Source organism: Zingiber officinale, chromosome 4B, assembly GCF_018446385.1.
Source record: "Zingiber officinale cultivar Zhangliang chromosome 4B, Zo_v1.1, whole genome shotgun sequence".
Taxonomy (NCBI): domain Eukaryota; kingdom Viridiplantae; phylum Streptophyta; class Magnoliopsida; order Zingiberales; family Zingiberaceae; genus Zingiber; species Zingiber officinale.
In genome coordinates, this window is record NC_055993.1 from 7707127 (window position 1) to 7779215 (window position 72089).

Here is a 72089-nt window from a genome sequence, read left to right on the forward strand (position 1 = left end):
ATTTTGTAGTTTTTTAAAATTAAAATATATCATTTTTTTATTGTTTTTAAAAAATTAATAACACAACAATGCTGATGTTTAAGTTGTGATGCTTATATTTAAAAACTAGCAACAGTGTGGTAAAATCAACATTATAATCGTGCTAGTGTGTTAAGCTATGATGTTGGTTTTTAAAACCAATACCAAAATAATAATAGTATTTAAAAATTAGCATCATAACGGTTTAAAGCTTTAGTGCTGGTTTATAAAAACCAGCACCAAAGCAATTTTTTATTATTTTTATTATAAACACTACAACAAAAACTGCAAACGACAACGGATATTATCCGTTGTCGTAGGCTCAAAAAACCGTTGTAACTAAGGGTGTTGTAGAATGTATTACCCTACGACAACGGTTTTGAATCCGTTGTGTTTGTAGACATTTGACAACGGTTTTTATCCGTTGTTGTTTATATGCTCAAAATTTGACTATGAAGGATATGACAACGTTTTAAAACCGTTGTGGTAGATAATTTCAACAACAGAAATAAACCGTTGTGGTAGACTTTTTTTTACAACAGATATAAACTGTTGTGGTAGATAATATTTGACTCGTTTTGTTTTTTTTACAACAGTTTTAATATATTTTACAACAGATAAAACCGTTGTCTTTTATCACTTTTTACAAAAAAAATTCGTTGTGGTTTACCTAGTTTTTACAACATTTTTAACTGTTATCTTTAATGTTCATTTATATCAAACAACCAATCTTATTTTACTATAAGCAAACCACCAATACAAAACTAAATATTTACTACATTAAATCCAAAATAAACATCCATATATAATTCAACTTGTAGCCACATATACAAAAATATACAAAATGAGTTGTTACTCATCAAAATACACAAGTTTTCCATTACTGTTCTCCATATACATTAAATCACATGTTTTTCATTTGTTGTTCTCCATATGGCTGTTAATTTACAAATTAGCAAGGCAAGCTATATCCTAACAAAGCTTACTTCTTGCATCAAAAAAACTCAAGTCTCACGAATTGCCCAACCTGCAAGAGAAAAATTTAACAAAACTTATCAAATTTCATAATTCCAAAAGGAGAATGTAATTAACCAATTTGTAGTGCATAGAAGGCAAAAACAAACCAAATGAAGGAAACAAAAAGAGGTGTTTATTAGAGAATAACAGTACATGGAATCTACTAGGAGTAGTGATACCTAGCTTAGCATAGTTTACTAAATAATTAGCACTGCATGCAGCTAACATTATTTAAGTGAACTATCATCCAAGATCAATAGAATCCATGCAAAGCGCATTACATCCATTAACATTTTGAAACAAAATATTCATGTAATTTTCTATGCCATTTTCCAGACTGCATTACCTTTGAGTATTTGGTAGGCACAATATGCTTTTCCATTTTGCAAGTAACAAGTTGCCAAGAGTTGCAAATTGATCTGCAATAAACAGACCCATCACAAAAGCATAAGTGAAAGTAAAAAACATGGGTTCAAAATCTTCCAATTAAAACTTGAACCAAAAGAATTGGATCATCATGATGAGTTATGTTAGGGTGAATTGTTTGTAAAGCTAAAACAACCAAAAATTCCTCAAAATAGAAATCACATACGCACAACTTTAATAATTACATAGGACACCTGAAAGAACCAAAGTGTCAATCAAATAAGTGCAGATTAAGAGCTATAACATCACTACATTCCAGTTAGAAAAATAGATTTTTCATTCCCATTTCATCAATACAAAGAGAAAATCTAACAAATTTAGCTGCAATGCACATGCAATTCACGGATAATTTGCACTGCTCATCCAAGCAAAAGTATATAGAGCAAACTATTAAGAAATCAAACTGCAGTATATAGATGTTTTGTATATCAATATACTATGGATCATACACGAAATGCCTTTACAAGCTCTTCATTTCATTATTCTCAAGCAATCACTAACATGCATATAGATTAACATAGTTGTGCTTGATGAAGCATCATAATTGTCATTCGCGATGATACTTGCAAGGTCCAATAAGATGGAAGTAGGAAATAAAATTTGTCATCAACAATGAATTTCGAATGTACTTTTGCCACAGTAGAATTATGCTCAAGGAGTCATCAACAAAGTATGTAGTTCAACATAGTAAAAATTTAAATGCGATTGTAAAAAGAAAAAATAATAAATTATAGGATTAGACAAGGAAATTAAACTAGTAAATGAAACAAACACAGGTACAAAATTTAAGACATCCCAACAGATATCAGATATTCCTTGGACGGTAGAAAAATGCTAGGTAAAACGTTAAAGATGTATACATGGAGACTTTGAGATAGGAGGAAAAACAAGATTAAGTCATGGCATATAGATGAAAACCATAAGGAGAGTACAAACAAGAAATTTGTAGAGCAACTCATAAGATACAAAAGGTCATCATCTAACAATTCACAAAGAGATAACTTCCACATTGTCAGTCCTTGCATAATTCGGAAACAACTAAATAAGCTACTCACACAACCCAACCATTATTAATTTGGGACCACAAAGAGAGGCAATAAATAAGAGAAATGTCAGCTAATTCTGCTCATGGTAGAAATGCAAGAATGAAGCATTGAGCAAAGGAGATAGCTAGCTGCGAACAAATAAATTATTGGCAGTAAGGAATCAAAATCAATAAGTCATGGAGTCACAAACAAAGTGTTCAACCATCTTTTGAAGTCTAGTAATTTATACCTAGTAATGAATATAGTCTAGTACGCAATCCGCCCATTCGGATCGCACTTCGTCAATTTCTTCGTTGGAGTAAATTGTTTTCTTGAACTGTTAACAAACCCAAATTAATTTAGTAAAAAAAATCAGTAATGAAGAAGCAAAGTCAAATAAAAGAAATTATTTGAGAAAATTGAGAATATGTCAAATATGCCAAGCAAATGAGAAAAAAAAACCAGAAAAACATACACTGACCAAAAGCTGGAAATTTATGGTTGCTGAAATGAGTCCTCAAATATTCTCAATGAAGAATTAAATATGTACAACTGTACCATAGGCCACAATATTGGACTTTGATTTCAGTGACAGTGCAACTGGCATATCCTAGAAGACAATCACATGTCATACATTGATACACTCATTATTACAAATAATATTAAGTATCCATAATTAAATACATATATACCAACTATATATGTAAAGATGCGATTTTAAACTTGAAAGACACATTACCAGTGATGGAATGCACAGTCGTCATCAAACCTTCCGCAATTCCAAATCTATCATGAATGACCTATCATATCAAAGAAATCAATCATCTATAACCAATTTCATCACAAAGCTAAAATGCTGTGTCTTAAGTTTAACAACCTTTGCAAGAGGGGCAAGGCAGTTGGTGGTGCAGCTAGCATTGGAGACAATATTGATGTCAGATGTGTATGTATGCTCATTCACTCCCACCACAAATATAGGCGCATCCTTGCTTGGAGCATAAATGATGACTTTCTTGGCACCACCTTGGTATTCAGAAAAATAGGGATTCTCATCCTTGTCTTCCAATGTCATTTATACATGTCATCAATAGCAATAATGTCTAAACAATCTTCCAATATAACATAGGCTTGAATTTTATCAAAATCATCCAGCTGTCATATAAAAATAATGAGACATTGAACAAGATTATTACTATAGACAGCAACATGCAGAATATCATTACAGGCAAAAAAATTTCTATGCAAGCTAACAAATATGAAGTCAATATTTAGATTTGTCACCTTTGAAAAGACAAAATCAACAACACCTTCATATGCTAGAACCAACATATGAACTTGTGCTTCAAACTGCTTCACAAAATCAGATTTATCAACACGTACCTTCTTATGTCATAAATTTTTTGAGTCAATGCAATTCATATATTTTCATTCACAATTTTAAGGAACTTCAAGGCCAGTGAATCCACATGTAATGGTCAGCAGATTTGGGTCTCTAATCTGACCATGACTCAAGAATCAAGATAGGAACAAAAATGTGAAATGGTGGGAAGTAAAATAATCAAGAATGAAGTTCCTAAAATCGAATGTATATTAGTTGCACGCAGTATGTATTTTTGTAACTAAGGTGACCCATCTGATCACTAATTACATTAAATCCACATGTACAAGCATCAGACACAAACAATATAAAACTAGTCCGTAACATTAATCTCATTCCTTGATTTACAAAACTAGATTCCTCTTCATCAAAGAAAGAAGATCCAGTGGAGAAATGCAACCTACGATGCAGTAATTCTCACCTACCTTTAAGTGAGCAGCAGCCTTGTCCTTGTCTGTGAAGACACCAGTCGACTCCACAACGAACTCAGCTCCAGTCTCGGCCCAAGGAATCTCCTCAGGGTTTCTAAACACAAACCACAATCTCTGTAAACAACTTTCACCAAAATTGAAACATGGAAAGCAGCTTCTTCTATCAGTATGACACAGATAACATGAGTTTAAAGACTTGATGCCAAAGACAATAACTTCGTTCTCTCCAAAAAGAAGGGTCGTGGAATCCTTCACTTTTATCTCATGAACTTTTATCTCATGATGCTTCCATTGTCCATGCACGGTATCATATTTAAACATGTATGTCTACAATTCATTAGCCACGGTATAGTGTCAGATTCAAGATTCAAGGAAAAACTAATCATATAGTTAATCATAATGTAGCAACAATAGTGCACGAACCCACTCTGCACGGATGCTTAAAAAATATCAAATCAAGCCACCAAAATCGAAACCAAAGAACTAAACTAATACGCACACTACAAGCAGAGTACCATGTAGTCGGTTATGATGAACAGATCATTGACGGCGACGAGCTCCACATCATCGCTCTGAAGCGTGACTCTAGCGACCAACCTCCCAATTCTTCTGAAACCTAATAAGTGGTACCAAAACAAAAGTAAAGGCCTGCAGAACCTCGATCGAGGTCTTGACTCATAGGAAATCATACAGCAACTAAGGAGGAGGCCTACCGTTGATGCCGATCTTGATCTTAGCTGCAACAAAAACCACCAAACGAAAACAAAACAGGAAACCAGGAGTCAAAATCGAGATCACATAAACATAAAAGAGATGAAGAGCAAAGGGGATCGAAGGCGTACCCATGGCAGCGAGACGAAAAGGGCTTGTGAAAAGGGCACGAGACGGCAGTGTCAGCGAGGGAGCTATGCGTCCGCCCATTAAAAGGAAGGACTTTCTTCATTTCCCTTCTACCAATTTTCTGTTCCCCCAAATTCCATCTCCCTCTATCAAGTGGCGAGCCATGCAAGACCTAGAAAACCTATCCGAACACACTATTTTGACCAATAAAAGTGAATAACAAACAGAACTCTATGCTTAAAACCAACGCCTTCAGAGATCAAACACCACAAACGTTGACATATGAGTAGGCAAAGGGTACGATGAAACAAATCTAAAGCTAAAAAGAAGAAGAAAAGAGAATGTTGCGCTTGCAAATACAAGTATAGTGGAATCAAAAGTAGGTTTCATTTTTGAGACAAAATTTATGAACGAAGACAAGACCTAGGTTATGAATCTACCTTGACTATGGCTCTAGTACAAATCCAAAGAAGGCAAGACCTAGGTTATGAATCGACGGAGTAGGAGTGCCACCTTTGGCGAAGAAATACACCTCGTCTCATCAAAAGGTTCCATGAGCGAAAGAAGCAGCAGTGGAAGGTCAAAGGGCCTCGTCGAACTCAGAAACCCGCTCACCAGGAAACGAGAGGAGCACACCGTCATGGAGGAAGATCCAGGGGAGGCGTGAAGAGATTGTATCAGGAGAGGGAAAGAAAAATGGCTTAGGTTTTGGAGCGCGAAGGGGAAAACACGGCGCCGAAAAGAAAACAGCGAGGGAAAGCAAAACAGGGAGGGGGGAAATTACCAAATTCAATTACAACGATTTTTTCAAAACTGTTGTCGTAGCCGCTAAAAACGCGAATAAAGACAACGGTTTATAAAATCGTTGTAAAAAGTGTTGTCGTTTTAAAAAAATGTCGCTCAATGACAACAGTTTTGTTAAAACCGTTGTCTTTTATATTTAATGGGGAGTTCAAAGACAACGGTTTTGGCAAAAACCGTTGTCCTTGAACAAATACGCAACGCTTTCTCTTAAAACCGTTGTCGTAGGGGTGTTGTCGTTTGCAGTTTTTGTTGCAGTGAAAATTAGTTCTCATTTTTAATTTAATTAATTTTTTGTTCCTTTATATTAGATATTAAAAAATTTAAAAAGTATTTTTAATTTTTATATTTTTATTAAATATTTTATATTTTTATTAACTTTTTTATATTATGAATCCTGAATTAAAAATTATCATCTATTGAAAATTAAATACTCTTTTCTGAGTCCTGCATCAAATACATCATATTCCAATTTTATTTCTCCGTGTATGTTAATTTTTTTCTCTTTCGTCTCTTTTTGTATGCCACAATTTTAAATAAAATTAAACTTTAATTTAAACATCCTCTAAATTTATTTATTTAATAATTTTAAATTTAATTTTAAAAATTTATTAAAAAATTAAAGCATATATAAAAGAGGTTAATAAAAAATAATTTATTTTATTTTATTTTAATATCTAATTGTAAAAAATAAAATTAATAGCGAGAACTTATTTTATAATAAAATAAAAAATCATTTTACTATTTTTTTTAAATAACACAAACCTTAAAGCATGCAGCACCACAACACCATAACTTAAACACTAATATATCTCATATTGATTTTTTAAAAATAGTAAAAAATAATATATTTAGAATCTGGAGAACTATAAAAGTTCATAGAAAATTAAATGAGTCCAATTAAAACTTTTTAGGTTGTCATGTAATGGACCTTCAATATGAGATTTTTTAAAAAAAAATTGACATGAAAGATAATAATATAATGAAAGTATTTATAGTGTCCGTGTTAGATCTGATATCGAGTCAGATCTGAATCAAACCTAACCTAGCCCGTAATAAAGTCACTAGGTCAGAACCAAAAGCGGCCAAGCAAGGGGTTAGGCCGATTACGGTTCCAATCCAATAAAAATGGTTGGTTAGGTAGTTTTTTTTAATATATATTTATAATATTTAAATTGTATTAATAGTATGATTCGATGTTTCTACCTTTCTATTTAAATAAATTTTTAACATATTTATTTAAATAAATTTTTAACATATTTATTTTGAATTCTTTCGTACGAGACTATTCTACCCATCTATTGAAATTAATTTTTTAATCTATTTATCGTTTTTGATATATATGAAACTATTCAGCATCCACATTAGCTACCCTATCTAAATATTTTATCTTAAATTTTGAATAGGATAACTAAAAACCCTCAGTTATCCTATCCATTCCTTAAATTTAGATTTAATAAATAGTGATTATCTAAATTTACGAAATGAAACCTCTAATCTAAAAATAAAATAATATTTCTTTTTAATCTCTCTCTTTCCACTCAATCTCTTTCCTTCCACTCATTCCATAAATATAATAATAAAAAAGAGAAAAAAAATAATAAAAAAATTAAAGATGATGGAAATTTTAGGATATTTGATGTAGTGTGTAATGAAAAATGATTATCTAAATTTAATAAAGTGGGTTATTTATCTAAATTTTAGATATAGTAATAAAGAAATTGATGTGGATATATTAATGTAATTCACAACCTATTTAGGACGTGGGGTTATTCTATCTTTAATTTATTAATAAAAATCAATGATTTTATTTTATTTAATATTAACTTTATAAAAAAAAATTTAAAACAATTGTTTAACTTATGATCCTGTCCGAGCGCTGAGTCGACGGACGCTGAGAACGTGGCACGCTCCACTGTCTACGACTGGTGGCGTAGCTCTCCGGCGAACCTGCAAAGAAACCGAGCCGGGAGGGGTTTTCCGGCGACGGCCCTCCGACGCTCAAGTCAGGCAACGAGAGAAGCAGCGTAATGTGGATACAGTAGAGATGTGCGCATACCTTTGTCGACGTCTGGGGGTCCTTATATAGGACCCCGGGAAAACGCGGGCATGCTTCCTGATGCGTGCACGCTTCCCCAAACATACCTTAACGAGTCTGTGTCAGAAAAGTACCTCTAGCGTCATTCCGCAATCGTCCGAGCATATCCCGGATGTGACGGTGGAAGCTCTCCACCGTATGATCTTGTGTACGGCTCGGCCGCCAACTCTGCTGCTTGTTGGCGGCAGGCGTCTCGAGGATGACGTTATCCCCTGTCTCCTTTGTCCTCCTGCTTTCCCTGTCTATTCCAGGGCCGAGCGGGTCGACCGCTCGGCAGGCATATAACTTCTGCCTTGGTCGAATGCTCGGATGAGACTGCTCCCGCCTGTGTTGCCTTGTGTACCGGCCGAACGGACATCCCGCTCGACACTTGAACCTTTTTACCTTGAGCATCGGAAACCCGACCTCCAGTCGGGTTGTCTTCCTCCGGTTCGAGAGATTCATGGCCGGTCGGTCTGCCCCGCGCGGTCGGTCAGCCCGCTTCCTCCGGTCTGCCGGTCGGCCGATCTAAGGGTTGAATCTCTTGACCTTTGACCTCCACGTGTCGTTGACCTTCCGCCAACGAGGATCCCCCGTCCTTATCACCGGATCACATGTCTCCCCTTCAAGTCTAGTCAAAGGAGGCATTAAGTCCGACTGACTGGACTGCCGGTCAGCCTGAATGACATCGCCCTGCCACTCTGGAATGTTCCTCAAGCGGCCGCTCGGCCCCTTCCGAGCGCTGGCTTTGCTGCCGCGTCGACGGTACTTGCTGATGCCCTTTGGATCTCCTCAGGATTCGTGTAAATTTTCTCCATTAAGACTGAGCATGCGCGCTGCGCGCCGTAATGATGCTCATTAAATGCGTCCTAATGACATGATGCCACGTGGCGCCTCTACTGGCGTCATCGTACGGCTCGGCGATGTGCCCGATGGGACATCAGCGGTTTGAAATGAACGGCCCGATGGGGGCCTTGGTTCCTGTGACCTGCATCGGACGGTCGAGGCCGATCGGGCCCGACCTTATAAAGCCGTCATCTTCCTCCTCCGTCACACTTCTGCCTTCGCGTGTCCGCCGCCTTTCTTCAGTGCTCCAGTGTTCCGACGACTCCGCTTCACCGTTTTCCGACGATTCCCCGTCGTCTTCCTTCGATCCCCAGCCTCTTCGTAAGGTTCCTCCTCCTTTTCTCTCTGTTTTCCTCGTCCTTTTGTCGAGTTCTCGTCTTCTGGTCGTTGTCCCTTTCATCATGTCCTTGCCGTGTCATTTTCTGTTCTCTTGGCTTTTATTTTTTGCCCGATCGGATAATGGCCAGTTCATCCCGACCCGAAGAGCCCACTTTAGGTCCCTGGTATACTACCAAGGAATCTCGCTTCGATCGGCGTGACGCCGAAGCTCTACTTGATGGTTTTGACATTCCGTCGGACTTTGAACTTATTCTGCCCTCACCAACCGCTCGGCCTGACAAACCGCCGCGCGGGGCCATCTATTTTTTCCGCGACCAATTCACAGCCGGTCTGCGGTTTCCTCTTCACCACTTCTTCGTCGATGTTTGCAACTTCTTTGGTATTCCGCTCGCCCAATTAGTTCCCAATACTTTCCGCCTTTTGTGTGGAGTAGTGGTATTGTTCAAGATACACCGCATCCCTCTCCGACCAGAAATTTTTTACTATTTTTATTATCCCAAGCAGTCCGAGCTGGGCACCTATCTATTCCAGGCTCGGCCCGGCCTTGTCTTTTTTGATAAACTCCCCTCCTCCAATAAACACTGGAAGGAGTATTACTTTTATCTTCGTTTCCCCGAGTGGGCTACCTTTCGAACCAAATGGCAGGTCGGACCGCCTACTTCTCCTGAGCTGAAAAGATATAAGACCCGACCGGATTATCTCGAGGCCGCGAACATGCTGGCCGGTCTGAAGCTCGATATCAACAAGCTTCTGCTCGAAGGCGTGCTGTATATATTTGGACTGAGTCCTAGCCGCACTCCACTTCCGAGCAGCTTTGGTAAGAATTTCCCTTGCCCATGTACTTTGAGTGCTAACTGATTTTCTTCTTTTCCTTTTACAGCAAATATTGTCATGGAGTCCGTGATGCAAGGGATTTTGAAGAGGAAAGCCGAGGCGCTCAAGGCGACCGCCGCCAAGAGATGGAGCGACTGCCGACTGGGCATCACTCCGGTCAGCTCTCACGAGGGTGAGAGCGACACACATGCGGAAGAGTCAGCCGCTCAGGCCTCCCCCATGGAGGTGACGGGAGGCAATACTTCAAACAGGGAGCTAGCCGTGCAAGAGGAAGGCTCCAGTCAGGAAGACGAGTAGCCACTTAGACAAAAGAGGCGTCGGACGGATACACCTTTGCGATCGGCTACTTCTGCTGTTCGCGTATCCGAGCGGGCGAGGTCCGATTCTCGTGGGAAAACTCCAATGGTGGAGGCATTATCCTCCGATCGGACTCTGTCGCAACTAAACTTGCCCGCCAACCCTATTGAGGCGGTGCCGGTCAGCGCTCTTCCACCTGCCCCTAGCCGGGTCCCGCGTTCGGTTATCTTGTCCTAATTCTCAGCCCCGGCCTCTGCTCCTTCTGCATCTGCTCACACGTCTCCCGGTCGGAGCCGCACAATCAGGGCCACCCTGCATCTTCCCACTGAGGAACTTTTGCCCGAGTCTGATCGACCGACTGCGCCTGAGCATATGATCACCATGAAGGGGCCTCTCGCCGAGATGTGGGTCGATGCTCGGGCCAGAGTCGTGATGATTCCGCTCGGCAAACTGGCCAACAACCATATCCAATAGGCCACTGGGGTAAGTGTGTTTTCCTCCGAAGTTCTTTACGACTTCTTTCCGATCTGCTATCAATACTCCTGTTTTATGTCAGAGATGGGTGGAGGAGATTGCTGTCTCCAATCGGCTGGCCATGGTGGACGAAGAACTGAAGAGGCTAAAGAGTTCTGGCGGCGTCCCCTCCCAGGGTCCCTCATATGCCGAGCTGTATAAAGAGCTCAAAAAGACCCAAGATTTATTGGAGGCGGAGCGAAAGAAGACGGCCGATCAGGCTCATACTCTGGTTGAACTCGAAAGACAGGTCAAAACACTTGACCGGAAAATAAGCTTAGCCATCGATCGGAAGAAAACGGCCATCGCCGATCTGGAGAAGAAAAATGTCGAGGCGCGGGGCCTGGAACAACGAGTTAAGGAGTTGGTGGAGCAGCAGAACGGCGAGAAGGCGAGCCGCTCGGGTGAAGCGATCAAACATAAGGACGAGCTGAAGAACTTGCAGGAGGCTCTTGAAGCTTCCCAAGCTGTCTTCAAGGAGTATCAAGAGGCCGAGTCAGGCCGGGTCGCAGCCCTGAAGCAGTAACACATCCGCTCGAACAAATTTTCTGAGAAGGTCTGCGAGCGGATGTATACCACCTTTGAGTTGGCCATTACCGTCACGACGGACTATCTAAAGTCCAAGGGTCAGCTCCCCGACTCCACAACCATCCCGGCCGAAGACTATGTGGCGCTTCTTTCCTCCATCCCGAAGACCGTTTATGATTTTCTCGAGTAGTGCTCCTTGTAACCCTTCCGATCGGCCCTAAGGGCCTAAATTGTAACAAAGATATGCTGTATTTTTAGTAACTTACTCTTTTTTTCTTTTTGTCAATGCTTGTGTCTTCCGATCGGCTTGCGAATTACTGTCGTTCGTGTCTCCCCTATCTTTCTTCTTCGTTAATCGTTTCTCGTCCTGCCTTGCTTTCATAAGGAATTTTTCATGAAGTATTCTACATAACCAGACCGCTCACCTGAACACCCCCCACTTCTTTAAATGGGATCCCCGATAGATATTCACGAAGTACTTTTGGTAACTTGGCCGATCGGCCAATCGACTCACGAGCCGACCTCTTTATTGTCTTTTTCCGACCGGAGGGTTTACAGTCGCCGGTTCAACTCTAAGGTTTAACGTCGCTGCTCGACGGTCTTCAAGCCGGGGGGTTTATAGTTGCCGGTCCGACTCTAGGGTTTAACGTCGGAGCTCGACGGTCTTCAAGCCGGGGGGTTTATAGTCGTTGGTTCGACTCTAGAGTTTAACGTCGCCGCTCGATGGTCTTCAAGCCGGGGGGTTTATAGTCGCCGGTCCGACTCTAGAGTTTAATGTCGCCGCTTGACGGTCTTCAAGCCGGGGGGTTTATAGTCGCCGGTCCGACTCTAGAGTTTAACGTCGCCGCTCGACGGTCTTCAAGCCAGGGGGTTTATAGTCGCCGGACCGACTCTAGGGTTTAACGTCGGAGCTAGACGGTTTTCAAGCCGGGGGGTTTATAGTCGCCGGTCCGACTCTAGAGTTTAACGTCGCCGCTCGACGGTCTTCAAGCCAGGGGGTTTATAGTCGCCGGTCCGACTCTAAAGTTTAACGTCGCCGCTCGACGGTCTTCAAGCCGGGGGGTTTATAGTCGCTGGTCTGACTCTAGAGTTTAACGTCGGAGCTCGACAGTCTTCAAGCCGGGGGGTTTATAGTCGTCGGTCCGACTCTAGAGTTTAACGTCGCCGCTCGACGGTCTTCAAGCCGGGGGGTTTATAGTCGCCGGTCCGACTCTAGAGTTTAACGTAGGAGCTCAACGGTCTTCAAGCCGGGGGGTTTATAGTCGCCGGTCCGACTCTAGAGTTTAACGTAGGAGCTCAACGGTCTTCAAGCCGGAGGGTTTATAGTCGCCGGTCCGACTCTAGAGTTTAACGTTACCGCTCGACAGTCTTAAGCCGGGGGATTTATAGTCGTCGGTCTGACTCTTGGGTTTAACGTTGGAGCTCGACGGTCTTCAATGATGAGCTTGTAGCTCGGATAACATACTCCCGGCCGAACGACACGGGGTCTTCGTCATCGAGTATTTGGCTAGAATAATATACTCCCGTCTGAACGACACGGGGTTTTCACCATCGAACATTTGGCTTGTATAATATACTCCAGGCCGAATGGCACGGGGTCTTCACCATCGAGCACTTGGCTCGTAAAATATACTCCCGGCCGAACGACACGGGGTCTTCATCATCGAGCATTTGGCTCGGATAATATACTCCCGGCCGAACGACACGGGGTTCTTGCCACGCAATCTTGCAGCTACCCGCTCGGTGCGCAATGCTCATGCCTTTGCTTTATTTTTATAGCTTTGATTCCTGCAACCAAATGATACATTCGCACGGAATATTCATGAAATACATTACATCGGTGCACCTTTCATCCGACCCGATAGGGCTGGAGGTGGTTTGCGCTAGGGCTGCAAACGAATCGAGCCGGCTCGCGAGCTTTTCGAGCCGGCTCGAAAAATATTTGATTCGTATTCGAATTTATCGAATTCGAGCCGAACTCGAACATGTTCGAACTTTTATTCGAGCCGAACTCGAACCCAAATTATATTGTTCGAGCCGCTCGCGAGCCGTTCACGAGCCTTAATATTTATTAATATAAGTTAAATATATATTAAATAAATAAATTTCAAGCATTTCGAACCTATTTTCGAGTAATAATTCGAATAGTTCGCGAACATGTTCGAATATTTCGAGTCGAATTCGAACCCGAACCCTAATTCGAACCGAACTCGAACCAAACATTTTAAAATTTTCGAGCTTCGAATCGAGCTCGAACTCGAATATACCTATTTCGAGCCGAATTCGAGCCTTAAATTTTTCAGCATATTCGGCTCGATTCGATTCGTTTACACCCCTAGTTTGCGCTCCAGGGTCTCTCCAGCTGTCGTCCATCCTCATCTTCCAAGTAGTAGGCACCCGATCGGAGCTTCTCGACGACTTTGAAGGGTCCTGCCCAGGGCGCCTCCAGCTTGCCTACGTCCCCGACCGACTTCACTTTCTTCCAGACCAAATCGCCCACCTGGAATGCTCGAGGAATCACGCGGAGGTTGTAGTTCTGCTTCATTCTTTGCCTATAGGTCATCAGTCGAACGGACGCTTTAGCTCGCTTCTCGTCGATCAAGTCCAATTCCAGCTGCCTCCGCTCGGAATTCGCCTTGTCGTAGTTCTGGATCCGGACGGACTCTACACCGACTTCGACTGGGACGACCGCCTCGCCCCCATACACCAGGTGGAACGGTGTTACTCCCGTTCCCTCCTTAGGGGTCGTGCGGATGACCCATAAGACTCTCGGCAGCTCGTCCACCCAGCTTCCTCCCATATGGTCGAGTCGAGCCCGAAGAATTCAGAGTATCTCCCGGTTGGCTACTTCGGCTTGACCGTTGCTTTGGGGATACGCCATAGACGTGAAGTGTTGCTCAATGTCATATCCCTTGCACCATTCTTCGAGCTGATTTCTGACGAACTTTCGCCCGTTGTCCGACACGAGCCGACGTGGAATGCCGAACCGACAGATGATGTTTTGCCAGATGAATTTCTTGACCATGTGCTCGGTTATCTTGGCCAATGGCTCAGCCTCCACCCACTTGGAGAAGTAATCTACTGCCTCCAATAGAAACTTCCGTTGTCCGATCGCCATAGGGAAGGGTCCGACGATGTCCATGCCCCACTGGTCGAACGGGCAAGATACTATGGACGTTTTCATTTCTTCCGTCGGCTTATGTGAGAAACTGTGGTACTTCTGACAGGAAATACAGGTTGCGATGGTCAGAGCGGGGTCCTCGTGTAGCGTTGGCCAGAAGTATCAGGCCAGCAGGATTTTCCTAGCCAAAGATCGGTCGCCCGGATGACCTCCGCAATATCCTTGGTGCACCTCCTAGAGAATGTATTCGGCGTCTTCCGAGCTGACACACTTCAGCAGAGGTCGGGAGAACGTCTTTTTGTAAAGTTGATCTCCGATGAGCATGAACCGGCCGACTCTTCTCCTCAGTAGCTGAGCTTCGTCCAGATCGGATGGTGTGGCCCCTGAGCGCAGAAACTCCATGATGGCTGTTCTCCAATCGCTCGAGAATGTGAGGCATTCCATTCGGTCTATGTGCGCTACCAAGGATATTTGCTCGATTGGTTGCTGGATGACGACCGATGATATCGAGCTTGCGAGCTTGGCTAATTCATCTGCCGCCTGGTTTTCCGCTCGGGGTATCTTCTGGATCACCACCTCGGTGAAGCTAGTATTGAGTTTTTCAAAGACGTCCGCGTACAACTTGAGTCTTGCATTGTTTATCTCAAAGGCGCCCATGAGTTGTTGAGCGGCTAGTTGGGAATCTGAGTGAATCACCACCCGGCTGGCTCCAACATGTTGTGCGGCCTGCAATCCGGCTATGAGGGCTTCATACTCTGCCTCATTATTTGTTGCCCGATAGTCCAGCCGGACGGACAAATGCATCCGCTCTCCTTGAGGCGAAAGTAGCAGGATCCCAATTCCTCTTCCGAGCCGAGTGGACGATCCATCCACATATATTTTCCATGTAGCTTCGGGCTCGGGCTTTTGTACCTCGGTCACGAAATCTGCCAAGGACTGTGCTTTGATCACCGAGCGGGGTTGGTATTGGATGTCAAATTCACTGAGCTCCGTCGTCCACTTAATGAGTTGTCCGGATGCTTCAGGGTTCAAGAGTACCCTTGCTAGCGGGCTATTCGTCATCACAATAATGGTGTGCGCCAAAAAGTAAGGGTGCAACCTCCGAGCGGCAAGAACCAAGGCGAAAGCCAACTTCTCGAGACCAGTGTAGCGAAACTCAGCATCCTTTAAGATATGGCTTAAAAAGTACACCGGCTGCTCCTCGCCGCTCGGCCTTACTAATACTGAGCCAACAGCATGCTCAGTTGAGGATAAGTAAATGCGAAGCGGCTCACCTACGGCTGTTTCGCCAACACGGGTAAGGAATTCAGGTAAGTCTTCAATTCCTCGAATGCCTGATCGCACTCCTCGTCCCATTGAAACTTGGTGGCTTTACGGAGAATCCTGAAAAATGGCTAGCTCCGGTCGGCGGTCTTAGAGATGAACCTCGACAATGCCGTTATCCGACCAGTGAGATGCTGCACCTCTTGGAGATTTCTGGGAGGCGGCATGTCCTGCAATGCCTTTATCTTGCTGGGGTTCGCCTCTATGTCCCGCTCGGTCACAATGTAACCCAGGAAGCGCCCGCTTTTTGCTCCGAACAGGCACTTTTGAGGGTTAAGTTTGACGTCATATCTTCTCAATGTTTGGAAGGTCTCCTCCATGTCCGCGTAGAGATCGGCCGCCCGGAAGGACTTGATAAGTATGTCGTCCATGTACACTTCCAGGTTGCGTCCGATCTGCTCCCTGAAGACCTTGTTCATCAATCCGAACGACATTACATTGTAGCAGTAGGTGTCGTCCGCCGTGACGAAGCTGACCTTCTCTTGGTCTTCTCGGGCGAGCGACACTTGGTGGTAGCCTTGGTATGCATTCAGCATGCATATCAGCTCGCACCCGACCATGGAGTCCACCAGTTGATCGATCCGGGGTAGGGGGTAGAAGTCCTTCGGGCATGCCTTGTTCAAGTCCCGGAAGTCGATGCAGACTCTCTACTTGTTGCCCGGCTTGGAGACCAGAACCACATTGGCGAGCCAACTCGGGAATTGTACTTCCGTTATGTGGCCGGCCTCTAGAAGCTTTTCGACCTCCGCCCGGATGATTACATTTTGCTCCACGCTGAAGTCCCTCTTTCTTTGCTTCACCGGACGAGCGTCCGGCCGGACATGAAGCTCATGTTGCGCTACGCTCGGCGGGACCCCAGGCAGCTCATGGGTCGACCAGGCGAAGACGTCGCAGTTTCGCCGCAAGCACTTGATCAACTTCTCCTTCTGCTTCTCCTCCAGATCGGATGCTATGAAGGTGGTGGCCTCCGGTCGGGAAGAGTCAATCTGCACCTCCTCCTTTTCTTCATAAACTAAAGAAGGTGGCTTTTCAGTAATAGCATGTACCTCGACCCGCGGCACTTTCCGAGCGGACTTGGCTTCAGCTCGGACCATCTCCACGTAGCATCTTTGAGCGGCCAGCTGGTCTCCCCACACCTCCCCTACTTTATCCTCCACCGGGAATTTGATCTTCTAGCAGAAGGTAGAGATGATCGCCCGGAACTCTGAGACATGGTCGCCCCAGGTTGACGTTGTATGCAGAAGGAGCATCCACCACGATGAAGGTGGTGGTCCTTGTCCTTCTGAGCGGCTCCTTGCCCAACGAGATAGTTAGTCGGATTTGGCCGACCGACAAAACTTCATTCCCCGTGAATCCGTAGAGGGGGGTCGTCATTGGCAGTAGTTCAGCTCGATCAATTTGCAGTTGGTCGAAGGCCTTCTTGAATATTATGTTGACTGAGCTGCCTGTGTCAATGAAAATGCGGTGAATAGTATAATTGGCTATTACCGCTCGAATGATCAGGGCGTTATCGTGAGGGACTTCAACTCCTTGGAGGTCCCTGGGGCCGAAGCTGATCTCGGGTCCGCTCGCCCTTTCCTTGCTGCAGCCGACCGCATGGATCGTCAACTGCCTTGCGTGTGCCTTTCTGGCTCTGTTGGAATCTCCGCCGGTCGGGCCCCGGGCAATGATATTGATCTCTCCCCGAGACGCGTTGCCCCTATTTTCCTCCTCCCGAGCGGAAGGTCGAGGTCGTTCATTTGACGCTCGGTGGTGGGCTCCGTGCTGCTGACAGTGATGCCGCTCGGGGGATCGCCTTTCTATCCTTTGCACGGGGCTCCGTTGTCGATGTTGCCGATCTGGTGAAGGCGATCGGCGGAAGTAACTCCTTGGTGCGGGATGAGCGATGGGGGGTAGGCTCCGACAGTCGCGGGTATTATGAGCGGCCGACTGATGGAGTGAACAAAACATTGGGGTCCATACCTTCCCCTTGGGCTTGGGCCGATCAGCCATGACTTGCTGGACGGCGTGCGGCCGAGTGTGCTGATGAGGACGGGCGGCTTCGGCTCGCGATCCTCTGGGTGGTTGGTGATTGAAGGGCTGTTTCCGCTCGGCGGGAGCTGGTTGGTCGCTCTGGGCTTCTTTTCTTCTCGCCGCCTAGGCTTCCTCCACATTGATGTATTCGTTGGCTTTATGCAGCATGTGGTCGTAGTCCCGAGGCGGCTTCCGGATGAGCGATCGGAAGAAGTCACCGTCCACAAGCCCTTGCGTGAACACGTTCACCATTGTTTCCGAGGTGACCGTTGGAATGTCCATGGTCACCTGGTTGAAGCGCTGAATGTACGCTCGAAGCGGCTCCCTCGTGCCTTGCTTGATGGCAAACAGGCTGACGCTTGTCTTCTGGTGGCGCCTGCTGCTCGCAAAATGATGGAGGAACGCCGTTCGGAATTCCTTGAAACTTGTGATAGAGCCGTCCGACAGTCTTTGAAACCACCGATGCGTCAATCCCGAAAGCGTGGTGAGGAACACTCGGCATTTTACACCATCTGTGTACTGATGCAGAGTGGCGGTGCTGTCGAATTTACCCAGGTGGTCGTCTGGGTCGGTTGTCCCGTTGTACTCCCCGATCGCAGGGGGCACGTAATGCCTCGGCAGTGGATCTCGAAGAATGGCATCTGAGAACTGCCGGTTGGTCCGCTCGGGCGACGCGTCCGATCGGGGCGCCTTCCCTTTTCTGACGTCCCGGATGGGTGCTTCGTCCGATGAAGATCCCTTGTCTTGGTTGGCCTGTGCTACCTCCGAGGGCGTCTGGAACAAAGCCCGATGAAGAGATATCAGGGCGGGCGGCGCCCCCATCTGAGTGCCGACCGGCCCCTTGTTTTGCCCCCATATTGAGAGCTGCTCCTGCCTGTCTTCGGGCGGCGCTCGGCCCCCCGAGGCTGATGTCGCCTGCTGCGCTGCCCGCTCAACCTGAGCTTTCTGTTGCTGCTCCACGATTTTTGCGGCTCGCGCTTGGACGAGTGCTTCGAGCTCCTTGGGAGAGAGCGTTACCAGAAGTTGACGTCCAGCTTCTTCCATCTCCTTGGCTCGGATTCAGGTGCGTTCCCACAGACGACGCCAATTTGATCCTGTCCGAGCGCTGAGTCGACGGATGCTGGGGACGTGGCACGCTCCGCTGTCTCCGACTGGTGGTGTAGCTCTCCGGCGAACCTGCAAAGAAACCGAGTCGGGAGGGGTTTCCCGGCGATGACCCTCCGACGCTCAAGTCAGGCAACGAGAGAAGCAGCGTAATGTGGCTACAGTAGAGATGTGCGCATACCTTCGTCGACGTCTGGGGGTCCTTATATAGGACCCCGGGGAAACGCGGGCACGCTTCCCCAAACATACCTTAACGAGTCTGTGTCAGAAAAGTACCTCTGGCGTCATTCCGCAATCGTCCGAGCATATCCCGAATGTGACGGTGGAAGTTTCCACCGTATGATCTTGTGTACGGCTCGGCCGCCAACTCTGCTGCTTGTCGGCGACAGACGTCTCGAGGATGATGTTATCCCCTGTCTCCTTTGTCCTCTTGCTTTCCCTATCTGTTCCAGGGCCGAGCGGGTCGGGCGCTCGGCAGACATATAACTTCTGCCTCGGTCGTATGCTCGGATGAGACTGCTCCCGCCTGTGTTGCCTTGTGTACCGGCCGAACGGACATCCCGCTCGGGACTTGAACCTTTTTACCTTGAGCATCGGAAACCCGACCTCCAGTCGGGTTGTCTTCCTTCGGTTCGAGAGATTCATGGCCGGTCGGTTTGCCCCGTGCGGTCGGTCAGCCCGCTTCCTCCAGTCTGTCGGTCGGCCGATCTAAGGGTTGAATCTCTTGACCTTTGACCTCCACGTGTCGTTGACCTTCCGCCAATGAGGATCCCCCGTCCTTATCACCGGATCAACTTAAATAATAACTTTTATGAAAAAGAAATATAATTTATTTATTTAATTATATATATATATATATATAATAATAATAATAATCTTCAATTGTTTTGAACCCTGAACCATAACCGTCTTAGGCAATTAAATTTAAGAGTCGGTAGGGGTGTAAATGAACTAAGCCGCTCATGAGTTATTCGAAACTCGATTCGATAAAAACTCATTTAATGAGGCTCGTTAAGATAAACAAACTAGACTCAAGCTTCACAATATTCGGTTCATTAGCTAGTAAACATGTTCATTAAGTTCATGAATCAACTTTTAAATAAAAAATATAATAGTTTTGATATTGAATTTATAGATTTTACACTCTACTTATGAAAACTATAGATAAATATATTAAATTTATTTATTAGAATAAAATTATAAATTTTAATAAAAATATTATACTTTTATTTAAATATATAATTTAGTTTTTAATGAATATTTAAATTTATAATTTATATTTATTACGCCCGTTTAGGCTCGATAAAAACTCGAATAAGCTCGTGAACCATGAATATATTTGTTAAATAAATCTCGAGCTTAGCTCAATTAGAAACGAGCCAAACTCAAATATTCAAGAGTTCGGCTCAGCTTGGCTCGATTACACACCTAAGAGTCGGCATTATTGGAGCAATCTGGGTACCCTAGATTTTGATATTTGGGCAAAGATTTAAGTTAGGTTTATTGTTGTATTTGATATGCATTATGAGTGTGCAGGATACAAGTATACCAAGGAGAGTCTAAGTATGATCTTGGTAAAAGAGGAAAGTCCAAGGGTGAGTCTTGGCGGTGTAAGTTCAAACATGTAGTCTTGACAACGGAAGTCCAAGTGTGACTTGATAATAGATGAAGTCCCGGAGGCGCGATCTCTTAACAAAGGAAGACCCGACAACAATAACAAGATCGATGGAAGCTCCAGAAGGTAAGGCGTGAAGGATGAAGAGTTATCCGAAAGACGCGAGGCTAATGAAGGAGTATAAAAGACTAGGTCTAGGTTAGTCGAGCGAGGACGAGGCATAAGAGATTGTACTCAGGATAAAATCTTATGTTAGCAATTACTGTAGTTGTTGGTTGGTCCTAGGAAGATCGTACCGGTTCCACTGTACAAAAATTTTGTACAAGTGTCGAACCTTTCCTAAACAACATATTGTGTTTTTTAGAAATTAAATTAGGAATTGCAGACGGAACTTAACATCATTGATTCCAAATTTAACTTATCTGTTCTTAATGATTTAGATTTGAATCGCAAGCGGAACTTAACACTATTGATTCAAATCCACCTACGTTATAAATTCCATTAAATATTAATTTTCAAAATTGGCTTCCAGGACTGCATGACGAGGCACATGGCCTTCTTGGATATGGGAGCAACCACCACCGCCTAGACAAAGCCTTTTAAGGAAAGCTAATATTTAATTTCCTTAAATAACTCTAGGTTAACCAAAAAGAACAATCGAATCACAAATTCGACAAAGTAAAAAAAAAACACAAACTCGAAAACAAATTCGAAAACTAGATCTAATGCCTCTTGTGTTTGAAATTCATACAAAAAAAAATAACTAGCATGATGCGGAAAATAATTGCTAATTATACTTTCTCTTTGCAAACTAATGACTTCAAGATCTTCTGCCGTATTCCTCGCCTCACCTTGGACGTCGTGTGGGCGATGATCCTCCAAGATGAACGCCACCCAAAGATTTCTTCTCCTTCTCTATGTTTCGGCCACCACCACCTTAAGGGAACAAGAGAGCAAAGGAAAAGGAAGAAAGGAGAGGGAGGGTCGACCACCAAGAGAGACTACACCAAAAGAATAAGAATTGATGTCTCATGAGGCCTCCTCACCCCTTCTTTTATATTACTTGCCCAAGGTAAATAAGGAAAGACTTTTTACAAAAATTAAAATCTTCCTCTAGTTTTTCCTTTTTCCTTTTTATTTTTCCTTTTCTTTCCTCTTGATTGAATCAATCACCACATCAATAATTGGTTTGATTTAATCTTGGCCGGCCCCTTGTTGGGCACCAAGCAAAGGTGGCCGGCCACTTATAGGAAGAAATAAAAAAATTTTATAAAATTTTACAAGCTCTCTTTCCTAAAGTGGATGTTAAAAAAAGGAAAGTTTTAAAAATTAAAAACCATGTTTTAAAATTTAAAACTTCTCTTCAAAATTTCCTTTTTTAACGTGAATAGAAAATTTTAATATTTAAAACTTCTCTTCCTTTTTTTCTAAAACCATGAGGATGGTTAAAAAAGGAAAGTTTTAAAACTTTTAAAACTCTCTATTAAAACATGTGGCCTAATTCAAATAAGGAAAATTTTTAAAATTAAAATCTCTATTTTAAAACTTATATTTTTCTACAAAGAGAAGATTTTAAAAATTCAAAACACCCCTCCTTGTTTGAATTATTGTGGCCGACCCCTACATGCTTAGGCACCAAGCAAAGGGCCGACCCTTTTAAGAGGATATGTGGACGGTCATTGCTTAGTCACCAAGCAATGTGGCCGACTCCCTTCTTGGACATCAAGATGGACCTTTCTTTGGATGAACTTGAGACTTTAATAAGGCTACGACAGAGACCTAGAGGAGAAATTGGTTTTGGCCTTCCGATGAGCTTAAGTATCTCATGTTCGCCCTGAACACACAACTCAAGTTCATCGATAATAACTCATTCCACTAGAGAATTAATATCGCACTACCGCACCAATCCCAAATTACATTATGGGCTCCTTCTTATCATGAGTGTGTTAGTCTCCCTGTGTTTAAGATAACGAATGTCCACTAATTAAGTAAGTTACTAACAACTCACTTAATTAATATCTATCTCCGAGAGTAGTACCACTCAACTTCATCGTCATGTCGGACTAAGTCCACCTACAGGATTTAACATGACAATCCTTATGATCTCCTCTTGGGGGCATTCTCAACTTAAATAACTATGACACAGTTTCCTTCTATAATCAACAACACACACTATAAGTAATATCATTTCCCAACTTATCGGGCTTATTGATTTATCGAGCTAAATCTCACCCTTTGATAAGTTAAAGAAATAAATACTAAATATATGTGCTTGTTATTATATTAGGATTAAGAGCACACACTTCCATAATAACTAAGGTCTAGTTCTTTTATTAAGTCAATATAAAAAGAACTTACCTAATATGGTCCTACTCAATACACTTAGAGTGTACTAGTGTAATTTATTAGTCAAGATAAACTAATACCTAATTACACTACGACTATTCCAATGATTTGTTCCTTTCCATCTTAGTCGTGAGCAACTGTTTATAATTTATAACGAACTGATAACATGATCTTATGTGTGTGACACCACACACCATGTTATCTACTATATAAATTAATTGAACAATTACATTTAACAAATAAATGTAGATATTGACCAATGTGATTCTTTTATTTCAAAAATAAATGTTTACAAAAGCTAGACTTTTAGTATACACTCTAACAGTAGCAATACCGTAGCAGTTACTGGTGTTTTCATCAGTTGAATGGTAGCGAACAGAATGCCTCAGTTCACTCAACCCATGTAGATCAGTTGACTGATATTTTGATCAGTTGACTGGTATCGAGCTGTTGGCCTGTAACGATTGAATTTCACTTAGGACTAGTAGACTGGTGTTTTTACCAGTTGACTGGAGGTGGGAAAACATTTTGGTATTTTCTTCCCAAGTTTTATTTAAGAGAGCTCGGGGTGCTTGGGCAAAGTTGACGAAATTGGTGGTGGTTAACCTTAATTAGAGTCTCTAAGTGTTCAAGTGATCTAGTGTGGTCTTGTGTGAGTTGTGGTGAAGTTTCTCCACCCACAAGGAGCTACGCGAGCTAGCCGGAAGTTCTCCGGGGAATCATCCACAGACAGATCGAGATTGTCCACTTTACGGATAGCCGTGTAGTAAGAGCTTTATCTCCAAACCACATAAATCAACGTGTTAGATTTGCTTTCTCTTGTTAGTATTTGATTTTATATTCCGCTGTGAATTCTAACGAGTGTAGGAAGCAATGTTTTGGGTGAGACACTATTCACCCCCTCTAGCGACGTCAAGGTCCCAACAGACATTCCAAGAACCGTAGAACTAGTAGTTTTGAACCGGGGTCGGGTCTAGTCCATGCCTGGTCTAACATTCTTATGATAAATTATATGTATGTGTTAATTTTCTTAACGTCATAAATTTTGAATACTTCTTATCACTATTATTTATGTTAAATTTTGAATGCACTTATAGACTCTAGATCACTTCAGAAACATGTAACACTTGGAATGATCCGATTGAAGTTTTTAGGTCCATCAAATAGTTTTGGCTCAAACTCATTAATGGACATAGGGGATTTGGATTTTTAAAAATTAATATGTAATGGAAGAAGATAATGCAATGAATGTATTTATGGTGTCGATGTCTGATTCTGATATCTTTACAATAAGTTATGTGTATCTATCAATTGTTTGCTTCTAGAGGCCATAACTTTTGACTCATATATTAGAACATGTCGTTTTACACGTTAAATCAAAGTTTATTCAGAGATCTACATTTATTACAAAGTGAAACCCATAACAGACCAATTTCAAGTCCAAAAAACATCGTTTAAAGTTTTTTCAGGTCCATTAATGAATTTCAATTAAAATCTTTTAATAGACCTAGAGAGCTTTAAACAAACTTATCCGAAGTGTAGTTTCTAAAGTATCCAAGAGTCGATATGTAACTAGAGATATTAGTTTGAAGTCATTAATAAAAATAATGATGAGAAAGTTTTCAAAATTTATGATTTTAAGGCAATTGACATATATACATAATTTATCATAAGAATGTCAGAACTAGGCATGAACATCATAAATACATTTCACTAAACTATCCTCATATATTATATGTCAACTTATCAAAAATTTAAATTCCCTAGATTCATCAATGAGTTTTAGTCAAAACTCATTGATAGATCTAAGAGCTGATTGGATCCATTCTAATTCTTAAGGATTTTTATAATTCTTCGGAATCTAAATATATCATTTTTTACTATTTATAAAAAAATCAACACCGATCTTGTCGAGAATCTGAGAAGACGGAATTGCTGAAATGACGTGGCTGAAACGCGGACCAAGTCGCCATGACCCATAAGGGGAGTGTGATGAGTTGTCTTCTATGTTGACCCAGTCGTCAGAAAATCTCTGATCAATGCTACCTGCAGACAGGGCCCAGGATTCTCCGGTCCTTGACACCCCGATGCTCGAGGCAGATCCCACAGATATATAAGGAACAGACTAATGGTAGACTAATGAAATAAATAAAGAATTAGTACAGTGGCATACCCTAGCACAAGGGAGCACCCTCGGATGAATTGGTGAGCTGGTCGCGAGCTGATCGAGTTGTCATGATCCGGAAAAGTAGATAAATGTGAGCCGGAGGAGTCGGATGTGATGTCACAGAGCCATACCTGACGACATGGAGCCGGATGCGATAGGGATCTGTTGGCACAGAGTTGGATGCAGTCTGGATCGCCAGAATATGACAGCGACCTGTAGGCCAGAATACAACAATAGCTCGAAGGCCGGAATACAACAACGACTCGATGACCGGAACATAATAGTGGCTCAAAGGTAGGAGATAGGCTATATCAAAGGAGTGAATGTTGGATCATCATCGGGTATGTACAGTCGGCTGGATTTGAGGGGAATACGGTAACGATGATGATCCAAAGGATAGCTGAAGACGTGTCATCCGACTGCGGTCGTCGACCAACTACGAGCAACATCAGTCGCTGGAGGCTATGAGGAGGCCGAAGACGACTCATGGGTCAAAGACGGCTCGTGAGTCAGAAAGGAATGTGCCTCTTTCTTCCCTTCCCTAACTTTTATATAGAGGGGACCTGCCAAGAGGTGTGCCTCTTCGAGGGAAGATCTAAGAGTTACGTCCCATTGAAGAATGTCATAAAGGAGAAGGAAAAGAAAAGTCAAAGGTGTTCTCTATTAGAGGAAGAAGAGAAGTATAAAAAATATTCCTCTTAGAGGGAGGAAGAAAAAAAATCTCCCCTCTCCACATAACTCTTATCCATCCCCACATCCAACATCATATTGATAATGATATTTAAATTTTTATGTAGTGGTGCTTGTTTTTATATAATTATACTACTGTGATACTGACTTTAAAAATTAAAGTCACAGCAGTGCTAATATATTAAGTTATGGTATTAATTTTAAAAACCAACACTATAATTATATTGATGTTTAAAAATTAGTACCAGGTTTAAGATTTGATCATGATTTTTAAAAATCAGCCCCAAATGATATTTTATTTATTAATTTAATTTTTAATTTTTAATTTTTAATTTTTTATAATTAGATATTAAAAAAGTTTATAGTAACAAAATCACAACGGTATATTGCTCGTTTTTCTGGGCAAACTGAAACTTTAGGGCAGGCGCCCTTTGCGAAATTGCCGAATGTTTTTTCTTTATTAACGGAATAGCCAACAAATAATTGTGGTGAGCGTTTTCTATTTTATTTATCAAAAAAGACTTTTTTAAGATAAAAAAATAAGGAAAATTGAGTCGTTTCTGTTTATGTGTATACAAAAGAAACCGATAGCAATTAACAAGTCAGTTTTTTATTATTATTTTATTACAGTTCATTGGTTAGCTCATTTTTTTATTCTCACCCAGCAACCTCCGTAGGTTACGAAAGGGAAAGAAACAAAAGGGCGTGAATTCTACAAAAAAGGGAGTGTATTTATTATAGTTCTCCATCCCCCCCGTCTCCGGCGACTGCATGGAGGACCCTGACGGAGCCTTCAGTTTCGACTTCGAGGGCGGCCTCGATGCTGCCGCCGACCTATCCGCCGGATCCTTCGCGCCGCCCGACCATGCCGAAGCCGCTGCGATCACGGGCTTTACGCCGCCTTACTCGGCGGGCGGCGCGCCTGCTGACGGCTACGGAAGGAGGAACTTCCGGAAGACCGTATGCCGCCACTGGCTTCGTGGCCTCTGCATGATGGGCGACGCCTGCGCCTTCCTTCACCAGTATGACAAGGACCGGATGCCGGTGTGCCGCTTCTTCCGGCTCAACGGAGGGTGCCGCGAGCAGGACTGCCTCTACAGGCACATTACTTCGGACATCAAGGAGTGCAATATGTAAGCATCCCTCCCTGCACACTTCTCTTCTCCTATATTGTGTTTTTTTCTCTCAAAAAGAAGGAATTTTGCTTCTGCTATTAACAGAGATACGGCTGATTGAGTGTGTTTTTTTTTTGTTAACAATTTTATTGTGCAATTTGTGATCAATGTCTCTAGATGAACCATCAATTACATATGCAGCATTTAGCTGATGCTTGTGATGGTGAATGCAACAGGTATAAACTAGGTTTCTGTCCAAATGGACCTGATTGCCGATATCGACATGCAAAGCATCCCGGCCCGCCGCCACCTGTGGAAGAAGTTTTCGAGAAGATTCAGCAACTAAATTCTCAGTTATGGTTCTTCAAGATTTCGTCCAGTCACCATCAACCCCTGGATTAATTAATCGAAGTAGAGTTAAACCAACTTTGGTGTTGATGCAACCACTATGACTGACAAGAAACTATAATTTTCTGGGTGTACTTGGAGTTTATAGATTTCTTGGCATATGAAATGTTGTATTTTATGGTGTCATGATTTATTTTTGAGATTATCTATATTGTATTTGATTTACAAATTTATGAATAACGTGGTTGGGAGCTCAATATTAGGTTTCGTTTGTTTCTTCTTAATTGACAATGAGGAAGCAAGCTCACTGGTCATGAATCATATGACAATAGAACAGAGCAAAGGGACAGAGTAGCTAATTGAAAATTTACTTTTTAACGTTAAAATGAGATTGTGTTTACCTTCATTGTTTCTTATTCTAGTAAGAAATTGTTCTCGTATAGATCATGAACATTAGTAACTCACTCAATAATGAAGATGAAAGCAATAGAGCTAACGAACCATCTCATGCACAAAAATAGTAATATTAAAGCACAAGTATGGTACAACACAACGTGTTCTTATAATACACAGCATGAAAGCAAAACAAGGTCGTATTAGCTTGTTGCTCCGTTTTTGAACAAGGTGCCTTCTTTTAAATGATTGAACTAGGTGAAGAATTTGGTTCAAGGAACCACAAAATGTTCACACTATTATCAAAACCACATGTGGATTTATAAGGGAAAGAGAAAAAAAAAAAGTTTCATATTCATGTACTGTAAACTGAACCAAACTATACGATGCTTTCAGAATCTTTACATGTCTGTCGACAGTTGTTTCTTGTGTTTTGCAAGCTTCAGTTGTTCTTTCTCGAGTATCTTCAAAGCGTCCATCTCTTTGCTAACGACATCCCCGCTCGAGCTACAGATCTGGTACCTGAGATTGGTTCTGAACTTTCTCCCACTCCCCCTTGTTAGCTTCTCGAGTTCTTCCCTCATGCTTGAACACTCCTTTTCAAGTTCAGAAACCCTCATCCTCATACTGTCCATGCTCACCTTTAGTACCTGATTCTCCCTGACGGCTGATGCCCACATGCCCTCCTCACCTGAGATTGGAAGACCACTCCTCAAGGGTCTCGACTGGTCGAGGTTGTCAGACACGAGAAAACATCCAGCAATTGATGTTTTCAGCTGAAGTTGTTCAAAGAAGAGGACCTGAACCACCACTCTAAGTGGAAGTCTCTCATTCTGGGCTGCGTGGGTGCAAGCTTCTAGAGAAAGCTTCTGACAGTTCATCAGCCGACACAGTCCTTCCCTCTGATTCTCTGTGAGCCATGGGTGGGCCTGTTCATCAATGCACAAAATAGAACATAAAAACAGAAAATCGAAGTGTCAAGCATTACAATTCTACAGAAGAATAGTGAAAAATGAATAGGAACTGATCAGTTACCTTTAAATATATGTCGATGGCACGATATAGGCCATCATCTAGTGGCCGGGCATCTTCTGGTATAGCAGCAGCCAAAGCTTGAAACTTGGATGGCATTAGATTACCATCAGATGCAACCTCTGCCAGATAACTGTCAACTAACCTTGCAACTCTAGTTATTGGTATCAACAATGGTGATCCTAATAACTGCTCATCATCATCTACATCAGGAGAGGCCCCAGCAGTCATTGGATCCTGAGCCAAAAAATGCTCAACAATTCTCTGAATACAGTCTACATCATAGAGCATTTCAATTGACTCAGAAAAGTTAGGTATCAACAAATCTTCCAAGGAAGCCTGATCTAGTTGGATTCCGATCCTTCTCTCTAAGTTAGAAATGCAGGTGGAACTGGCTCGCAGAATCATAGCTGTGCGAAGAAGTCCAAATAAAAGTTTAGTGGGTATCTGACCTTTTTGTGATGGCAAAAGTTTATCAATCTCCTCAAGAAGATACTTCTGTTCCTCTTCTGATGGAGGAGCCACTGATGTTCTAGATTCTAGACGAAAGTTGATTTCAGATATGCTCTGACGCCTGTCAAGGCCCGGCAGGTGCCTGTTAGCATACAAGGTGATAGACTCTGAAATTATCTCTTGTCTGACACCATGTGATTCCATAGCTGAGATAAACCTCCTGTACAGTGAAAGATTTAACAAGGAAACATCCTCATACCACCAATCAGAGCTACTAACTCTTGGTTTGGCTCCTGTACTTATACCATTCCACAGAATACTGCCGCCAGGACTTTGCATGGGTGTGTGCTCAACAATGGGCCACTCAACTAAGTTTGTGTCCTTGCATGCTTTCGTAGCCAAAGAATCAATGCACCTTTTAACAATTTGAAGATCTTCTGCATGAGGAAGGACATCACCACAAGTTTGTAGTGCCTTAATAGTGTCTTTCCAGCTACGAAGAATGATTTGGTTAAGAAAAGTTTCAGTTTCATTGATCAAGTTTCCCTCAGCAATTTCTTCTGTCATTTCAAGGTACTCCGCAGCACAACGCATATGAACAACATTCGCAGCAGTCAGTTCCAGTTTCATACCATAACAAAATTTGGCAGCGAGTTCCAAAGCTTTCGGCCCACCAGGGCAACCAAGCAATTCTATAACACAACTCTCTTCTCCCACCTCAGATTTTTCTCTAATCATCTTTTCCAAAAGACCAGACTTTGATAGAAGAGGGAACTGCAACATAGAATTAGGAAATACTTGCTCATATCTAACCTTAAAAATTTAATAGGAGGATTCTAAACAAAGTTGGAGAGTATCATATACCACGATCAGTTAAGTAATCTGAAATTATAGTTACCTTGTGAAGATGAAATGTCATCTCATCAACTTGTAGAGTCACATCACTAGGTAGACCAGTTGTGCAAAACCTAGATAGAAAGAATTAATAAAATGACAGCAGACTAGATACCAATTATAGTTTGGTAACATTCTGAACTTTATTAACAAAATGCTAACTTAAATAGCAGTAAAGTTTTTATTGAAAACAAACTAATAGAGCATTGAATCTTCAATAAATAGTTACTTCAATATTCCAAGATTGTTTACTAAAACATATGCACAATAAATATTCAGATGGCCGAAACCAGTAACAAACAAATGAAAAAATGGATACTAAATTCAATTTCTTCCTTGGCAACATCATTGCCTAAACTAAGGGAAACATAATAACACGCGATTCATCCTAGTTTATGCTTAAAAGACCAGTGCAATGATAATGGACAAAAAACAGAAAAAAAAAGCTTGCTTTTTTGACAGGAAGGCTCATTTGATTAGCTGTGTTTGTACAAGGGCTACCAGCATGCACCATTTAAATGACTGATCTACTGGGGGAATGAGAAAAATTATGTAAAGATACAAGATGAAAATACTGGATGGTGCTGCTTATAAGACAAACCCTAATCCAAGGGTATTGATTGCTGGCAACCAAATAAGATACTTTGATCTGAGTATCTGCTATTACAATTTCACATTATTTTAACATGTTAATGGGCTTTCAAGCTGCTATGTGAACATGGATGTCGTACCTGATATCATCAGGAAGTGCATTTTTAATCAAGAAATCTTTAATTAGGCTCTACACGAAACAATATATTGCGTCACTTTTAACCACGAGTTCAAGTGTTTCAGAGGATTGGTTCGTTTGTTTACATGGTTAAACATGTCAGAATCATTTGCAGAACTATGAACCTAGTTTCAAGGAATAATTATAATCAAGACCCACAAAAGTAAGGTCAGTTGCTTTTGTCAACAAGATCATCAAATTCTTTAGAACAACCTTTTAGCTTGCACAACACATAGATTCCCTCTAAAAATATATTTAAAAAGAAAAGCTACCACATGCGTGGAATTCTTCTGTAATAAAGTAAATGATTTGACATCATTCTTAGGTTAAGATAAATCTAGCTTTGGATAAAGTATATGACTTTGCATTAGGAAAAAAAAAGAGAGGTTCTGATTAAGTTTTGCTTGAGGAGAAAAGCTAGAGAGCCATCCAGAACAAAAGCAGTTTATGTGAATAACTAAGAATACTTTTTGCCCATTTGCTATCAAGCCTCATTATGAAAAAGCATAAATCTGCCATACAATACCTATATTGGGGAGTAATACTCATAGGATTCATCCGTTATTCACAGGGGACTAGTTTTAGCCCATTCTATTAAATCACCCTAAGCCCTTTATGTATTTTTAATAAAAAAGTGTATCTGACAAAATAAAGTAACCCATAACAAAAATACAATTTCATTGATAACTAACAAGCTTTCTGAATAACCGTAGTCTAGTGCTAAAACTGAGAAAAAAACACATAGGAAACTTGGAGCACGCATTCATCTAAAGAATATAAGTTGGAAACAACTAGTTCCATGGGCAAAATAAAGTTGCAGAACAAATATTTCACCTGAAAATACATGATGAACAGAATAGCCAATCCGATTCACTGTTAGCATTTCACAAGTCCATCATATATAAATTCTTCATTGAGACACTAAGAACAAAGTTCTACATATATTAATCAGACAAGCATATACACAAATTTGGTTTCGGTTTGAAAGGCATTATTTCAAGTAGTAGATGTAACAATCTAAGTTTGATAGGAATCCCATTTAACATTAAATGTGCCTATTGATTGAGAAACTCTAATCAACAAAATCAACAGTGAACAAATAGTTACATGAAACAGAGGAAGCAGCATACCATGTCCGCCCTCGCCGTTGTAGTCCATCAGCTTTGGATCCTAGCTTCATGCATGCCATCTCGAAAATTACCAAGAAATCTGAGTCCAGAATCCCTCCTGGAAGTCTTACTTATTGCTTAAACAGATAAATTTGCTAAATTATCTTTCATCGCTCCCATCTTCACTAAATTCTTTGCATCAAGTTCATATTCATCCACCAAACTACAGATTATTTTTCTCAACCGAGAGTATATCTAGGGCTACGCATCAAAAGCCAACCCAAAAAGAAAGACTATAATCTCAAAGAGCCACACGAAGTTGCACATTTCAGGCGTAGCCGACTAGAACAAAAAAAAAAAAAAGAAGAAGAAACCCTAACCAAATCCACCACAAACTAACACGCTACTCTTCCAGCTTAATCCCAAGCAAAATAAACAATAAACAACCCAAACCAAAACACAACCCTCCTCGAATCAGCAGCAAACGCAGAAAGAAACGGGTGCTCAAAGATCACCTGCCTTATCGCAACTTTGACCAAGTCGAAGCAAACTCAACCAAAAAGCATCAGGCAAATCAATAGGAAAAAAAAAGGCGAAAACTTTCCTAGATTTTCATCTGCAAACCCCACGACCCGCGAATTGCCCAATTGGAAAACCGCAAGTTAAGCAAGTTAAGCGATCAGCTCCATGAATAATCTAACAACATCCACTTCAATCTCACGTCCAACCGAGTACATGAACCAGAACCAGAACCAGATGAAAGAGGAACTAGAAGGCCCTTCTGCTACTCATCCACCAAAGTCCAGTAGAGAACAGGTTCCATTCTGTCCGTTTGCACTCGAATTCTTGGAACACGCTCCAAGTGAAATACTTTAGAGGGATTTGCAGGCGCCGGACGGTGGCGGGGCGAGGAAGGAGACAAACGACTGAGGAAAGGTAAAGGCTTCGGTGGGAAGAAAAGGACAAAGTAGGCCACCTTCTTCCGTTCGCCTCCGGAGGAAATAAATAAATACAGAGTACTTTTCAAATTGCCCCAAGGTTTAGCAACTTTTTTAAAAATACCACTACGTTTTTATAAATTAAAATATCCCTATTTTTAGATAACGATCTAGAAAAGGAAAATAGTTATTTTAATAGTAATATAGAGAAATTAAAAAGACTTTTAGTATTCATAAAATCTCAACATATATTTTTAGAAATTAGTGAATTTAAAAGGTATTTTAATAATCATCCTAAAATAATAACTGAATGAAATCGGAAAAAAATAGATAGAATAAATGCAACCTTAAAACTGTAATGAATGCACATTAAAAAATAATAATAAATGGGAAATGGAAGATGAATGGAACCTTGCGATATAAATATTGCACTGTAATTATTATTTAAAAAGATAAATTTAATATTACCAATTCAGTTGATTCATGATCAATTCGATTGACTTGGTGAAAGCCGATTAGTTTGGGGCTAGTTAAGTTAGGTTGATTGGACTTTAAAAAAAATCTTTCTTTATCCTGGTCGGTAATTATTGTTGGCTCAAGATTTTGGTAGAACTGCAAACTGGTCAACCTCCCTGCCCCACGCCGAATATGGTGGACCTAAACAGAACAGTAGTAGTGGTCCTCCACAAAGTGGGCAACAGGCATACCTTCTGTTCAAAGCTTCCTCCAATCACTCAGACAGACGCAGCTTTTCTTTTCCCATTTTTATTTCAATTTCGGTGGGTGCATGATCGCCTGTCTCTCCTTTTGAAGACCGTCCCTGCAAAAACTTGATTTCTTTGGTTCTTGTTCAGCATACTTCAGAACAAAGAACAGCATTGAAATAGCATTACGAATCCAAACGACCATACATCTGGTTCTTATTTAACAATCCACACTGCGTGTGTCCATTTATTCAAATACAAAGCATCCGCATTGCGATTTACTACATACGGGAGATGAGCAAAGGGACTGAGATGGAAGCGGCTTCTTCCCCCATAGCTGGGTGGAACATCTCTAGAGTGTCTGGATTTCCATATTTTTCGAGCACACGCATCCGGCACTCTTCGGCCGCTATCAACCCGGTGGAGAAAGCACCGTGCACGGTGCCTGTATACTTGATGCTTGTAGCTTCTCCGGCGAAGAAGAGGTTGTCCACGGGAATGCGCAGCCTCTCGAAGTATTCGCGAGGTTTGCCAACTGCGTCGTAGCTATAAGAACCGAGCGAGTTCTCATCCGACCCCCAGTGAGACACGAGATATTGGATCTGAAACCAAGTGAGAAAGAAACTGTTTAAATTGAGACATTTTCCAGGCGATTATTAATTTCTTAAATATTTCCTTTCGAGTTGCAATCTTCTCTAGTTGAGATGCATACCTCCATAAACTAAACAATGAACCTATGTATCATGTTACAACATGAAAAACGTATGACTAATTCAGCCAAAGAACAAGAATTGCACAAACTGCACACAAAATTTGATACTGCCAAAACTGAGTATAAGATACATATCGCGAAAACATTGAGGTTTTATATATTGAAACATTTGAGAAACAATATAATGGCAAATAACAATAAGGAAGAACCATGAAACTAGAGAGCAATGCATACCGGTTCATTTGCATCTGGAAGGATCCTTTTTAACTGACTAAAAGCAAACTTAGCAGCATTTTCATCGGACATTTTCTCAATATCGTAAGCAAGGCAGCCTGCAGGCATGTAAACGAGAACAGGGTGTCCGGTTGCCTTGTGAAGATTAAGAAAATAACTGCAACCGTATGTATTGGCTGAGACAAGTCCAAGAAATTCCACGTTTGGCCAGAAAACCTTGTCAAAGTGAAGAGCAATTTTGTTCTCTGTCCCAACTCCAATTCCATCTATTGCTTCTTCTTTCCAATCTGGAAGTCTTGGTTCAAATTTGATTGTTTTGGCTTTGAGAACCCCCAGGGGGACAGTTACAATAGCAGCATCGACAGAAAATGATTTGCCATTGTTGACCTTTACCTCTACTCCCTTTGTGCCCCATGTTATTTTTGTTACACTGGATGAACATTTAGGTAAGAAAGTTACAAAAAGGCCTTTTTTGTCTGAATCTCAAAAAGGCTTTTAAATATGTGAATTAACCATCAAAATTACTAAACTAGAGAAAAATAATCATATCTAGAAACGACAATATAAACAAACATAGGTTGACTAATCGAAATTAGTAAATTATTGGTAACGAAGAGCTTACCGGTGATTTAGGCGAATATCAAGGCCTTTTGAAAGTGTGTTAATTATAGGACGGTAACCACGAACCATAAGACCGTGACCACCAGGGAGCAACACTTCCTGCATTTTGTGGATCATTCTGAACCCATCAAATACAAGCTGACTCAAGATATACCTATATATTAAACTTGTAGAAGAGCTTGCAAAAATTAATCATGTTTAAAACTTTTTAAGTTTTGCAAGTGGGCTACAAGTTTGCAAAAAATATTTCAAATGTATTTACCTGATCCCAATTCTTTAATGAGATGTTGTCAGCATCCGTAGCAAACCAACCTTCCATTCTGCACAGGTACCACTGCAATACATTGTTGGCAAGGCCCTCTTGTCTGCAGGAAACAATTTGAAATAAAGAAAAAGTATAAATACTTCATAAGATTAAGTGAAGAAAAACAAAAATGGCCAATCTAACCTTAAATCTGAATGTCTCTCCATTACTATCTTAATAGCTCGTGCTATAGATATATCTTCATCAGTTTCGTGCCTGAGTTTGTTAGCCTGGAAATGGAAGAGTTGCTTAAAAGACATTTTTTTTTAAAAGTTATAAGCATATAAAGGATGGATAAAGACTTGCCTCTTCCAAAATCTTTTCAAACACCTGGCCAACCTTTTGGACTAAATCTTGAGGAACTTGACGTCCATCATCTTCAAAAAGTGCATAACTGAAAAGAAAAGTAAATTTCGTTCTCAATAACAGCATAATTTTCATAATATGGTATCTCTTATCTAATTAAAACTGAATCAATAATCAAATTTAAGATATACAGTCATCAAGTTGACCATTACCTCTCCAGGTCATGATCAAACAAAACAGAATTGTCACCAGAAGTTTGATAAATTGGTAGGCCAAGTCTTCCAATCCAAGGTGCCAATGGATTCTCTTTGCCGACACCATGCAACCTGATGCATCAAAGTTAACAAATTTGGTCATGGTTAGAATTTGCAACGCTGGTCAAGAATGCAGAACCAGAACAACAAAAGTAACTTACCAGGCTGCTCCCATGTCCACGGGGAAGCCAAATGAGTGGTCAGTGTAAACTCGACCACCAATTCTATCCCGAGATTCTAAAAGCACAACCTGAGCAGCAAATTAAAACATTATGTGATACAAATTTAGCCAATTACTTGGTCTACTATAACAGCAGAACTGCCAATGAAGATTTTAAACATATTTGAAAGAAATGTTAAATTACAACCTCAAAATACCTGGAAAGATGCATTTTTTAGAGCATGAGCAGCTGCAATCCCTGCAAACCCAGCACCAATGACTATGGCAGAAGGAGAGCGAGATTTTCCCTCGGGATTCATATAGTAACAGGCTGCAAGGACATGAAGTCTTATCAGTATCTATCCATGACAGTGAAGGATAAACCATAAACATGAAAGCTTGATAGAAAGTGATTTCTGGACTACTATAGGCATGCAAATCCTCTATGTTATTGGAATATTTTACTGAAAAGTGTGAAATTGGTTGATGTTAAGTATTCAGATATATGTTTTATATAGTTACAAAATCGCACGCCACAGCATTTGGCCATATGCGTTGATATATTGATGAGCAAACAAAGCAAGTAGTCAAAATGTTTCCTGGGAATGCCCGCATACAGACGAATTAACTAAAATACATGAACACCTCAGCTGAAAGAAGGGAGAAAGGCGGAAGTTTGATGTGATACAGATTTCTGGGGACCACGGTCGAAGATCAACGACTATATCAGACATCCTTTTTTTACTCTTTTTTCTATTTCGGATAGTTATTTTTAATCATAAATTCCCAAATTTTTCCCTGCGAGCGGGCTAAAGCCTAAGACGATAATATCACCAATTTCATGCCTAATTTTCAGTTGCTTTTGGCCGATTACCAATCGCCCGATATTTTCGGCAAATTTCTGGTGATTTTATAGCAGGCAGCAGATTTCTCAGGATATAGAATCTTCGATTCCGACCGATCCTGGTCGAAATCCGACGATTTTGCGAATTATTCGATTAATAGCATAAAACATGAACGGAGCTAACAACTCCGACTGGCCCGCATCACAATCGCCGATTGTGGAAAATATTTCTCAAACAATAAAAGAAGAAACTTCAAAATATCTAAAAAAATAATGAAAAAAAAAAGACAATCAAAATTTCCACATGAAAGGAGTCACCTTTGTTGACGCCGTTCCCATCACAGCGATTATCCATGACTACGACACCGACGATTGAATCTCCAGCAACTCTTCGAGCTCAGAATGGAAGGGGACGATTGGGGGGAGTAATGGAGAATAAAAAACAAGAGACAGGTGACGAAGTGGCTGGAATTCGAATTCAACCCCAAGTTCACGAACCAGTTCATACGTAATCACCGGGGAACCGATGGCCGCCTCGGGAACGTAGCGATTCCTCCCCGAAACCACGAAAAGTGACGATCGCCGCAACAAGACCGATCAGCCGAGAGATCGGAGCAGTCCCATACTCAATCCTCCGGTCGAAATCGGGGTTGCTGAGCAATCGGGAAGGAAAAGGGCAACCTTTCCGTGGAAATTGGAAGGCAGACAGACGAGAGAGAGAGCGAACGAAGCAAAAAAGGGAAGAAGAAAAAGGTTTAATGGCTTTCTCCGTCACGATTCTTTTACGCTGCTTAATGGCTTCCATTTATAGCTCCCGCACAGTGTTTGGATGCTCCGCACGAATCTTAAGGTATTAATCCAGACGAATCTTAAAGTATTAATTACAAAAATATTCCCATCAATTTTTAAATATGAAATTCATTAAACTTTTATTTAAAATAGTAAGTAAGGACAATAATTTACTTGTAGATTCATCTACGAGCAACTGTACACGTTTCCTATGTTGGGAAGAGGTGTAAAAATAGTTAAAATAATTAATCAGTTGGGTAATATGAACCGGGGTATGATTCTATGACACCCTTTTGGAAATAACTTGAGTGAAGGAATTGAATTGAATTCTATTAGGAATTGAATTCAATTCCTATGTTTGGAATGGATTAGTAAATAATAGAATTGAATTGAATTCCTTAATTTGGAATCTATTTGAATTGAATTCTATTTTTATACATTTACCATTTTATCCTCATAACTAATCATTTAATAATCAAGTTAAGTATTAGAGAATAGGAAGAAGGGATCGCACAGTTAAAACAGCAGTATGAAGAAGATAGCGCACGGGAGAAGTTTTCGACACAAGGAGAAACGACGCATAGGAGAAAGGCAGGAGAAAACAAGAGAGTTGACAGATGGAAAAAAAAAATTTAAGTTAAAAGGGCAATTAAGTAATTTTAGTTGTTCATGGTAAATCCCTATCCAAATCTGACCATTTGAGGTCTGATTTACTATTCACGTTTTGAATGAAATTGGAATTGAATTCCATATCAAATCCATCTCAAAAATTCATTCTAAACTATGGAATTGAATTCCAATTACCATAGGAATTCAATTCCATAAGATTCCAAATAGGGTGTGAAAGTATTTCAAGATAAATTAGAAAGTATTAATAATAAATGGTCTAAAAATTTAATATTTCTTAGTTACAAGGGGTGTTTGGTTGATGGGTTTAGGAATGAGAGAATGGAATGATAGTAAAAGATAATATTTAGATTGTGGATTTAGGAATGACATTTTAGGAATGATTACTAGATTTATGGGAATCAACTAAGGTTTCATTTCCATTCCTATTCTCATTCCATTCTACTATCAAACTCATAATCATAGTCATTCCCATCATTTAATCAAACGCCCCCTAAGTCTTATTTAGAAGATATAAATAAATCATAATTGAGAATCGAATCGTGGATATTTAATAGACAACTGATCATTTTTACCGTTGCATCATAATCCCATGAATGTTGGGACAAAGTGTAGTCGTGTTGGTAGTATTTGATTTTTGTTATGTGCGAATATTATTTTAAATTATTAGGTATCATCTGTCTAGAAAAATAAGTTTATGATTTATCTTTTTAATTCCATAGGGCATGGGTCGTTAAAATGACGAATTTACTTATTAGATGATATTTCTAAAAATAAAAAAATAAAATTATTATTTATTATGAGAATCTTCATTTGGGTAATTGCTTGCTAAGTAGCTAATTTTAACAATTAAAGATTTTTATTTAGTCATGCACCACAATGAAGGATGAAATACAAGAAGTCAAACACATACATTCTGTTTGTTTTTCATTATCTTTCTTGCTTAACAGAAGAACACTGAAACAAAAAAGGTGCTCCATTGCAAATACTTAAGGAAGATTTAGGTTAAACTTGTGAAGCATCTCTTACAAAACGAACTAATAAAGAATGATAAAATATAATGTTCTTTCCACAAGTTAGGATTTATTAGGTTAATCCTCTTGCAACCGAAAAAATTGTTAGGCCAACCTTCCTTAATATTAATTGTTAATTCACTCTCTCTGTGCCTCTGTTTGCTGAAAGGACAGCGGGAAGCTAAAATGGTGGGTGAAGCATCAGCCAGCATCCGTGGAACACATGGCATATTATACAGCATGGATAGTTTCCTGCATGAATCATGCATTACTTTTCTTAATATTGTTTGTCTCTTAATTAGCTTCGTTAATACACAAAGGAACTTTTATGTGGATGTGTAAACTTGAATTTAATAACCAAATACAATTCACGATATGAAAGGCTAAAGTAGGAATGACTGTTCTTCCACCATTGTAGCATGCTCAGAAGCATGGCACCACTGCAATAGGACACCGAAAAGAGAGAGGTTAATGAAAGCATCACTCTTTGATACTTTTTATGTACCTTTAAGTATTGTTTAGTAGATTAATTATAAAAAAAATAAGATGATGTCCGCAATATGACACCATCAAACGATCCTCCATCTTGGCTCTAGTAAAGACATGGAGATATGGAAGTCGATGCTGAGAAAATGACAACTCTGCTTTTCTTCTCCCTTTCTCGAATGAGACTGAAAGCAAGGGAACGTGGAGAAATTAGAGAAGATTTGAGGTTGTTTATAATGGCTCATTGATACTTGATGTGATAGCTAGCTAGGGTGAATGTTCTCCTTGCCGACAGTGCCTTTGATCACTGAAAGAAAAAAAAGTAAATGAAGAAACATGAGCTGGAAAGAATGCAGATTACTTGAAACAGTTCAGTCATCAGTGCATTGGGGAGGCTAACAAGCTGGTGCCCTTGCTACGATCTTATCTGATAGGGAAATATGCCCTCCTAGAGCTTCAAATCATCACAAAAACCTTAAGGGTGTTTTCTCCTCCACGCGTTGGCGCCTTTCAACATCAACTGGATCAGTAGCTGTTGCCATCTGCACATGTGTGGTCTTCTTGCTCTGTTTCTACAGTTCAGTAATTCAGCAGAGAGTGATTTCTCAGTTCTTCAGAAACTTGGCACCAAATATTCGAATGATATTCATGTCATGTTTGGTAAAGTTCATACGCTAAGCACACGGCCGGTCCTACAACTATTTATAGAAACTATTTCTGTCGACTTTGTTAGGAATGGACTCTTATTTAATTTGACAATTCTACTATGTGAAGGGGAGATCAGTGACGACCAACTCAGCCAAACTTGGGACTGATATTTATGTAATCGGCGAAGAGGGAAGGAGAGATCAGTGAATGCATGACTATGATCGAATATAATGCATCAAAACTGTCCTTTAATTTGTAATCTTTATTGTGTTTGTTGAGATCCAAGCACCAACCGTGAGATCCCCTGTGCATACGTGTTATGCTGCTTCATCACAGAAGCCATGAGAAAGGGACGGGTAACGTCGGCAGAGACGGCTCACCTAAACGATGTGCTGTGCTTGAAGGCTTCTTTTTCACGTGCATTTCTGTTTCGATACGGTAGATCTCATCGAGGTTATTTTAATACGTGTATGGGTCAATATGAGATTCTTTTCCAAGAATTGTGGCAATTTAAAATTCACTGTGCGTACCTTATAATAAATTTATAAATAAAATCTTCAATTGAAGATATAAGATAACAAAATTATTGTCAAATAGGGCTAAAGTTTCTGTTTGAAAGTTAGGTAGACCTGACTCTATCAACCAAAAAAAAATCAGCCTTGCTACCTAACCATGCTGCCCAATATATCAAACATCCGCTGAATATAACAAACATGTGTGTATATATAGCCCATTATAGAAATGATATACTACGTGACTTTGTGTCTGCACATGTGGACAATTTTCAATGTAGCAGTGCTTCATCATTTTTTTTTTTCTCCTGCTATAGCACTGCCCCATTCAAAATTTAAATACCCTAAACTCTTCGTTTTCCTTTTCTCTCTAAAAAAACTAAACATTTCGAACCCTTCGTCTCCCCTTTTCCTATAAAAACTCAAACGCTACGAACCCTCCTCCTTCGAGCTCCCTTGTGCCGCCCTTCGCCATCTTCGCTAATCAACTCTCTCGGTGCCGCCTCGTCTCCTCTCGCCTGCTTGTGGTTGTTCATCCGCATATACATGCTCATATTCTATTATCTATCTTTTAACTCTTTGCTCCGGCCTCGTGTTAGGATTTATGGTTTATCACGTTGTAACAGCTATGATTTGATAGCTACTACAACATGAAAACCCTAGAGTAAGAGGGTTGTAGTAACTGCAATTTGATAGCTGCTACAATGTGCTTGTCACACCACACTACAACAAAAGTAATTTTTCACAGTGCACCATCAACGGCACATGGTTAAAGTGCGCCGTTAATAATCATTTTTACGGCGCACCCAATTATGTGCGCTATGGATAATATAATATTTATACAAACAACGGTGTGCAAAAAAAGTTCGTTTTAATAAACTTTTCTACAACGTGCTAAGTGCATCGTTAAAACTTAATATTAACAGTCTTCGAAGCTCGCTGTTAATACTTATTACACATATATAAATGACGGCATGCAAACATGCATGTTGCCAATAAATATTATAAAATTTTAACAGCGTGCAATGTGCAGCGTTAATAGTCACTACAACAAATATGACTTTCCATGGTGCATCATCAACGACGTATGGTTAGGGCACGATATTAATAATATTTTTTACAGCGTGTTCAATTAAGTATGTTGCAGATAATATTATATTTTTATAAATAATAGTGGGAAAAAATACACTGTCAAATATACTTTTGACAACACATATTGTGTGCTGTTAAAATTAAATATTAACAGTGTACTTTTATGTGTTGTTAAGAATATGTCTTTGAAAATAAATTTTTACACGTTGGAGAATGAGTGCACTCTGTTAATAATCTAGAAAATTTAGGGATTTATATATAATCACCATCCCACTGCCCCCTTTCACTTTTTTTTCACCACCGAACCTTAATGATCTCTAAATCCCCAAATCCCTTTCACTTTCTTCTCTCTGGCCGAGACCATCGCGGGTTCTTCGTCGCCATCTTTGTCGATGTAGATCTAATCCTCGTTGCGGGGGATCTCATCGCATATCAAAACTATCTTGGGGTACTTGCAAATACTTACGATTTGCTTTGTGTAGGGCCTTTTACTTGAATCGTCTGAAACCCTCTTGAGGAAATAAGTGATATGCCTTTGATCCCGTCCGGAAGCTGAGTCGGATGAAGGCAAGCCTTGGTGTACTAGAAGTTGACAGAAAGTCACTGAAGCATCGGATCTTCCTGGTACCCCCTGGAAAAGTTCACACGGGCGACTAACGAAGAAAGATGATCAGGATGATGACGCTGTTGCTCTGCGCATACTCAGACGAGCCCACAAGTCGTTAGAGACCAGAAACCAGAGAAAAAGTCCCCGGGTCAGGCCCTCCGACGCTCAAATCAGGTACTTTTTCTCCAGAAATCACAGAGAAAGGACGAAAAATAAAGACTAGTGAGTGTACCTCCATAAGGGACAAAACATCCATTTTTATACTGCAACGGATGTCTCTGGGACCTGGCGAGTGTCAGGGAATGTCGGCTGTCAGGCTTTGTCTGGCGGTGACTGACATATGACTCTTCCTAATAGGCTGGCGGCAAAACCAACGGCGTAGCGAGCCCCAACTGTTAGCATATTCCCTGACACATTGATTGTTCTCTGACATTCTCTGACAAGCAGTTACGATTCCTTGGCTTGTTTGTCCTGTAGTGCCTAAGCGCTAGGTCTGCATCATGACCTGCTTCGATCCACTGCTATTCATGGCTTGTATGTTCTGACCTGCCCGACCGGTCTGTTTCCTGACCTGTATTTGTCTACTGTAATCCTTGGCTCGCACGTCCCGACCTGTACGCCAGGTCTATTTCCCGACCTGCTTCTGTTTACCGTTATCCTTGGTTTGTATGTCCCGACCTGCACGCCAGGTCTGTTTCCGACCTGCTTCTGTTTACCGTTATCCTTGGCTCGCACGTCCCGACCTGTACGCCAGGTCTATTTCCCGACCTGCTTCTGTTTACCGTTATCCTTGGCTTGTATGTCCCGACCTGCACATTAGGTTTGTTTATTCTACGCCCAGGGCCTTCTTTCCTTTACCTTGGTTTGTGGGTTCAATTCTCAGCTATACTTGGCCCGTGGGCTGTCTTTGACAACCATTAGTGCTAGCTCTTGTCTGACTTATACTCCTATCCTTTGACCGTTCCGTCAGCTGAGACTTTGACCCAGGCCACGTAAGTGTGACTTCTAACTAGCCATGTAAGCTTGACTTTTGACCTCCACATAAGCTTGACTTCTAACCTCCACGTAAGCTTGACTTCTGACCACCACGTAAACTTGACTTATGACCACCACGTAAACTTGACTCCTGACCACCACATAAGCTTGATTTATGACTACCACATAAACTTGACTTCTGACCACCTCATCTTACAGACCCCACGAACATGCACCGTATCAGCCTTGATGTCACATCTCAAAGTATGAGGCGTTTAGACTCTTAAAAAAACTCCACCTACACTTAAATGATATTAGTAATCAATACATATCAAAAGTTTAATGTAACAAAAATATATAACTTAATACTTACAGTAGTCTCAAACATAAAAGTATATTTTTCTGTATTGCCGAGAGAGTTATAATGTATAAATAAACTTTTTTCCCATGTCTATGACTATTAGATGCCAATAATCATCTTTGTTATTAAGAAGATAGAAGATATATCTAATGACCTTATATTCATCAATTTAAATAGTTTGTTGCAATATATCAATATCCATCATCTCAAACATTGCCTATGTAAACAAGATTCATTTTTAACAGACTAAATACAAGAAAAAATAAATAAGATTCAGGTAGTCAAAAACTTACAGCAAACCCAGCCCTGTAAAATATGAATAGGTAGTATGGGGTGTCAGAGGGTTTGACTTCATTTGCTATAATTATAAAATATGCATTTATGCAATCGTTATGAGTGTACTGAATCTAATCAAAGACTATCATTAAATCTTCCATATCTATGAGAAAATAGAGTTGGATCATACGGGAAGCACTATATCCCTACATAAACCAACAAAAGCATAAAAACAATTTATAAGTTGTTAATATTATTGAATAATATTCACAACTTCTACATTTGTAGTAGCTACAAAATTTAACATTCAAATGTATTATTGTTAATACAACATGAAAAAGATAAAAAAAAAATATTATTCTTGTTTTATACACTATATGAGACTTCAACAAAATTAATCATCATTGTTTTACATACTTATATAACTATGCTACCAACCAATTAACTTTAATTGATTGAATTTCAATAATTCATATACTACCACATCATCTTTATTTTCTTAAAACATGTCTTTGCTTATTGAACAAATACATATACAAACATGTAATTGAAGATTAACAATAACAAAAATTAACTACAATCAACCCTACTTTCAATATTTTAGTTTTGACCTTCTAAATCACAACAAGCTTCATTTGTTGATTTGATGAAACTATGGTAATTTTGTTTGATGAAATTATGGCAGCTGTGTTTGATGGGACAGTGGCTTCTACAACGTCATCCTAAATAATCTCCTTGTCTTTCTCTTCTTACCTCTTCTGATACCTTGCTTTGTAGCTTACTTTGGAGCTCTATAATTTTATTTTCTTGTCGAGCTATGATTCTGCCTTTTACAAATAAAAGTTTGCCCTTTTCACCTATGCTAATTTCAATATTACTAGCATTCCTATCTAGTAATGCAAAAGTTCCATTATTTTTGTATCCTTCTATTTAATACCCTTGCTCAACTTAGAAACCAAAGTTTACATATTAGCAAGTTGATCATCTTTTACTTTGCAGCATTGATAGCTTGCTCCTGAACACCCTCAATAGCTTGCTCTTGAACATCTTCTATAACTTGCTCCTAAACATCCTCTATTACATGCTCTTGAACATCCTCTATTTGCTTAAGAAATGCTTCAATAATGCCAAAGTGTTGTGCAATTTGATTATCAAATTGCTCTTCCATATCTACTAGGAAATCAATTGCATGTAGATGTTCCTCTAAATCTGATGGAACCAAAGTTGTTATTATTTTTGATGAAGATAGCTAGGTAATCATCATCTTTACACTACAAGCAAATCTACAATCAACAATAGTTAAAAGACAATGGTTTTGAGGGAAAATTGTTGTTTTAGAGCCTTTAACAACGGGTTTAACAAAAACCATTATCTTTTTATGTTTTTTTTTAACAAAGACAACGATTTTTAAAAAATCGTTGTCATTTAGCGTTGTTTGGAGGGGCAACGACAATAAATTTTTAAAATTGTTGTGTTTAACTCTTGTTACATTACGACAACGATTTTTCCTACGGTTGTCTTTTTCCACATTTTTGGGTTCAAGACAACAGATATTTTGATTAAAATATTAATTTTCTTAAACCTAAATATTTTACAAAGTCCCGATCGTCAAAAAACCCTCCCTTCCTTCGTCAAAAATCTATCTCCTTTGTCAAAGACTCGCCTCCATCGCCCCGACGCTTCTTCGGCAACTCGACGGTGAGGCGTTCGACTCCCGTAACTCGACGGTGAGGTGTTTGACCCTTCACTGTGACTCCTTTCACGTTCTTCGGCTTGTTGGCCATGGCACTGATTGTTAGGGTCGAAATATGCTAGAGGGGGGGGGGGGTGAATAGCTCGTCCTCTTGCTTCTTGGTGATGATAGGCAACGGAAAATACAAGAAACAAAAATACAACGCTAACACGAAGGATTTACTTGGTATCCACCTCAAGAAGAGGTGATTAATCCAAGGATCCACACATGACACACACTCTCCACTATGAAAACACTCTTTTATGGTAACTACCAAAGGCGGAGAAGCCTTGTACAAATCCACACAACAAACAAGAAGAAAAGAGAAAGCAAATACAAGTAAATCTTACAAGATTTTATACAATGAACCCTAGCTAGCTTCTCCTTCTTGTTTGGAACGCCTCTTGACCTTAGAAGTGAAAAAACACCTTGCTCCAAGAATCTTCAAGATCTGGCGGTGAGCTCTGTGGAGAAATCACTTTGATCGCATGGAGAAGAGGAATTAATCTGTGTGGAGAAGAACGCTCACCAACGGATATAACCTGCACCAACGGTCGGATCCTAATCGATTGAATTTCTCTCAATCGATTGGGGAGGCTTTGGATCGATCGGTCGATCGATCCAGAGTGCCTCCGTGCTCTCTGAAAATCGCCTGAATCGATCAACCGATCGATTCAAGGCTATTATGTGATTTCCAGCGCTCCAATCGATCAACCGATCGATTGGGAGGGTCTCTGTGCTCACGGCGATAGCTCCCAATCGATCACTTGATTGATTGGGCTAAGGCTTCTTCGCGACACCCGTTCAATTGATCAACCGATCGATTGAACTGTGATTCAATCGATCGGTTGATCGATTGATTCACTGTTGACTAGCCAAATCAAGTCTAAAGACCCTAAAAACCCAACATCCGATCAACCATGACCTGTTGGAACATCATGCCTAGCATCCGGTCACTCTCAACCTGCTAGGATTTCCTCACCAAGTGTCCAGTCAATCCCTTTGACCCACTTGGACTTTTTCTTCTCATGCCAACTGTCCGGTCAACCTTGACCCACTTGGACTTACCATCTCATGCCAAGTGTCCGGTCCTCCATGACCCACTTGGACTTCCTTCCACCAGATGTATGGTCACCCTTGACCCATCTAGATTTTCTCTTGCCAAGTATCCGGTCAATCCTTTGTCCTACTTGGACTTCCAAATACCAGGTGTCCGGTCAACCTTGACCCACCTGGATTTTCACATGCTTGACTTCACTCACCAGGACTTTTCTTTTGCTTAGCTTTACTTACTAGGACTTCCTATCTGTCTGGCTTCACTCACCAGGACTTTCACTTAGCTTCACTCACTAGGGTTTTCACTTGGCTTCACCAGGATTTTCCCACTTCCCAACTTCACTTACCGAGACTTCCACCTAGCTTCACTCACTAGGATTTTCCAACTGCCTAGCTTCACTCACTTGGTCTTTCACTTGGCTTCACTCACCAGGATTTCTCTTCTGCCTAGCTTCACACACTAGGTCTTTCACTTGACTTCACTCACTAGGATTTTCCTTTTTGCCTAGCTTCACTCATTAGGACTTCCCAGTCAAGTATCCGGTCAAACTTGACCTACTTGACTCTTCTTCACACTCAATCTGGTCAAACCCTAACCAGAGGGGAATTGCTCCAGCAATCTCCCCAATCGGATGATTAAACCTGCAATCTCCACGTATTGTCTGTATTGTTAAACATCGAAACCTAAATACCAAGACTCAAGTTTGAGTCAACTCAAGCTTAGTCAACCAAGTCAACCTTGACTTAGGGATATTGCACCAACAATCTTCTCCTTTTTGATATTTGACAATACCTTTAAGTTAGGCTAATCCCATAGCCACAATATTCTTCATGCCAATGTATGAATTAGGGTTTCATTCATTCTCCCCCTTTCTTAGAGGGCAAACTCCCTCTTTAGGTAATGAAGGGCTAACTTAAACCACACATTCTCCCCTTATTGGCACACATAAAAAACTCTCCCCCTGAAGAGTTAATCACTGTTGTTCACAACTCCACGTGTTGTGTTCAACACGATAATGAAGGTCCCATACCCTTCATTATCTCCAATGCTCACCCTAGAGCATTACTTCACGTTATGATGCTCATCTTAGAGCATCCATAACCCCATAATGAAGATATCCACTCTCCATTATTTTTTAGCGCTCAACCTTGAACAATTGTCTTTCTAAACGAAGGTTTAACCGCCTTCAAAGGTTTCGGAAAATAATTTTCATGTCCTTAGTGAGTAACTCCCCCTAAAGACATGATCATAATTTCTGTCATTGCACCAACAATGATTTGGAATCCCTAAATCTTTAGGAAACCTAAATTTAGAAGTTTTGAGGTTTAAAATCAATAATGAAACTAAACCTCAATCTAAACTTCTACTGAGTCTTCCTTAACCAATCTATCCTTATTTTCATCATGAAAACTCTCCTTAAATGTATACAAATGTGTTTCAAGGGGTTAGGAATGATTGCATGGACGGAAAAGGGTTTAAACAGCTGAAAACAAGCTTTCCCAGCCAAAATCAGCATTACCAATCGATTGAGATTGGGTCCCAATCGATTGAATTTGATTCAATCGATTCATGGATCGATCGGTGGATCGATCCAGTGAGTTTCTGCTCATGAGAAAACCCCTCTCAATCGATCGCCTGATCGATTGAGGCACTCCAATCGATCGGGTGATTGATTGAATGCATGATAGTTCTGAAATTTGATTTCAGCAAATTTCAGAAACTCCCCAAAAATTCTATAAAATTATAAAAATCATGAAAATCATTGTAGACATTATTTAGGGTATATACTATCATGGAAAAATAGTTTTCTATGAAAATACTTTATATTTTCAAAGATTGACACAAAATTGAAAACTTGCAAAAACTTCAATGTTTTCTTCAAGTTTGTGTCTAACTTTTCAATGATGATTATTATCAAAAGATAGTCTTCACCAAGGTTTTCCAAAAGTATTTTAAAATGATTTTCAAAACCAATATCCAACCATATTCTTTGGGCTCAAAGCACATGACTTGTACATTAGCTTTCCCAATGATTGGAAAACACATAACTATGTGTTTTGATGAACCTAAAACTCAAAAGAATACACTAAATCAACATCTTGAGTTTCGTTCATCGTCCTAACATCTCACTTGTATCTAATGTGCACTAAAACACATACAAGTCACCTTATAAGTCTTTGTGAGATGTAAAGTTTGGTTTTGTCCTAAACTAGGGATCATGCATTTCTATCTAGGCATTTTAAGAATTTTGAACATTCACCAATGATGTTACTTGTTAATAAATGTCATTTGTCCTTAATTGCAAGGAATTAAAAGTGATGCATGATGAGTTATGGCATACATCAAAATGAATAATTTTCAAAAGAAAATTTGCTATAACTATATGATGTATATATGACATGACATGATATTTTTATTATTTTTCATAATAAAGCATGAATGCTAAACATGATGGCATGACATATGATGGGCAAATAAAGCATGGTAGTTTAGCTTAAATAAAATACCTAGATTATCTATCTAAGTGTCGTTAAATCCTTAGCTAAACCTAAAATTAACCTAGATTGCCCCTTATCTACTCATGAAAATGTCAAAATCCAAATTGACATTTCTTTAACTCATGATTAAATTTGTGCCAATTAAAATTAAGTATATTTCTCAAATATTTGGCACATTTTACTCGTCCAAAGAGTAAACACTTTAAATTAAGGCTTAGATTTGCCTTTAAATCCCTAAGAAAATACCAAAAACCCCAACTTGGTATTTCTTATGTTTTCTCAATTTGTGTCAATTTAAAATAAAATCAAAAATTTTAAATTATGGCACATTTTACTATTTTAAAGAGTAAATGAAAATCCACTTCATTTTCAAAGGTTAATAATAACCTTGAAAATGCTCTTCGAGTGCTAACTTCATCAAGGTTGGGTTAATTACCTTTTCAATTTGAGTTGACATTCTCTAACTCATCTAAGGGGTAGAGAAAATGCTCCTAGGAACCCAAAATCTATTGGTGCTCATTGGATGCTCTAGGTACTCACTAGGGATAGCTTCCCTAGTTATCTTTTTAGTGACCTTTTTAGACTTCTTAGAAACCTTGGTCACCTTCTCTAGGTCAACTCTAGGGATTGCTTCCCTTGTGACCTTCTTAGTGACTTTGTTAGACTTCTTAGTGTTAAGACCAAAATGTAGCTAGAGGGGGGGGGGGGGGGGGGGGGAATAGCTCGTCGCGTGCTAGGTGCTCGTCGTTGCTTGTTTCTTCAAAGATGCGCAGCGGAATTACAAGAAACAAACCACACAACGCTAACAAGGTTGGTTTACTTAATATCCACCTCACAAGAGGTGACTAGTCTAAGGATCCACACCTACTCACGCACCCTCCACTAATAAAACCCTCCTTTTCGGTAACTACCGAAGGCGGAGAAGCCCTACAAGTTCACACTACAAGAAGAAAGGGAAAGAATACAAAATACAAGCACAAAGCTTACAATGAGTACAAGAAAACTCTAACCCTAGTTTTCTTCCTCTTGCAATAGACCCGCCTCTTGACTTGGAAGAACCTCCAAGAACTTCAAGAACTGGCGTGGAGAGCTCTGTGGAGTCGTTGGTGAAGATCTGAGCTTTGTCGTAGAAGCGATGCCGAAGGAAATGAACGCCTGCGGCTTAAATCGACACTAACGGTCGGATCCCGATCGATTGGAATGCTCCCAATCGATCGAGGAGGCTTTGGATCGATCCACGGATCGATCCAGAGCGCCTCTGTGCTCTCTGGAATAGCCTGGATCGATCGGTGGATCGATCCAGGGCTTATCGCGCATAAACAGCAGCTCCCAATCGATCCACTGATCGATTGGGACCTCTGGATCGATCCACCGATCGATCCAGAGGGATTCTGTTCGCGGGGACTCACCGGATCGATCGGCCGATCGATTGGGCATGATCCAATTGATCGGCTGATCGATCCAGATCTGCTGGATCAATCGGCTGATCAATTCAAATCTGCTGGATCAATCGGCTGATCAATTCAGATCTGCTGGATCAATCGGCTGATTAATCCAGATCTTGGTTTTTGCCCAAAACCAAGTCCAAAGCCCCCTAAATCAACATCTAGTCAAGCATGACTTGTTGGTACATAAGACCTAGCATCCGGTCACCCTTGGCCAGTTAGGACTCTCTCACCAAGTGTCTGGTCAATCCCTTTGACCCACTTGGACTTTTCTCTTCTTGCCAAGTATTCGGTCAATCCCTCTGACCTACTTGGACTTTTCTTCCTCGTGCCAAGTATCCGGTCAATCCCTTTGACCTACTTGGACTCTCACCAAATGTCTGGTCAACCTTGACCCATCTGGATTTCTCCTGCTTGGCTTCACTCACCAGGACTTTCCCAATTGCCTAGCTTTACTCTCTAGGTCTTTCACCTGGCTTCACTCACCAGGATTTTCCTCCTGCCTAACTTCACTCACTAGGACTTCCCATTTGCCTAGCTTCACTCACTAGGTCTTTCACCTGGCTTCACTCACCAGGATTTTCCTCATGCCTAGCTTCATTCACTAGGACTTCCTTCTGCCTGGCTTCACTCACCAGGACTTCCTTCTGCCTGGCTTCACTCACCAGGACTTTCAGTCAAGTATCCAGTCAACCTTGACCTACTTGACTTTCCTTCACAATCTTAACTGGTCAACTTTGACCAAACGGGAATTGTATCAACAATCCCCCCAAATGAACAACTGCACCTGCATTGTCCATATCATCTAAACCCAATATATTGTCAAACATCGAAACTCAAACCAAGACTCAGGCTTGGTTAACCAGGTCAACCTTGACCTAGGGAATATTGCACCAACAATCTCTCCCTTTTTGATGTTTGACAATACCTCTTGTTAAGTTAGGAAATTAGGCTACTCCCATAGCCTCAACTCCCTTCATGCTAATATATGAATGATGGTTCCCTTCATTCTCCTCCTTTCCTAGAGGGCAAACTCCCCCTTTAGGTACTGAAGGCCTAACTTAACCATGCATTCTCCCCCTATTGACACACATCAACAATATGCCCTCATCTTTGGGCACATATCAAGAACAAACTCTCCTCCTGAAGAGTTACCCAACGTTGTTTACAACTTCACTCGTTGCTCATAACACAATAATGAAAGTCTCATACCCTTCATTATCATCAATTTGCTCATCCGTGAGCAATAACCACTTAAACAATGAGGATATCCACTCCCCATTAAATCCCAACGCCCAACCTTGAGCATTTCCTCTAAAAGAAGGTTAACCACCTTCCAAGGTGTATGAAAAGTAATTTTCATGTCCTTAAAGAGTACCTCCCCCTAAAGATATGGTCATACCTTCTGTCATTGCACTAACAATGACTTGGAATCCCTAAACCTTTAGGAAGCCCCAATTTAGAAGTTTTGAGATTCATAAATTCAATAATGAAACCAAACCTCAACCTAAACTTCAATTTAGTCTTCCTCAACCAATCCATCCTTGTCTTCAACATGAAAACACCCTTTTTATGTATACACCTATATTTTAAGGGGTTAGGAATGGTTACCTAGACTAAAATAGGTTCAAAATGCTGAAAATAACCTTTCCCAGCCAAAATCAGCATCTTCGATCGATTGGAGTTGGGTTCCAATCGATTTAACCCTGCTGAATTGATCCACTGATCGATTCAGTCTTCTTGGATCGATCGGCTGATCGATCCAGCGAGCTTCTGCTCGCGAGAAATACCTTCTCAATCGATCGGCTGATCGATTGAGGCACTCCAATCGATCCACTGATCGATTGAAGGCCTGAACTTGCTGAAATTCAATTTCAGCCAATTTCAGAAACCCCTAGAAAATTCTACAAAATTTCAAAAATCGTAAAAATTTGTGTAGACATTATGTAGGGTATAATTTATCATGGAAAAATAGTTTTCTATGAAAATACATCATATTTTCAAATATTGACACAAACTTGAGAACTTGCAAAAACTTTAGTGTTTTCTTCAAGTTTGTGTTTAACTATTCAATGGTGATTACTATCAAAAGATAGCCTTCACCAAAGTTTTCCAAAAGCATTTCAAAATGATTTTCAAAACCAATATCCCACCATGTTCCTTGGGCTTAATGCACATGACTTGTACATTAGCTTTCCCAATGAGGGGAAAACACATAACTATGTGTTTTGATGAACTTAAAACTCAAAGAAATGTACTAAATCAACATGTTGAGTTTTGTTCATCATCCTAACATCTCACTTGTATCTATTGTGCACATAACACATACAAGTCATCTTATAGGTCTTTGTGAGATGTAAATTTTGGTTTTACCCTAATCTAGGGATCATGCATATCTATTTAGGCATTTTGAGTGGTAAACATCCACCAAGGATGTTACTTGTTGATTCCACTTGTTTATAAATGACATTTGTCCTTAATTTTAAGGAAATAAATATAATGCATGATAATGTTATGACATACAAAAAAAATATTTTTCAAAAAAAATTTTTCTTATAACTACATGATGTATGTATGGCATGACATGGTATTTTTGTATTTTCATGATAAGGCATGAGTGCAAAAAATAAAACATGATGTCATGGCATATAATGGGCAAACAATCATGGCAAAGTCTAGCATAAATAAAATACCTAGATTACCTATCTAAGTATCCTCAGTCTTAGCTAATACTAAAACTTAAACCCTAGATTGCCCAAAGTGCTTCAAGAGAGTGTCAAAACCTAAATGGGCATTTCTAGTTATCTTGATTAACTTATGCCAATTGAAATTAATCTTTTCCTCAAATGTTGGCATATTTCGTTCTTTCACAAGGGTAACACTAAGAAAATACCAAAATCCCAACTTGGTATTTCTTAGATTTTCCCAAATTATGTCATTTAAAAATAAAATCAATACTTCTCAAATTTGGCACATTTTACTCTTCCAAAGAGTAAATGATAAACCTATTTCATTTTCAAAGGTTAATAATAACCTTGAAAATGCTCCTTGAGTGTCAATTTCTTCAAAGTTGGGTTAACTACCATTCTTCTTAGAGTTGACACTCTCTAACTCATCTATAGGGTAGAGAAGATGCTCCTAGAAACCCAAAACCTATTGGTGCTCCTTGGATGTTCTAGGTATTTATTAGGGATAACTTCTCTAGATACCTTCCTAGTGACCTTGTTTGGCTTCTTAGAAGCCTTGGTCACATTTTCTAGGTCAACCCTAGGGATTGCTTCCCTTGTAACCTTGTGTGTGACTTTCTTAGACTTCTTAGAAGTCTTAGTCACGTTTGTCGTTGCAAAGATACTTCTAGGGATAACTTCCCTTGTATCCTTGACTTGACCTCTAGACTTAGGGTTAGTTCTATAGCTGTATGGAACCCTATGGTAAGTAGGTACATCCTTTTTGATTTTAGGTTTGTATCCCAAACCTCTATGGCTCTTGGATGACTCTTGTTGTCCTAAACCTAGGTTTTGCTCATTTTGCCCTTTAAGGATATTTTTCATCCTTTTTAGGGTCTTTTCTAGTTTGTCAAGTCTTGACCTCAAGACTTGATTTTCCATCACTAAGTCCTTAGTTTTCGATTTTCCATTGAATCCATGAGTATTTTTGTTTCTAGGCTTGTAGCTAAAATCCTTAGAGTTCTTGCCTAGACTTTTATCTACATTCCTAGCCCTAGGTGTAGTGGTTTTAGCATGAAAAGCTACATGATTTTATTTAACTTTATCATGCCTTCTATTTTCATGGTAAATAGCATTAAAATGATATAAGTTAGAATTATCATGCTTTTTACCATAATTTAAAGGGGTAGGCTCAATGAAAGTTACCTTTCTTTTTACCTTGGAGGCTCCCCCTTGACTTAAGCTTCTTCCATGAGCCTTGACCACCTTCTTCCCCTTAGGGTATTGAGTTCGGTAATGCCCCTTTTGGTTGCAAGAAAAACACACAATGTGCTCCTTGCTCTTCTTTGTTCCGGGGATGGTCTCCTTGGGCTTCTCCTTGCCCTTTTGTGCCACTTGACCCTTCTTCTTGGCCAATTTAGGGCATTTACTTTTGTAATGCCCTTTTTCCCTACATTCAAAGCATATAATATGATTTTTATTATTAATTGAAATGTTTATACCTTTTTGTGTAGGGATGTCACTTTCTCCTTTGGATCCGGAGGTAGAGGCTTCCTCTTGTTCCGAAGATGATACTCCTTCCATAGATTTAGCTTGACTTGTGGAGGTGGAAGCTTCTTCCTCCATTTCTTCTCTTGACCCGGATGTAGAGACTTCTCCTTCTTCTTGATCCGGTGTCACCAAAGATTGCTCCCCCTCAATCCTAGAGGTGGAGGCTTCTTCATCTTCATCTTGTATATGGAACAAGGAGTATGCTTTCTCCTTGCCCTCTTCAATGCATTCCTTTGAAGATGAAGTTTCTTGGACTTCCTCTTCTTCGGAAGTTGAGCATCTCTCAACTTCGGAGTCTTCCTCCTCTTGGTCTTGAACCAGTGAGTCACCTTCTTTGGATTCTTCTTGATCTTGTACAGTGGAGGGGATCTCATGAATCCTTGCCAATTTGCTCCATAGCTCTTTGGCATCTTCAAATTCTCCTATTTTCTCCAAGATGTTGCTCGGCAATAAATTGACCAAAAGCTTGGTCACTTTGTCATTGGCCTCACATCTTTGGATTTGGTCTTGGCTCCACTTGCTCCTCTTGAGTACTTTGCCCTTGGAATTTGTGGGAGCTTCAAAACCTTCCATGAGAGCAAACCATTGCTCTATCTCCACCATTAAGAAGTTTTTGATCCTTGATTTCCAAAGATCGAAGCTTGTAGATGTGTATGGTGGAGGCACCCTCGTGTCGAATCCGAGTCCATCTCGGAATTCCATTTGAATTTGAGCTTCTTGTGATGAAGTCTTCGACTTGTAGAATTGCTCCAACTTCTTCATCCTCTAGCTTTGCTTGTTTTGTTTGCTCCTTCCGGCGATGATTCCGGTGAAGAGCGGCCTCGCTCTGATACCACTTGTTAGGACCAAAATGCAGCTAGAGGGGGGGTGAATAGCTCGTCGCGTGCTAGGTGCTCGTCGTTGCTTGTTTCTTCAAAGATGCGCAGTGGAATTACAAGAAACAAACCACACAACGCTAACAAGGTTGGTTTACTTGGTATCCACCTCACAAGAGGTGACTAGTCCAATGATCCACACCTACTCACGCACCCTCCACTAATAAAACCCTCCTTTTCGGTAACTACCGAAGGCAGAGAAGCCCTATAAGTTCACACTACAAGAAGAAAGGGAAAGAATACAAAATACAAGCACAAAGCTTACAATGAGTACAAGAAAACCCTAACCCTAGCTTTCTTCCTCTTGCAATAGACCCGCCTCTTGACTTGGAAGAACCTCCAAGAACTGGCGTGGAGAGCTCTGTGGAGTCGCTGGTGAAGATATGAGCTTTGTCGTAGAAGCGATGCCGAAGGAAATGAACGCATGCGGCTTAAATCGACGCTAACGGTCGGATCCCGATCGATGGGAATGCTCCCAATCGATCGGGGAGGCTTTGGATCGATCCACGGATCGATCCAGAGCGCCTCTGTGCTCTCTGGAATAGCCTGGATCGATCGGTGGATCGATCCAGGGCTTATCGCGCATAAACAGCAGCTCCCAATCGATCCACTGATCGATTGGGACCTCTGGATCGATCCACCGATCGATCCAGAGGGATTCTGTTCGCGGGGACTCACCGGATCGATCAGCCGATCGATTGGGCATGATCCAATCGATCGGCTGATCGATCCAGATCTGCTGGATCGATCCACTGATCGATCTAGATATGCTGGATCAATTGGCTAATCAATTCAAATATGCTGGATCAATCGGCTGATCAATTCAGATCTGCTGGATCAATCGGCTGATCAATCCAGATCTTGGTTTTTGCCCAAAACCAAGTCCAAAGCCCCCTAAACCAACATCTAGTCAACCATGACTTGTTGGTACATAAGACCTAGCATCCGGTCACCCTTGACCAGTTAGGACTCTCTCACCAAGTGTCTGGTCAATCCCTTTGACTCACTTGGACTTTTCTCTTCTTGCCAAGTATCCGGTCAATCCGTCTGACCTACTTGGACTTTTCTTCCTCGTGCCAAGTATCCGGTCAATTCCTTTGACCTACTTGGACTCTCACCAGATGTCTGGTCAACCTTGACCCATCTGGATTTCTCCTGCCTGGCTTCACTCACCAGGACTTTCCCAATTGCTTAGTTTCACTCACTAGGTCTTTCACCTGGCTTCACTCACCAGGATTTTCCTCCTGTCTAGCTTCACTCACTAGGACTTCCTTCTGCCTGGCTTCACTCACCAGGACTTCCTTCTGCCTGGCTTCACTCACCAAGACTTTCAGTCAAGTATCCAGTCAACCTTAACCTACTTGACTTTCCTTCACAATCTTAACTGGTCAACTTTGACCAAACGGGAATTGTATCAACAATCCCCCCAAATGAACAACTGCACCTACATTGTCCATATCATTTAAACCCAATATATTGTCAAATATCGAAACCCAAACCAAGACTCAGGCTTGGTTAACCAGGTCAACCTTGACCTAGGGAATATTGCACCAACACTTAGAAGTCTTAGTCACTTTTGTCGTTGCAAAGATACTCCTAGGGATAACTTCCCATGTATCCTTGACTTGACCACTAGACCTAGGGTTGGTTCTATAGTTATATGGAACCCTATGATAAGAAGGTGCATCCTCCTTGGTTTTAGGTTTGTATCCCAAACCCCTATGAACATTAGATGCTTATGTGCTCCTAAACCTATTTTATGCTCTTTTTGTCCTTTTAGGATATTTTCCATCCTTTTTAGGGTCTTTTCAATTTTATCAAGCCTTGACCTCAAGACTTGATTTTCTTTCCATAAATCCCTAGATTTTGATTTTTCACTAAATCCTTAAGTATTTTTATTTTTAGGCTTATAACTAAAATCCTTAGAGTTTTTGCCTAAATTTGTATCTACTTTCCTAACCTTAGGTGTGGTAGTTTTAGCATGAAGAGCTACATGTTTTTCCTTAATGTTATCATGTTTTTTATTTTTATGATAAATAGCATTAAAATGAAATAAATTAGAGCTAGCATGCTTTTTACCATTATTTAAAGGGGTATGCTCAATAAATGACCCGGAAGTAGAAGCTTCTCTTTCTTCTTGCTCCGGTGTCATCGAATGTCGTTCCCTCTCAATCCTAGAGGTGGAGGCTTCATCATCTTCATCCTCTTGCACATGAAACAAGGAATATGCTCCTTCCTTGCTCTTTTGATTGCATTCCCTTGAAGATGAGGCTTCTTGAACTTCTTCTTCGGAAGTTGAGCATCTCTCAACTTCGGAGTCCTCTTACTCTTGTTCTTGATCCAGTGAGTTACCCTCATTGGATCCTTCTTGATTTTGTACAGTGGAGGGGATTTCATGAATCTTCTCCAATTTGCTCTAAACCTCTTTGGCGTCTTTATACTCTCCAATTTGAGCTAAAATATTGCTTGACAATAAATTGACCAATAGTTTGGTCACTTTGTCATTTGTCTTACTCCTTTGAATTTGCTCTTGGCTCCATTTGCTCTTCTTGGGGATCTTGCCTTTTGAATTTCTTGGAGCTTCGAAGCCTTCCATTAGAGCAAACCATTGCTCTATCTCCATCATCAAGAAATTTTTGATTCTTGATTTCCAAGAATCGAAGCTCGTCATAGTGAATGGTGGAGGCACCCTCGTGTCGAATCCGAATCCATCTCGGAATTCCATTTGAAGTTGAGCTCTTGATAGAATCTTTTGCTTGATGAAATTTGCTCAAACTTCTTCACCCTCTAGCCTTGTTGCCCCTTCTGGCGATGATTCCGGTGAAGAGCGACCTTGCTCTGATACCACTTGTTAGGGTCGAAATATGCTAGAGGGGGGCTGAATAGCTCGTCATGCACTCGTCGTCTTGCTTCTTAGTGATGATAGGCAGCGGAAAATACAAGAAACAAAAATACAACGCTAACACGAAGGATTTACTTGGTATCTACCTCAAGAAGAGGTGACTAATCCAAGGATCCACACATGACACACACTCTCCACTATGAAAACACTCCTTTACGGTAACTACCGAAGGCAGAGAAGTCTTGTACAAACCCACACAACAAACAAGAAGAAAAGAGAAAGTAAATACAAGTAAATCTTATAAGATTTTATACAATGAACCCTAGCTAGCTTCTCCTTCTTGTTTGGAACGCCTCTTGACCTTGGAAGTGCAAAAACACCTTGCTCCAAGAAGCTTCAAGATCTGGCAGTGAGCTCTGTGGAGAAATCGCTTTGATCGAGTGGAGAAGAGGAATGAATCCGTGTGGAGAAGAACGCTCACCAACGGATATAACCTGCGCCAACGGTCGGATCCTAATCGATTGAATTTCTCTCAATCGATTGGGGAGGCTTTGGATCGATCGGTCGATCAATCCAGAGCGCCTCTGTGCTCTCTGAAAATCGCCTGAATCGATCAACCGATCGATTCAAGGCTATCGTGCGATTTCTAGCACTCCAATCGATCAACCGATCGATTGGAGGCTCCCAATCGATCGGGTGATCGATTGGGAGGGTCTCTATGCTCGCGGCGATAGCTCCCAATCGATCACTCGATCGATTGGGCTAAGGCTTCTTCGCGACACCCGTTCAATCGATCAACCGATCGATTGGACTGTGATTCAATCGATCGGTTGATTGATTGATTCATTGTTGACTTGCCAAATCAAGTCTAAAGGCCCTAAAAACCCAACATCCGATCAACCATGACTTGTTGGGAGATCATGCCTAGCATCTGGTCACCCTTAACCTGCTAGGATTTCCTCACCAAGTGTCCGGTCAATCCCTTTGACTCACTTGGACTTTTTCTCCTCGTGCCAAGTGTCCGGTCAACCTTGACCCACTTGGACTTGCCATCTCATGTCAAGTGTCCGGTCCTCCATGACCCACTTGGACTTCCTTCCACCAGATGTCTGGTCACCCTTGACCCATCTGGATTTTCTCTTGCCAAGTATCCGATCAATTCTTTGACCTACTTGGACTTCCAAATATCAAGTGTCCGGTTAACCTTGACCCACCTGGATTTCCATATGTCCGGCTTCACTCACTAGGACTTTCCTTTGGCCTAGCTTCAGTCACTAGGACTTCCCATCTGCTTGGCTTCACTTACCAAGACTTTTACCTAGCTTCACTCACTTGGGTTTTCACCTGGCTTCACCAGGATTTTCTCACTACTCGGCTTCACTCACCTGGACTTCTACCTAGCTTCACTCACTAGGATTTTTCAACTGCCTAGCTTCACTCACTAGGTCTTTCACCTGACTTCACTCACCAGGATTTCTCTTCTGTCTAGCTTCACTCACTAGGTCTTTCACCTGGCTTCACTCACCAGGATTTTCTTTTTTGCCTAGCTTCACTCACTAGGACTTCCCAATCAAGTATCCGGTCAAATTTGACCTACTTGATTCTTCTTCACACTCATTCTGGTCAAACCCTAACCAGAGGAGAATTGCTCCAGCAATCTCCCCAATCAGATGATTGCACCTGCAATCTCCACGTATTGTTTGTATTGTTAAACATCGAAACTCAAACACCAAAACTCAAGCTTAAGCTAACTCAAGCTTAGTCAACCAGGTTAACCTTGACCTAGGGATATTGCACCAACACTGACGAGACTCCTCTCATGGTCAGACTAATCAACCTTCACCTTCCTTCGGTTCACCCTGATGGCGCTCCTTACTGTGGCGTACTCCACTCCTCTAACTCTAAGCCCCTTCGCATGTCCTCTCCCTTACCGTCGTTGCTCATCGTCTCCACCGAAGAAGCAATTACTCGCCTCCCGTGAACTCCACTTCCCGAAGATGTATGTTCTAGGTATCTCTGCATAAATTAATCATTTACAAGATTAGTAATAATTCGGATTCAATATAACCTAATTAGCCTTTTGTATAATTTCTAAATTAACAATTTCAATAAAGTTTCTGTGTTCAACTTTAATCCTACATTCATCTAAAGAGTATATGGAATGCTCAGAAATAGGAATGTCTTTCATTTAAGCAACTACCCTTGTAGGAATACAAATATTTTTTTTTAACATTGATCAAGCGTGTAAATCTTAATGAAGCAACATATATTTTACAAATTAATCCTTTCAATCTTTTAAGTGCAAAAAAATAGTAACTTATTTAATTTACTCTATGTTTTTCTAACTTCTACTTCATTACTTTTGCGGTGATTTTGCTATTGTCAGCACTCCAATGACTTAGAAAAGTCTACTCTCGAGAAATCCTAAAATCATTGATGGCCATTTAATTTCTTTTTAATGGCTTGATGATTTGAATAAACTAAGTTTATAGATGGAAATAAGTTTTCTCAAGATGAATTGGAAAATATAAAGCTGATAATACAAAGTAATATTTACAAGTATCTAAGTGTTTTACTGTAAGGACGATAACACTTTAAAGAGGAGACTTTGGCTAGGATTAGAAAGACAGTATCTGACGAAGAACATTTTACTAAAGGCACCATGGATTTTTTTTTTGTTTCAAATTTTCTTTTGTAATTATGTCTTCAAAATGATTTTTTAAACTCATTATACATTCCTTTAACTAAGATGTACTCCATAAGTTTGCATTGATGCTTATGATTATGTTGGATTTGCTCCTTTTTACTCTCTGATTGGTTGAGGTATGATGTGTATTTTTATTATTAATAATTGTTATTTATGGATACAAATATTTAATTTACATTGCATTTCTTTTGATTTTTTTGAATCACAGCTAGTTGACTGTAACAATCATCTAGTTGCTTGTTCTAGGATATTTTCTAGTTGAGCTTGCTAGATTATGGATGCCTCAGATTCTTGCCATCTCTAGTTGCTGCTTCAGTTGTCATTGTTTCTAGATATACCATTGATTTAAAAAGCCATCTTGGGTAAGATAACTACTTGAAATAGATTTATGTCATAACTATATTATGTCAAGAACTAAACTCTATTTAATTTGCAGAGTAAGAAATTTACTGAGTGCACTAACTATAATGGAGTTGATATGAAAGATTGCATCTAACCTCAAGGGTGTGACTGACAAGTACTTCGACAATTGCAATGAGGAGGATACGAGTAACCATGCCAAGTATGAAGAACTAGCAAGAAAGCTTTATGATTTAAGTGAGAAGATGTTTAAAGTCAATGAGCAAAGAATATTCAAGGCAAGAGGATAAGTAGCATCTACCAATATTCTTTAAGTTCATGCAATAATATGTATTCGAGAGTGTTAGTTCAATCGACCTCTAGGGTTTCAATGTTTGATAATGTAACTAAGTCTGGTCAGTTTGACCAAGAATTGATCCAAACATGACTTGATGTTTGGAAGAGAGAAGTCTAGTTAGAACTAGATGACTAGCAATGGTAAGTCATAACCGAAGGACAGATAGGTGAGAAGTCTACTGAGTGACTAGTCCTAACTAGAGGTTAGATAAGGGGAAGTCCTTGTGAGTGAAGTCAGGCCCTAGTGAGTGAAGCTAGGTAGTGGAAGTCCTGATGAGTAAAGTCGGGTCCTAGTGAGTAAAGCTAGGTAGTGAAAGTCTTGGTGAGTGAAGTTGGGTCATAGTGAGTGAAGTTAGGTGATAGAAGTCTTGGTGAGTGAAGCTAGACAATGGAAGTCCTAGTGAGTGAAGTTGGGCAACCCTAGGGGGAGGTAACCCTATGCAATATGTGACCGACTGGTTTCTGGCTGATCCTGCGCGTTCGACTAGACCAACGAATTATTAATAATGCTAACACTATTTTTATTTACCATTTTATATCTATTGTACTAACTTAATATTGCAAGTAAGTCTTAGCAGATCAGCTTGGTTAGATATTAAGCAAGGCCAGAGAAAGTCCAAATAGGTCTGAAAGACCAGATATTTGGCAGGTAAGTGAAGGAAAGCCATTAGAGGAAAGTGATTAAGTGAGAACGCATCCTGATTAAGGGGACAGTAGACGTCGATCCAATTTAGATCAATTTCAGAAACCTAAATTGAGACCCTGACTAGGTCTTGGTTTGGAGGATAGGATCTAAGTCATAATTTGATTATATTCTTATTGTGCTAATTCTGCTTTATAGGGTTATTTTTATGCTTGGACTAACTCTTTTTTAATTTACAGGAAAGAAGTGACTTAAAAAGAGTGTCTAGGCTCCCGGACTCCGGGCGCCCGGAGCTGGTCTAGGTGCTCGGACCAACTTTGCCCGGGCAGCCTGGCTAGGCACCCGGGTGGTCCGTGCGCCCGGAGTTGGTCCAGGTACTGGGACCAGAAAAGTCATCTAGAAGATGAGTTTGAGCACAATAACTGGCCAAACTAAGTCAACGGTCTAGGTGCTTGGAGGGGTTTCAGACGCCTGGAGGTGGATAAACTTAACGGATCAAGTTTCGACGAGAGATTGCTATGTTAGCAATAGTCCATGTGCCCAAAGGGGTTCCAGGCAACCAGAATGGACATATATAAAGGCTTTTGACCAACAACTTCAAGCAATTATATGCTATGACTTTCATATTCGTGCATTGCTCTGAAAAGGCTCCGACGACACTGAAAGATTGCTCCGAAGTTATAAGAATGTCTTCTAATTTCCTTTCTATTTATTGGTAACATTTATATTTCAGCTATTTGTACTTAATTTGTAAATCCATTTTAAATTGATAGTGATAGCCCATCGAAAGCACTTTCACATGCATGCCTTGGAGTAAGAGTCATCGAATGCTACACACCAAGTAAAAAATTACTTATGTTAGCGTTTGAACTTTCGTGTTTCTTTTTCGCTGCGTATTCTCGATTCTTTTTTAAAAAGCGATGAACGCTATTCACCCCACCCTTTAGCATCTTTCCGATCCAACAGAAAGAAGTAGTTTTGAGTGTCTTCTAATTAAAATTTTTTTATGTGCGAGTAATTATGTTTGTTATAGAAGTGTAAGGATGATAATTTGTATAATTATATTGGTTGTTTATTTAATAATATGTTGTTGATTGAAGTAGATTTGATTTTCATTCATCTTCTATTTATCTATGGTATTAAAAGACAACACTTTAAAATCATTGCAGAACTATTGTCTATTGCATCTAAAAGATAATGATTTTTAAACATTGTGAAATTGTTATTGGTATTAAAAGACAACAGTTTAAAAATTATTGTCATTGAAGGTACCTTTAGCAACACCATCAGTTACAACGGTTTTGGAGTGTCAATGACAATGGATTTTATCCTTTGTCTTTTAACTTTTTATAGTAGTGTTATTGTAGATACACATGAGATTCCAGTTCCATCGATATATTCTTGGAAAGATAAAGTTCTTGTGTGATTGTATGATTCTAACATATTTACGCATTCAAACTTGCAATACAATAAGTATGATTATAAATTTTGAATTAATGAAGTTACAGTAAAATTTAACAACTTACAATAAGTAGGTGTACAAATCTTTTTAGCATTAGAGTTTAATTTCCCTTAAGCTCCTAAGGCTTGGGCCTTTGAGAGAGCATCACACTTATAACCTCCATCTATGGGGTCATGTAGTTGTATATCACCTTATGTGTTAGTCACTATTTCAAAGGCTAGTAGTCGCTCATGATTTACCTCCTCTGTGTTGGCCGTGGGACGGGTTGGCGGGGCGTTGGGGGCGAGCGTATTTGCTTTTTACCACTATATAGTTATATACCACCTTACACCAATTATATTTACATATATTTTCAAAGTCATCTACACAATCAAGTAGTGATTTTATTGGTAATCTAGATATACTGCTAGTAGTAATAAATAAAATACATATAAAAAATATAAAATAACAAGTTGACAAAACAAAGTATCAAATTTAGGATATGATTTTGATTGTTTACTGATGTTGATCAACTTGTTCTCTACTTCTTTGAACATTCCCGATCAATGAAATGTTGAAGGTAGAGTGGGGTGGAACCAACATCTGAATGCAAAGAAACTTCATCACCATGATTTAGAAGTCCTAGAATCAGTGCAACATCTTTTCATGTGAATCTAGTCTTCTAATTTTGAAAGATGAAACACTTAGCATCATAATCATAATTATCAAACATATTTTGTACAAGGCCTCTAGTGCCCAGGCAAATGAGCTGCTACTTAATAACTCTAACTGTCGATCATTTGGTTCTAGTGCTTCTATGAACGACTTAAACTAGGGGATGTTGCTTTTCTATTGTATTTTCTTATGGTATGTACGAGAAGTAGAGCTTCTATGGGACGTTGATGTACTAGACATCATTTAATTCTATAAAATGATACATTACAATATTAATTTTGAATAATAAAATGATAGTTTAGCTAGTTATTTGATTAAAATGTGTTGGTCACACCACATTATAGCAGCTACCAAATCATAGCTGCTACAATGTGGTGTGACCAGAACGTTGTAGTAGCTACAATTTGGTAGCTGCTACTATGTGGAAACCCTAAAATAAGAACGTTGCAATAGCTATGATTTGATAACTACTACAACGTCGTGTGACAAGCACATTATAACAACTACTAAATCATAGCTGTTACAACGTTCTTATTTTAGGATTTCCACGTTCTAATAGATACCAAATTATAACTGCTATAATATGCTAAACCATAAACCCTAAGATGAGGCAGGAGCATAGAGTTAAAAGATATATAGTAGAATATGAACATGTACATGTAGATGAATAGTCGTAGATAAACGAGGCGAGGCGAGGCGAGTCAGCATTGAGGGAGTTGATCGACAAAGATGGTGAAGGGCTGAGTGGGGGAGCTAGGAGGGTTTGTAGACTTTGGGTTTTTGAGAGGGAAACCAGAGATGAAGGGTTTGAAATGCTTGGGTGTTTGAGAGGGAAAAGGGAGACAAATAGTTTAGCATTTTTTTAAATTTCTAACGGGGCAGTACTACAATAAAAAAAAAAGTGACGGGGCAATGCTATAGTGAAAGTCGCACATAGGGGGTGGATGTAGAGTTGCACAACATATCAATTCTGGTATAACAAATGTGCGTGCGCTCACGTGTGTGTCTATATATATATATATAGATGGTCGTGAGGGTTGCCCACCTATATATATATATATGTTGGAACTCCAAGGTGTTTTGATGTGATCAAACAAGTTAAGTTAGGTCCTGCGTTTGTTTAACCCTTGTGTCTAAGTGTCCAGGAGCTTAGGAACACAGAAAGTCGAGCGGAAGACGCGACTAGCGAGAAGGACGACACGGGGAGAGAGCCGACGGGCTCGGTGAGTCCGAGGGACAAGGTGACCGCGGAAGAGTACACCGGTGGAGGAGAAGAATGTGCGCGGCGTTCGAGGGACGAGAAACCGGGAAGAAAGGCTGCTCGAGGAAAAGGCCGGAACTTGGGTTCGGGTGAGCCCTATTTCGGATGGCCGAGATCACCCAAGCTATCGAAGCCGGAGCGAACAAGACCCGGACCGAGACGAGCTGAACTGGAGACAAAAAAGTCAACGCTGTTAACTTTGGGATCCGGGGCGCCCGGAGCCCTCCGGGGCGCCCGGAGCCCTCCGGGGCGCCCGGAGCCCTCCGGGGCGCCCGAAGCCCTCCGGGCGCCCGGACCTGGATTTTGATCAGGATCGCGTCAAACGTGATCTGATCGTTGGGGGATAAAATTTTTATCCCCCCAGGGCGCCCGGAACCCCTTCGGGGTGCCCCGACCAGTGCTATAAATATAGCACTGGTTTGCACAAATCATTCATCTCACTTGTAATCAGTTTTCTCTGTGCTTTCAATTCTGTTTCTTTTATTTGTGCTATCAACGCTGTAAAGAGGCTACTCCGCCCGAAGGAGATAAAAAAATAGTGCGCTTACTTTCCTTGGATTAGCAATCCCCTGATTGCAAATCAAGTAAATCTCTTGTGTCTGCTCTTTTCTTTTAGTCTCTTAGTTTTATTATTACAAGTGTCTTTTAAATTAGTTGAATATCCGAGAAGGGTTTTTGGTTTAATTTTTGTAGGGCAATTCACCCCTCCCCTCTTGCCGGCCTCCAAAGGGACCTACAAGTGGTATCAGAGCGAGGCGCTTCAGGAGGACTAACTACCAATCGAAGCAACGAGATGGCCAGACCAAGCATCGTTCCACCTAAATTTGAGGGGACTTCGCAGACTGGAAGCGTCGTATGAAGGTATTCCTAAGAACTGATTTCGAAATTCGGTTTATAATGAAGTATGGTTTTTTAGCTCCGACGAATCAAGATGGAGAAGAAAAAGAAGAAAACAATTGGACAAAGAAGGAGCAGAATGAATCTGTAGCAAACAGCCGTGCGGAATATCACCCGCTGAGCGTGTTACCACCTCAAGAGGTCAACCGCATCGGAAGCTATTCATCTGCTAAAGAACTCTGGGAGAAGTTCCTGGAACTCCATGAAGGTACGTCTGAAGCGAAGCTCGCGAGAAGAGACATCCTCCGGAACAAGTTGATGAACATTCGTCTGGAAAAAGGTGAGAAGGTACCCAATCTACACGCAAAGGTAAAAGAACTAATTACTGATCTCGAGAACCTCGGAGAAACGGTAACAAATTGAGACAGCATACGCTACGCACTCAACGCGTTTCCCAGAACTCCGGAGTGGACATCAATCATCGACGCCTACTATATTTCAAAAGACATGGAGATAAGTATTTTAGAAGAGTTGTTTTCTACTCTTGAGTTACATGAAACCAGATGTGCAGTTACAACAAAAGACTCAAGTCAGATAATGGCGCTGAATGCAACCAAGAAGGATGAACCTGAGTCAGACTCTGAAGAAGACCAAGAAGCATATATGGTAAGAAACTTTTAAAAAAAAATTAGATCTAATAAATTTAAAGAAATGCAGAATAAAAAGAATCCAAGAAATAAAAGAAAAGTGCATTGCTACCAGTGTCAAAACGAAGGACACTTAAGAGAGGATTGCCCAGAACTAAAGAATGACAAAATGAAGACACCCAAGAAACACAAGAACCTAAAAGCCACTTGGGACGACACTTCATCATCTGAGTCCGAGATTCAAGAATATGCCGGGATAACACTGATGGCAAGCTACGAAGGACAAAGTACATCAGAACCCAACATCGATGAAGGGGGAGCGACCTCAGATGGAAGTAGCGAAGCAGGGGAGATTCAGGCTTCAAGTCTGATATGGTAAGTGAGGTATGCCTCTTACCCCCTGATGAACTTTACTTTGGTATTAAGGCAATGGCTAAATCTATGTATAAATTAGAAAATAAAAATACCAAATTAAAAAATGAAATTCTAGAAACAAAAAGAATTTTGGTAAAATCATGTCTTATAGAGGATTTTGAAAAATTAAAAATTGAAAATGAAAAACTAAAAGAAGAAATAAAAAGATTGAAAAAATTTAATGGTTCAAATATTTCTACTTTTAGAAATTATAGAGGTTTAAATTGGTATTATAGATTTCATCAAAGTCAAATTAGAAATATATCAAAAGTTTATGTACCTAGGAAATACTTGGTTAATCCTGTAGGTAGGAACCTCTATTGGGTTCCGAAAACATGCTTAATTTAAAATTAAAATTAGACTTAGCATTTTCAGCTAGGAAATTAAATAACTAATTTCATTATGAGGCTTTGTCTAAGGAAGTGGTTGTTGCTCCAATAACCAAGAAGGCCTAGTGCCTCGCCACTACCTGGAAGCCAAGTATCGAAATGAAAAGTTTAATTGACTAACTGAAAAAACATTAATTTAAATTACTTAATACTTTAAAAGAGTTATTCAATTTGTGTTAAAAAAAATATTTAAATTTTTTAACTTGACTTAGAAATTTTGTTTAAAAATTACCTTAGAAATTGTTTATGAAAGTTAACTTAGAATATTTTTTTTGCCTTAAGATTTTTTTTTAAATTTTGACTAAGAATTTTTTATGATAATATTGCCTTATAATTTTTTTAAAATTGACTTAGAATTGTTTCTTATGAATATTAACTTAGAAATTTTTTTCTGAAAATTTAAAAAAAAATCTTTTTAGGAAATGTTGAAATAAGTTTCAAACTTAAAATTTTAGAAAATTTTTGTTAACACTTATGACTGTTTTTTTCTGAAAAATGTTTTACTTAAATTTTTTTTCTTCGAAAGAAAAATTCTCAAGAGTGTCTTTACTTAGACATTTTTAAATTTTATTACACTTAAAATTTTTTTAAATTTTACCTTAGACTTGTTTATAATCCCAATTTTTATGTGATAAAAGGGGGAGAAGTATGTTAAGTCTAGGGGGAGGTAGGGGAAGGTAATATAATTTTTCAATTGCAAAATATTTGGACTTATTTGAAAATAAATTATTTTTATTGCATATGGCTACCCTAACTTAACTTGGGTTGCTCACATAAAAAAGGGGGAGATTGTTGGTACCCCAAGGTGTTTTGATGTGATCAAACAAGCTAAGTTAGGTCTTGCGTTTGTTTAACCCTTGTGTCTAAGTGTGCAGGAGCTTAGGAACACAGGAAGTCGAGCGGAAGATGCGGCTAGCGAGAAGGATGGCACGGGGAGAGAGCCGACGGGCTCGGTGCGTCCGAGGGACGAGGTGACTGCAGAAGAGTACACCGGTGGACGAGAAGAACGTGCGCGGCGTTCGAGGGACGAGAAACCGGGTAGGAAGGCTGCTCGAGGAAAAAGCCGGAACTTGAGTTCGGGTGAGCCCTATTCCGGATGGCCGAGATCACCCAAGCTAGCAGAGCCGGAGCGAACAAGACCCGGACCGAGACGAGCTGAACCGGAGATGAAAGAGTCAACGCTGTTGACTTTGGGCTCCGGGGCGCCCGTAGCAGTTCGGGGCGCCTAGAACCCTTCCGGGCGCTCGGACCTGGATTTTGACCAGGATCGCATCAAACGCGATCTGATCGTTGGGGGATAAAATTTTTATCCCCCCAGTGGGCCCGGAACCCCTTCGGGGCGCCCCGACCAGTGCTATAAATATAGCACTGGTTTGCATAGATCATTCATCTCACTTGTAATCAATTTTCTCTGTACTTTCAATTCCGTTTCTTTTATTTGTACTGTCAACGCTGTAAAGAGGCTACTCCGCCCGAAGGAGATAAACAGATAGTGCGCTTCTTTTCCTTGGATTAACAATCCCCTGATTGCAAATCAAGTAAATCTCTTGTGTCTGCTGTTTTCTTTTAGTCTCTTAGTTTTATTATTACAAGTGTCTTTTAAATTAGTTGAATATCCGAGAAGGGTTTTTAGTTTAATTTTTGTAGGGCAATTCACCTCTCCCCTCTTGCCGGCCTCCAAAGGGACTTACAATATACACACACACCCCTTGAGCACCGAGAATATTTTTTTATTTTGAAACTTTTTTTTGCACTTAATACTATAACCCAACCCTTAAAGACAAAATCTGATTAACGTAACTGGGAGCTTAAAAAAAACAAATAGAAAATAAAATTTAAAAAATTCTAATGATACGCTATATATATCTATATATATATAATCCAAGTATCCAGCTCCAATCAATTAATCTAGGAGATAATCGGGCCGACCACACAGAAATTTTCCATTGGTCATCAGACTAAATTGGAAAACACTTTTGGAAGCTTATCCAAGCAATCAAGGATGAAAATTCTTGTAGTACGCCGTAGCTAAGAATGTGTTGGTCACACCAAGTTGTAACAGCTACTAAATCATAGTTGCTACAATGTGGTGTGACTAGAACGTTGTAGCAGCTACGATTTGATAGTTGCTATTACGTGGAAACCCTAAAATAAGAACGTTGTAGCAACTACGATTTGATAACTACTACAACATGGTGTGACAAGCGCATTGTAGCAGCTATTAAATCGTAGCTGTTACAACGTTCTTATTTTATGATTTTCATATTCTAACAATTATCAAATCATAGCTGCTACAACGTGCTAAACCATAAACCTTAAGACGAGGCAGGAGCATAGAGTTAAAAGATATATAATAGAATATGAACATGTACATGCAGATAAATACTCACAGACAGACGAGGTGAGGCGAGTCAGTATTGAGGGAGTTGATCGACAAAGATGGCGAAGGGCGACGTGGGGGAGCTAGGAGGAGGGTTCATAGCCTTTGAGTTTTAAGAGGAAACAAGAGACAAAGGGTTATATATATATATCCGTTACACCGCTTACCTCATGAGCACTAAAAATATTTTTTTATTCTAAAATTTTTCTAGTATTTAATGCTATAACTTAACTCTTAAAGAAAAAAAAAATCTTATTAACATAATTGGGAGCTAAAAAAAACAAACAGAAAACAAAACTAAAAAAATTATAATGATATACAGGCGCGGATTGTGTCGACGCCCAACATGTGTGCGTATATATATAATCTAAGTATCCAACTTGAATGAATTAATCTGGGAGATGATTGACCTGACTATAAGAAAATTTTCCATTAATCATTAGACTAAATCGGGAAGCACTTGTAGAAGCTCAACCAAGTGACCGGTATTTTTAAAGTTATTATTCCACTGAATGAAAATTCTTACAATGTACCATAGCTAAGAAATGACCCTTGGATATCTGATTTGAAGATTTTAATTGCTTGGGCCATCAGACCAGAATGTTTATATAATTTATATGGTGTATTATTATTGTGGAGCGTCTAGATCAAGTTCATCGGACCGATGGGCCATGGACCATGGGCCTTGGCCTATAAGAGACTTTGCTAGACCTGGCCCTCGTTCGGCCTAATATAACTATGACCGGACTGGTTGTACGGCGAACCATGCCACTGGACCAACCTCGCATTCCTCCACCAGTTTGAGCTGATTCTGCTCGAGTTCTACTTTCCTTGACGAGATCTACCTAAAACCTATCCCTAAACCCTCAATCTTGTTCACGCACAGGGAAAAAAAAAGGAGGAAGAAGAAGAAGAAGAAGAAGAAGAAGACGCGAGGAAGAGGAGGTGGGCAAGAAAGGATGTACGTCTACAGCTTGATGCTGCAGCGGGCTGGCGGGATTGTATGCG

General features: G+C 40.3%; 4 protein-coding genes, 1 long non-coding RNA gene and 1 pseudogene across 5 annotated transcripts; 2 read left to right on the plus strand and 4 right to left on the minus strand.

Moving 5' to 3' along the window:
- Positions 1-1006: 1006 nt before the first annotated feature.
- On the minus strand, positions 1007-2770 carry LOC121974618. The gene is made up of 3 exons (XR_006110060.1): positions 2737-2770; positions 1382-1454; positions 1007-1045 (listed from the first exon to the last, which is right to left on the minus strand). It is a non-coding gene; the product is annotated as an uncharacterized LOC121974618 (long non-coding RNA).
- Positions 2771-3554: 784 nt separating this feature from the next.
- On the minus strand, positions 3555-5856 carry LOC121978076 (glyceraldehyde-3-phosphate dehydrogenase 2-like). Its single transcript, XM_042530461.1, has 6 exons — positions 5138-5856; positions 5009-5032; positions 4811-4911; positions 4290-4622; positions 3768-3866; positions 3555-3638 (listed from the first exon to the last, which is right to left on the minus strand). The coding sequence occupies exons 1-6, from the start codon at positions 5214-5216 to the stop codon at positions 3555-3557; spliced, it is 720 nt and encodes a 239-aa protein (XP_042386395.1). The 5' UTR covers positions 5217-5856.
- Positions 5857-26441: 20585 nt separating this feature from the next.
- LOC121977352 (30-kDa cleavage and polyadenylation specificity factor 30-like) lies at positions 26442-27450 on the plus strand. The gene is made up of 2 exons (XM_042529935.1): positions 26442-26882; positions 27101-27450. Exons 1-2 carry the CDS (start codon positions 26521-26523, stop codon positions 27264-27266), a joined length of 528 nt encoding a protein of 175 aa, XP_042385869.1. The 5' UTR covers positions 26442-26520; the 3' UTR covers positions 27267-27450.
- A 374-nt stretch (positions 27451-27824) lies between these two features.
- On the minus strand, positions 27825-32850 carry LOC121974619 (BTB/POZ domain-containing protein At1g30440-like). The gene is made up of 4 exons (XM_042525765.1): positions 31884-32850; positions 29989-30058; positions 28641-29864; positions 27825-28534 (listed from the first exon to the last, which is right to left on the minus strand). Exons 1-4 carry the CDS (start codon positions 31940-31942, stop codon positions 28007-28009), a joined length of 1881 nt encoding a protein of 626 aa, XP_042381699.1. The 5' UTR covers positions 31943-32850; the 3' UTR covers positions 27825-28006.
- An 809-nt stretch (positions 32851-33659) lies between these two features.
- On the minus strand, positions 33660-37713 carry LOC121974620 (polyamine oxidase 3-like). The gene is made up of 10 exons (XM_042525766.1): positions 37258-37713; positions 36314-36426; positions 36097-36185; positions 35894-36007; positions 35682-35769; positions 35520-35605; positions 35334-35436; positions 35073-35170; positions 34451-34880; positions 33660-34106 (listed from the first exon to the last, which is right to left on the minus strand). Exons 1-10 carry the CDS (start codon positions 37292-37294, stop codon positions 33786-33788), a joined length of 1479 nt encoding a protein of 492 aa, XP_042381700.1. The 5' UTR covers positions 37295-37713; the 3' UTR covers positions 33660-33785.
- Positions 37714-71844: 34131 nt separating this feature from the next.
- LOC121978077 overlaps positions 71845-72089 on the plus strand; it is a 12183-nt pseudogene continuing 11938 nt past the window's right edge.

Coding starts and splice junctions, on each gene's coding strand:
- LOC121978076 (XM_042530461.1), bottom strand. CDS start 5,216: ATGGGCGGACGCATAGCTCCCTCGCTGACACTGCCGTCTCGTGCCCTT. Junction 4,623..4,810: donor TCATCATAACCGACTACATG/GTACTCTGCTTG, acceptor AATGAATTGTAG/ACATACATGTTTAAATATGA. Junction 3,867..4,289: donor AGGCTGCTGCTCACTTAAAG/GTAGGTGAGAAT, acceptor TGACATAAGAAG/GTACGTGTTGATAAATCTGA.
- LOC121977352 (XM_042529935.1), top strand. CDS start 26,521: ATGGAGGACCCTGACGGAGCCTTCAGTTTCGACTTCGAGGGCGGCCTC. Junction 26,883..27,100: donor GACATCAAGGAGTGCAATAT/GTAAGCATCCCT, acceptor TGAATGCAACAG/GTATAAACTAGGTTTCTGTC.
- LOC121974619 (XM_042525765.1), bottom strand. CDS start 31,942: ATGGCATGCATGAAGCTAGGATCCAAAGCTGATGGACTACAACGGCGA. Junction 30,059..31,883: donor CAACGGCGAGGGCGGACATG/GTATGCTGCTTC, acceptor CTTTCTATCTAG/GTTTTGCACAACTGGTCTAC. Junction 29,865..29,988: donor TGACATTTCATCTTCACAAG/GTAACTATAATT, acceptor TCTATGTTGCAG/TTCCCTCTTCTATCAAAGTC.
- LOC121974620 (XM_042525766.1), bottom strand. CDS start 37,294: ATGGATAATCGCTGTGATGGGAACGGCGTCAACAAAG. Junction 35,171..35,333: donor CATTAAAGAATTGGGATCAG/GTAAATACATTT, acceptor CACAAAATGCAG/GAAGTGTTGCTCCCTGGTGG. Junction 34,107..34,450: donor TTCCAGATGCAAATGAACCG/GTATGCATTGCT, acceptor ACTTGGTTTCAG/ATCCAATATCTCGTGTCTCA.